A 72,089-nucleotide genomic window follows, 5' to 3' on the forward strand; every position below is an offset into this window, starting at 1 on the left:
TATCCTAGAGTTACAATTACCATTCAATTGAGTAACCTACTGAGAGCCATGATTTTATCTGTTTAGGCATAATACTGTGAGCTGAGAGAAAGGGCCTAAAAACTTTGTACTGCCCTATAAGGAAATTTCCTTACCCTTGTACTTCAAAGCCTTTTGGTATCACAGTATAACCTCTCTAGTCGCAGCCTCCATACTTTGTGATTGCTAGATTTTGGCCATGAGCATTGGAGCTTTACTGGGTGATATAAAATTTGTTTCCAACAAAAGATTGTTCCCATATTATGACTGATTCTTCGCCTGCAACACCACTTCCACAGTTTCTGCCATCACACTAACCTCACCATCCCTCTATTTCTTCCAATGATGGTTCAAAACCGAAATCCCTACCTCCAAAGAGAACTCAAAGCACATTCAACTAAAGCAACTCAAAAAACTCGTTACTCTTTTTTTTATAGGTAATGTATCTCCTTAAAAAGTGCAAAGGGATGCAACCCAAGTATGCAAGAGAATCCCTTTTCAATACGTTTTCTAGATGCACCACATTTCTCTCACATAATAGTTGAAAATAAATAAAACTAGACTGGGAGAGACCAGTAAAACTAAAAATAACAAAGAAAGAGATGTATCACCGGCTGAATCACCAGACACAGCCATCACACACACACACACACACACACACAGAAGCCTAATATTTGAAAACATATTATAGATGAGATTATAAGTTGTCATCCAAGATACATTCCAAAGCACCAGGAGAATTCAGTACATACTATGAAAATAGATAAATATGATTGATTTATTAATGAAAAAACTTAAACTCCCACAACGAAAAAAGCTAAAAACTCTAAGCAAAGAACAAATAAGATGTTGAAAAGAACCTACCCTGAGCCTGTGATCGCCACCAACAATTCTGATGCCAAGAATGTGCTCCTCATCATCAAGAAGTTCCAACCTCTCAGTGCTTGTCGTGGCAGGAAGCCCAGATTTAACATTTACTTCTCTGACGCTGCCAATAGCAAAGTCTCCCTTCACCTCGCACCTGCTAACAAAGGGCTTGTACTTCTGGGGCTGATCAAATCTCCTCACTAGGGACCACACCTGATGTAAGAAAAGTCTCATTAACAGCTCAATAAGCTGAAAACCAACAAGCACAAAAAGTCAAAAGGTAATTATCCTATTCAATTACGTATCTGTCTACAAGTCAATAACCATCCTTTCCGAAAGGAAAGTCTAACAGAAATTTTGAATCCTTGATGGCATAAACCTAGTTGAGTAGACTTTGTTTTTCTTAGGTGCAAACTAATGCAAAGTCTAACATATTTCAATATTGAATCTTTTTTCCTTTCCTTTACCTTTTCCACAAGCAAGCGGCTGAAAATGTAAGGAATTACATAAAGATTTTTATCTTTAAATGTTCGAACCCTTAAACATCACCTAAAAAAAAATTTGCATCCATATTCCACATGAATCTTAAACTACCTAAAAGGTAAGGTAATCACCTTAAATTCCTCTAATTTGACAATAAAACTCCCGTTTTGAGAAAACCCAGAAGCAAATCACCCACCATGTACAATAATTTGCACAAATCTGAACCGCTTGAGACAAAATCAAATTGAAAAAGCATCCGCATATAAAGATAGAGAAACCGAATTGAAGATGAACAAAGAAGTAAACCATAAAAAAGAAAAATAAGGCACCAAACAAAGTCATTCAAAATCAAAATGAGTTACCCAGTTCTTCAACGGCCCACGGAGTAAAACCCCGTAAAAATCCTAACAACAGAAGGTGGGGAGGCATATAAATCAATCATCAACGGCATCCATTTCGAAAAGAAACCGAGGTGAACATCTGATGGGACAGTTGAGACTAAACTTACGAGGTGAACGGGCGCTTTGATGCGCTTGACGAGCACTGAGGTGCACTGGTTCTCCCTGGGCTCGTGCCTGTGGTGCATCCCTATGTAGGGCGTCTCCATTGCGCCACACGCACCACCACCGTTCATTTCGATACTCGACTCGATCACTCTCTCTCTCTCTCTCTCTCTCTCTCTCAGTCCTCAACAAATTTATCCTCCCAGAATTTAGCAGTGGGTTCGAGAAAGAGAGAGAGAGAGAGAGAGAGATAAGCTAAGGATCAAGCTTTTGGTTTTAGTTGCAGAGGGAGTCTTGGTTTGTGGTGTAAAGCACAAAACAACCTTGTCTTAGCTTGGCAGGCCTGTCTATAGATATAATGCACCCACGATGTTTCATTCTATTTTATTTTATAGATAAATTGTTGTTGGGAAGGCGGCGGCTTGTTTTCACTCAAATCAATTTTTCTTTTTCTTTTTTTATTTAATAATTAAAAAAATAGCTATTAATTTTTTTTAATATTTTAAAGACGTTTAAAACATATTTTAAAAAAATATAATTTACACTAAAGAGCATGCCTACCGGTCAAGTAGCAGTGCACTACTCTATCTTTATTGATTCTCTTATTGCTCTTATATTAATATAAATTAAGAATATATATAGACATATATATATATATATATATATATATATATATATATATATATATATGTATACACATGTGTGTGTGAACGAGAATGGGAGAATTTTAGGATATTTGAAATCATATTTTATCTTATCTCATCTCATTTTATCATATTTTTTTCTCTAATAATATTTAAATACAAATATTTTCAAAGTAAGCATTACAATTTTTCTAAATTAATCATTATAATTTTTTCAAATTTTTAAATAAAAAACTAAAATAATTAAACTTTTTCAAATATCAAAGTAAAAATAATATTAAAATATTATATTTTAATAATATTTTAACTTTATAATATTTTTATTTAATTTTTTCTTTTTTCTTTTTCTTAATAAATATTTAACTCAAATTATCTCACTACTATTCATAAACTATCCTGATACTATTCATAAAATTTCAATTTCATCTTATTCTTTAAGTATTCATTCAGACTACCTTTAGATACTAAAATGATCTCAAATGATCTACAAATAGTAATAAAAAAATAGTAAATAGTAATAAATAATAATAATAATAAAGTATTTATAAATAATAGTGAATTAATCTCATATTACTTCACTTACCATATATACATGTTTAGATGTGGTTTTGATAGTGAGTTGAGATAAGATGAATTGAAATGAAAGTTAAAAGTTGAATAAAAATTTGTTAGAATATTTTATTTAATATTATTATTGTTTTGAGATTTTAAATAATTAAATTATTTATTATATTCTTGATAAAAATTTAAAAAAAATATAATAATAAGATAAGATGACGTGATACTATATCTCTTGTATTATAGATAATTGGTTGCTTTTTGTGGTCACGCACTCCAATGATGTGTTGTAAGAGTAATTTTACATATAATTATAAAATACATAAATATCGTGTAATCGTTTTAAAAAAAAGTAAAATTTATTATTAAAAAATTAATTTTTTTATAAATTTTATGTTTTATTTTTTATTTTTAAAATAATTATATAATTTACCATTATAAATATCTTTTACAGTATGCGATCGGGGAAAAGTAAAATGGAAGGTGATTTAACGTAACCGTCACTGATTCATTATGCAAGTGGGTTGGATAAAGTCAAACAAGTGGACCTTTATGGGTTTTGCTTTTTTTTAAAAAAAATAAAGAAAGAAAACTATATATATTTTCTTGTCGTTTCTTATATTAAAAAAAATTAAAAATAAAATTGGTAGACGCAAACTTAGAAATTTAAAAAACAAAATTATAGAATTCATGAATGCAATAGAAGTTTAATATACATATATATTTATATGTATATATATTATATATATATATATATATCTATTATTATATATAACGAGTTTCCTTTTCCATTTTCAGTCTTTTTTATTTTTTTAAATCCAAGTGACATAATAGATCCGTCAGTGGATGTTTTCAATAAAAATATTTATAAAAGTAGTATTTTTCAAAAAGATGAGTAGTACTCATCATCTTAATTCTTATCGTCCTTTTATTATTTTATAATATGGTATTAGATGATTAAAGATTATTTATTATATTTTATTTATAAATTTATCATTTTTTTAATATCGTATCATAAAATAATAATAGAATTATCAAAATTAAAATAATAATTAGATTTTTTTAATTACAAAACACTCTTAACTGCATTTATAATTTATAAGGCAAACCCAACCCACCGAGTTTTAAACCAAATGAAGAAGAACAGAAAATCTAAACTCCTGGAAAGTCAAACAAGAAAAGTATGAAATGATATTTGCAGTCGTGGTTGTACAAGTGGCGTGCAGTCGCTTTGAAAAAAATAAATTAATATGGGATTCACATGAAAAAAAAATTAACTTTTTAATCGTGAATCCTACTCTTTTTTAAAATGATTACGCGACATTTACAATTCTAAAACTGTATATAGCATTGCCCGAAAATTAATATCCAGTAAGTCACATCAAATGATCAAACATTCAAAATCGGCTTCAAATGGAAGGGGAATAAGAGAATGGTAAACCTTTTTTCTGTTTGCTTTTAAGGATAAAACATAAAATTTTAGAAACTTTTAAAAGATTTTGTAGGATAAGATGATTTACTTTTAATATTATTATTATTATTTTAAATTATTAAAATAATATTACATCTTAAAATTCAAAATTCAGTTTCTTATTTACAAAACCGAACCCGAATTTCATTCATCAGTTTTCATCCCACTCGATTTCACCTGATTTCGATACTGTATATAGACATGACACACCCTGCCAAATGAGTAAAGGTTGTCCCCCCTTTAACCAACGCAGACCACGAAAAATAATAACACATAATTGGTAACTAAATAAAAATAAATAAGCAATTTATAATGTAGCCGCCCAGGTAAACAGTAGCAAGCCAGATAGGCAGGTACTTATGCACTCCCTTTCAACAGCATTTTTCATAATAAAAAATTCAGTTCCAATAAATAAAGTAGCTGTGGGTCCTACCATATTAAATATTATAAAAAATTAAATTAATATCATCTCATTTTTATAAATAAATATACACTTTATCTTATCTCATTTTATCTTTACATATCTCAATATTATTTATATATTTTTTAAAATATTTTATCTTATCTCATCCTTTTACTCTTTTTTTTCCTTTCACTTTCTTTTTTCCTTTTACTCTCTTTTTTATCATCTTTTTTTGAACTCTTAGCCTCACAATTATTTTTCAACTCATTCTCTCATTTTCTTGGGGTCTTTGTCTCACCCTCATCTTTTTTCTCGTTCAATTCTCTCTCTCTCTCTCTCTCTCTCTCTCTCTCTCTCTCTCTCTCTCTCTCCCCCCTTTTCGGCATCACTATTTTTTTTCAATCTCACTTTCACTCTTTATTTTTTGATCTTTATGAACTTGTGTTGGAATTAAATGAACATTATTTTTCTATCATTTTCAAAACTATATATGTTCCTTACCTCATTATGGATCACACTCCTATCATACTGCCACGGCCTTCCCAACAAAATATGACCAGTATGCATAGGCACTATATCACAAATTACCTCATCCTTATACTTCCAAATTGAAAAGGAAATTGACACTTGCTTATTTACTATAACCTCCTCGCAATCATTCAACCATTACAACTTATATGGTCTAAGGTGTTTTAAGGTAATTAAATTTAATTTCTCAACTACAGTAGTGCTAGCCAAATTAGTATAATTTTTTCCATCAATGATCATACTACATAGCTAAAAGTGTTCTCTCTCTGCTACTCTGTATCGTTTATCTTAATTTGTGTATTGAGAGCATGCTTAGCAATAAGAGACTCACTATGCTCTTCATTTTTATACTCATATTTAATACTAAGCTCATGCCTCTTCCTATCTCTCATACATTGTAGATTTCTACTCACTAAATCTCGTAAATCCATCATATTCTTCACTTTCCTTGATTACGTTCAAAGAATAATATGGTAGTTGTAACACAATTTTGGAGTGTTAATTCGATATAAAGACAAATTAAAATAATAGTAGAAAGAACAAAGAAATTAAAATTTAAGAAAACAAAAATCAAAGTAGTAATGTAAAACAAATCTTTTTTGAAAAGAAATAAACTGAAGAGCCAAAATGTAATAATGAAAAGGTTTTACTAGAATTAATAGCAATGAAGTATTGGGAATCCCTTACTTGAACTTGATAATTCTATCCATATTAGATTCATTGGATACTCAATTAGAAATCATAGCACCAGACTTTCTAATTGAAAAATATATCTTTATAACCAGTTTGTTCAAATATAATTCTTGAAAACTACTAGTCTTTTGAAAGCATGGATTGCTATCCTATTAGATTTAGATTCAAAGACGACAATATACTTAATAACAATACTGCAACAGATAATCACACCAATAAGATCAACAATTAGATCATAAACATCTTAACAATCCCATAAAGAAAGTATGACTAAATCTATGAAAAATATTGGTTATAAAATTATCCAAATATAAGGAAGACTAATAAATGATGATAAACAATAATTATATCAACAAGAAAATTTATTAAATGAATCCGATATAATTAAAATCATCATCATTCAAGCAAGTTTATCCCTAGCCTCACCAAATAATTAGTTTCACATTCGAAAGAAGAAAAATTCTTTTTCTAGAAGATGAGTTTATCTAAATTCTAGCATCCTCTCTCCCAAAAATCAGAAGAGCATTTTCTTTTCTACCCCTTGGCTCACTATTTTCCTCCATTTTCACGAGCGATCCCTAATATGGAAAGAAAATCATGTGCAAACTCAGTAGGTAATACTCCAGATTTTCACGTACGTATTGTAGGCTTTTTTTTTTTTCCTTAGTAAATGGCTGAATTAGAAAATATTTATTTCTAGAAAAAATGTAACCCATTGAGTTATCCTAACGCATCTTGAATCACCTTCATCGGATATCGATAGAGGATGATAAGACCATAATATTAACAAATACTAGGAGTGTAAAAAAAACCGATAAACCGGTAAACTGGATCGGACCAGATTAAATCAGTGGGATCTGTCCGAGATCGGTCCGGTCCCGAGTTTAGTTCAGTCCGGTATCGGTTTTATTTTTCTTAAAACCGGTCAAAATTGTTCCGGTTCTAATTTTTCTTTTTCTAAAACTGGACCGGACCGGTTTATATATATTTTTTAATTTTTTATATTGTATATAATATTTATATATAATATATAACTATATATAAATTAGTTTTGTATTATATGATAAATTACTAACTAATATAATATAAAATTTTAAAATCTTATATAATTTTGTTTATTGTATTAATAGTTATATTAATATTATATAATGCATATTAATAGTTATACTAATACTATGTTACTATATATTATAATATACTATAATATATTATTATATTATATTTTATAATATATCATTATAGCCTATAATACAATTATAATATATATTATAATATGCTACAATATATTATCACTATAGTATTATATACTATAATATACTATATTAAAATCGGTAAAATCGAAATACCAGTTTAAGAGTGTAACTGGTGCGTAATCGGTTTTAAAAAATACAAAACCAGTACATACCGGTTCGATCCTAAATTTTGTCTAAAACCAGACCAAACCGGACCCGTTACACCCCTAACAGATACTCAGAAAAGCTGCGGATTCTGAATATTTTTCATTAATTTTTTTTTCCTTCCTTTTTTATGACTCAAATTTCTTTGATTTTGAATATATGAAATTCTCATTTGATTGTTTTTTTCTTCCTTATTAGCCAGACTTCAACTTAATCATTTTTAAATTCATTCCTACAATAAAATCATTAAACATTGAATGAAAACTTAGACATTATGAAATTAAAATTTAATTTGAAATAACATAATCAAAATGCCTAAATAACACATAATCTAGCAATTAAATTGTAAAAGTAATATTTAGAGTACATTTTCGTGCACTCATCATCTCCCAATACCAAATTTAACCTTTCAAATTGTTATTGTATGGCATGCAACACAAAGAATGAATTGACCGTCACTCCCTTAAGTGATGAGTCACTCTTATGAGATATCATAATGCGCTGCACAAAAATAATATTAATGGTAAAAATCTCACACACTCTCATATGTGTTTACATTCAAATAATGGCACTCCACTCGTATTTCACGCTTAATTGACTTTTTCCCCATGATAGTCTCGCATTCTCTTACCTTTTATCTCAAGAGTTTTCTTACCCAAATTCTTTAAGAACTAATTGAACTAAATCAAGACAACCAATCTTGTATTATTCCAACCAGTAATTAAATCCAAGAATCAAGAACAAGAAATAAGGAAGGAATAAAATGACACAAAAGTCAAGGAATTCATACAAAAAAAAAAAGAATAATTATGAAACAATATAACAACTAAATGATGTAATAAGAGCAATGCAGCCCACTGAATATAAGGTTCAATCAACAAATTTATTTGCTTTTTTTTTTTTGTTGTAACAATGTAGCAACTTTTTTTTTTTTTTATAGGAAACATACTTCATTAACAATAAAGCTTACAAGGTATTAGAATCAGACCAAAGAACATTAGAAATTACACCAGGGTATGCACCCCACCATAAGCTAACATTCTGAACACTTAAGCCATATTTGGCAAGTAAATGAGCTGCTACATTGCAGTTTCTATAAGTATGTTGCACATCACAGATACTGAACCGAGACATCAAATCCTTTGCCTCACGAATGACATTGCCAAAAGTAGCCTTTGAAGGGCCTTGCTGATTGAACTCAATGACAACCAACTGAAAATCACTTTCAATAACCAGGTTATTAACCAGAAGAAAAGGCTCCATCTACATTTAGTTTGAAAACACCAGGAGGTGGAAGTTCCCATCTGTACTGATTTCTAATAATAGAAATAGGTTTATTTTTGAGCTCTTTGTACGATTTCTGCATTGCCAAAGCATTTCCCAGAATAGCATCAATACTCATTGCCTTATTCTCAAACATCTTCATATTTCTTCTATACCAGCCGCTCCAACATATTATGAAAAACAGATCAAGCATATCCTGTCTCTTATTTTGTTGCAGCCTCAGAATTACATCCAGGAACATATCATGTTCCTTCATAAGAATCATTGATGGGAAATAGAGAGACCAAACCTCTTTGATAGCTGGGCAGGAAAAAAGAGCATGAAGAGTATCCTCATTTTCAGCATGACAAAATACACAACCATCCTCTGTTAACATCTTCTTTTTCTTTAGATTTGACTTTGTGGGTAGGATTTCTTTGACAGCTTTCCAAGCAAAGATCCTCACCTTTACAGGAAGTTTCATGCTCCATATAGCTTTCCACATTTTCCTTAATAAATCAGCATTTGAGGATTCCCCATTCTGTCTACCTGGACTTAAATCTTTAAACAGTCTATAGGCACTTTTGACAGTATAAATACCAGTTGCTTCCTTCTTCCAGCAGATTAGATCCTTTCTATCTTGGCTGAGCACAATCTTTGTAATGTGAAGAGCTACTTCTGGTCTAAAGAGTGCAGTAATTTTACCCACATTCCACACTTTCTGATTGGCAATAAATAAAGAATTAACAGTTGCACTTTCATCCCCTATCAATTCTGCATTCCCATAATGAGAGGGACTGATATGTTGCCCAGCAATACTAGTAAAGCCAGGAACCCAAGAGTCTGTCCAAATCCTTACCTCCTTTCCCGAGCCAATTCTCCACTGACAACCCTCTTGTAGTTTGTGCTTTGTTCCCCAAATACCTCTCCATACAAAAGAGGGGTTATAACCCAATGCAGCATCTAAGAAGTGTTTTTTAGGAAAATATCGAGCTTTGAAGATCTTATGGAGTAAAGATTCAGTGTTCTGCATAATCCTCCAACCATTTTTTGCTAGAAGAGCATCATTAAACACTCTCAAGTCTTTAAAGCCCATCCCTCCATTTTGTTTTGTATTACACATCTTTGACCAGCTCATCCAATGTATTTTATGTTCTTCCTTCTTTTGGCCCCACCAGAATTTTGCCATTAATTTTTCTAGCTCTGCACACAGAGAGGAAGGTAGTTTAAAAAAATTCATGGATAGACAAGGCCACAGCCTTTATTAAAATTTCTTTCCCTCCAACCGAAAGCATCTTCTCCTTCCATCCTTGCAGTTTTTTCCACACTTTATGTTTTATATCAGAAAAAGCTCTATACTTTGCCCTCCCAACCAAAGGTGGAAGCCCCAAGTACTTCTCAAATTGTTGGTTGTGCTGCACTTCCCAAAGATCCAAAATATTTTGCCTTGTATCAGGTTTTACATTTGTACTAAAAACAATGCCAGTTTTGCCTCTGTTAATCTTTTGACCCAAAGACTACTCATAACAGTGCAATAAATGTTGAATCCTTTGATTTTCATACACATTTGCCTTACAGAACAAGATGCTATCATCAGCAAAAAGTAAATGGGATAGTCTAGGAGCTCCTCTGCAGATTCTAACAGGTGTGATCTTACCATGCTCTTCAGCCTTCTTAAGTAGAGATATCAATCCCTCAGTGCAAAGTAAGAACAAATAGGGAGATAATGGGTCCCCTTGACGAAGCCCTCTTGATGGAATTATAGGACCTTTAGGCTCACCATTGATTAAAACTGAGAAAGAGACAGATTTTACACACTTCATACACACTTCATCACAAGAGAAATCCATCGTGTATTAAAGCCCATTTTTATCATGACTTTTTCAATAAAAGGTCATTCCACTCTATCAAAAGCCTTACTCATATCTAACTTAATGGACATATAGCCCTCTTTTCCTTTTCTCTTCCGTCTCAAAAAATGCATAACTTCATAGGCTACCAGAATATTATCAGAGACAATTCTACCAGGGACAAAAGTGCATTGAGAGGTAGATATAACTGCATCAAGCACCTTTTTAAGTCTATTAGCAAGGACTTTGGATATTAACTTGTATACCACATTACATAGGCTAATAGGCCTAAAATCAGAAATCACTAGAAGTGGACCGGTTACACCACTAGAAGTGATTGAGATATATTCAATTAATTCAAACAAGAAAAAAGAAAAAGAAATCAATCATCAAGAACAAGATAGAGAACAAATAATCTTTGATACACCTTCATGACCACAAACGCACTTGCGTTGGAAAAAGGCACTTGCGACGAAGAAATCAAGCAATATTTGTTCTCTATCTTGTTCTTCATGATTGATTTCCTTTTCTGTTTTTCTTGTTTGAATTAATTGAATATATCTCGATCACTTCTAGTGGTGTAACCGGTCCGGTTCGGTCTAGTTTTGGGCAAAATTTAGGACTAAACCGGTATGCATCGATTTTGCATTTTTCAAAACCGATTACATATCGATTACCCTCCTAAACTGGTACTCCAGTTTTACCGGTTTCCGGTCTGGTTAGGTCCAGTTTTTCGGTTTTAATGTACTATATTATATAATATATATAATATAGTATATAATACTATAGTGATAATATATTGTAGTATATTATAATATATATTATAATTATATTAGAGACTATAATGTATATATCCTTTATATACATTATAAAAGATATATAATATAATTATATATTATAGTATATTATAATATATAGTGATATTGTATTAGTATAACTATTAATACAAGAAACAAAATGATATAAGATTTTAAAATTTAATATTATATTAATTAGTAATTTATCATATAATACAAAACTATTTTATATATAGTTATATATTAATTAAATATATATATATATATAAACCAGTCTGGTCCGGTCTTAGAAAAATAAAAATCGGAACCGGACCGATTTTGACCGGTTTTTAAAAAAATAAAATGGATAACAGACCAAATCAAACTTGGGACCAGACCAATCCCACCAACCGGTGCGGTCTGGTTTACTGATTTATCGATTTCTTTTTACACCCCTAATTGCTTCTTTTTAGTTTTATGTGATTCTTTAATATAGAATACTAACTTAACATGGTTCGACCAAAAGATCCATTTTGGAAGTATGCAGATGATTTGAATAATGGTTGTCATTTTTTCTGTAAATTTTGTCATGGTGAATTTGCGGGAGGTATTTTAGGCTTAAATGACATTTGTCTGGTTGTAAGTGCCACGATGTTAAAGTTTGTGAAAAAGTGCCACAAGATGTTCAATTAAAAGTGCAACAAGCACTTGAAACTCCAAATAAGAAAGATAGACAAGTTGAGGATGAAAATTGCTTAGTTCCAGCTTCATCACCTGGTGGCCCGAATCTATGTATGGAAAATGATAACGTTTTGATGGGTCAAAATGACAACAACAACGACTTGTTTGGATTGAATCGTGTGCCAATTTCAAGCATCGAAAAGGATAGGTGTCAAGTACTGGATAAACAATTGGCCGAGTTGTTCTTCTCACGTGAACAAGGAATCAAGTCTTTTGCAACGCTCAAAATTGTTGCAAAAAGGTTAATAATCGTTACATTTAATCTATTGCAGCGATTTTAACTTCGCCGCACATTTGCCGATATAAAGGCGACGCTTTTGATCAAGGCACAAACTCATCACTTTCCATGGAGAAGAATTTGGAGAAATAAGGCACCTCCTAGGGTGGCATTCTTTGCTTGGACAACTTCTTTGGGAAAGATCTTGACGATGGATAATTTACGAAAACGCGAGGTGATAGCAGTGGACTGGTGCTATATGTGCAAACAATGTGATGAGACTCTGGAGCATCCTCTACTACATTGTGAGGTTGCTAGAACACCATGGGTCAAGGTATTTAGACAGGTAGAGCTAGCCTAGGTTATGCTTGCAACAGTGGTTGAACTTCTGGCATGTTGGACGAATTTGGGTGGTATTCCACAAATTTCAGCTATGTGGAAGATGATTCCTTCATGTATTGTTTGGTGCATATGGTAGGAAATAAATGACAAGACATTTGAAGACGGAGCGTTCATTGGAGGAGATTAGATTACTTTTTATTAGAACCTTGTTTTTTTGGGCCAAAGTTGTAGATTTTAAAGGTCTCGATTTTCATGATTTTCTTATTTCAATCTCCTTCCTAAATAGGTGTTATCTCTTGCGTACTCCCTTGTGTACTTGGGTTATGCCTATTCGTATTAATATAATATTAATGTTTACCTATAAAAAAAAAATGATTGGGCAAATCTCACCTTTGTCTGGCTATGGTGGATTTTTTTGAATTCATATTCGGATTTTCCTATGTCCCCCATCTTGGGATGAGCATTATTCAGCCTTGAATGAAAGGAGGCTACCTTGACAATGCTCGAACCACTTTCCATTATGATATCAACTCGAGAGGGCAACTTTAGTTAAAGCTGTAGTGGATTCCAAGTATGGCTGTGCTTGGGAGAGTGGTGCTCTAATGAGGTAAACAGACTACATGGGGTAGGGTTGGGGAAGAATATTAGAAAAGGATTGGCAGTCTTTATTATATGCACTAGACCTGATTTGGGCAATGCCATTTGGACCAGATTTTAGCATGACCTTTGGTGTGGTGAGAGAGCTCACATGGAAGCTTTTCTAGAAGTATACAAGATTGTGAGAATGCAGGATTATTCGATGGCTGATTTAATTCTACTTTTCAATGGCTCCCCTCAGTGGAATGTCAGTTTTTTCTAAGCTGCTCAAAACTGGGAAGTTGGTGCTTTCTATCTATTGTACTATATGAAAATAAGCGCTAGAGGTTTAGATAAAAAATTTTGGTGTCCATCTGAGAGAGTAGAGTTAATCATCCACTCATTCTACCAGCCCCTAACTATTCAGGACACAAATTCCTTTCCTTGAAGAAAATGTGGAAGACTGAGGCGTCCTTAAACATAACTTTCTTCATTCAGACAGCTTCTTTAAGGAAGATTTGCACCACGGATGACCTATGAACGACAATATCAATTTCGAACAGCTAGATCGTGCCATATTGTCTGATGGGCGTAGTGTATCAATAATTTCATATAGCCAAAGGGGAAGGCGGAAAGCGGAAAGTTTCCGCACACCATTTTCAGATAGTTTGAATGACTATGAGTGTTTAATAGGAACTGTACAGACGTGTAAGTTTTATGACAAACCACATATAGCTGGTTGAACTAGGCAACTGCCTTTGTGCTTCAATTTTTCAGTAGGAAATTTTTGTCAAACATTTATTGTGTTGTAGGGTACTTAGTGCTTAGGGGTTTCTCTACAAGAAGAAATATCTTGAAGACAAAATTCGAGATCACTTTGGTTGAAGAAATGGGATAAATTGTGATACTCCATATGATAAGGATAAAGTTAGATAATGTATGAGATCTCACATTGCTTGGGAATGAGAAGTTTTTGCTCTTTATAAGGTTCCAATGGAGTTCTAATTGTATCATTGACTAGTCCTTTTAGAATATAGGCCATATGGTTTGGACCTTTTATCGGGGTGTTACAAATGGTATTAGAGCCTTTCCCAATAAAAAATGTGGGACTTAAGCCATGCCACCTATAATGGGCTGGCTCGATGTGGACATCGAGAATTTAAAGGGAAAGATTGTAATACCTCATATGATAAGGATAATGGTATGAGCTGGCTCTAAGATTCCAATTAGACTCCAATTGTATCATTAATTAATCATTTTGGAATATAGGTCTTGTGATTTGGGTTTTCTATTGGGGTGTTAGATAAAAACATCGATTATTTCCACTAGGTGGCTAACTCGCATGGGAAGTTGACGTTTTTTGGAGTTTTGTGATTAGTGTACTCTATCTGTATGATTTTTTTTTTTGTTTTTTCTTTGGGGGGGTGGAGAGGGGGGGAGCTGAAGACGATCTTTTGGCACCCTTTTAAGAAAGGGAAGTTCATAGTCTTCATTGTGATATTGCTACTGTAGCAGTAAAGCCACTTTTATGGACTTTTATGGGTCAAAAATGGTGGCTAGTTGAGCTTGCGTTCACATTTGTTTCCGCCATCTTCCACCGCTAAAGCCACCTTTATGGGTCAAAAATAGTGGCTAGTTGACAACCTACATTAAGCTTACGTTCACATTTGCTTCCGCCATCTTCCACTGCCAAAGCCACATTTATGGGTCAAAAATGGTGGCTAGTTGACAACCTACATCAAGCTTGCATTCACATTTGCTTCCGCTATCTTCCACCGCCAAAGCCACCTTTATGGGTCAAAAATGGTGGCTAGTTGACAACCTACATCAAGCTTGCGATCACATTTGCTTTCGCCATCTTCCACCTCCTTTAACTCCTATAAATACATGTTTTTGCTTTTAGAAATCTATCCCACTTTGAAAGAAAAATTTAGAGAAAGAGAGAGAGTTTTAGAGAGAAAAATAGTGAGGTTTCTCCTATATATTGTCTCTCCTTTTATAAGAAAGAGTGAGTTTTCTCCTTTTATAAGAGAGGATATTGTCAATTGTGCTCTCATTATTTAAGAGAGAAATTCTTGTAATCCTTTTGCTATAAGTGAAATTCTTCTACAATTGGAGTTCCTTATTATTTCTTTTATTCTTTCTCATTTCTACTTCAGTTGTAATTGTATGCCCTGTACCACAAGCGCCTAACAGTGGTATCAGAGCATCAGGTTTATAGCCGGTTTTCGTGCTACAGTTAAATCCAGTTAGTGGAAAGGAGGCATCTTCAATAATGGCGACGAAGTACGAAATAGATAAGTTCAATGGGAGTAATTTCTCATTGTGGAAAATGAGAATAAAAGCAATTTTGATGAAAGATAATTGCTTGACGGCAATTGGAGATAGGCCCGATGAGATCACTGACGACGGCAAGTGGAACGAGATGGATGGCAATACTATTGCTAATCTGCACCTAGCACTAGTTGATGGAGTATTGTCAAGTGTGGCGGAGAAAAAGACAGCAAAAGAGATATGGGATACTCTGACAAAATTGTACGAGACCAAATCACTACACAACAAAATTTTCTTGAGAAGAAAACTCTACACCCTTCGGATGATGGAGTCAACTATGGTGACAGACCACATCAACACCCTCAACACTTTATTTTCACAGCTCACAGCAATGGGGCATAACATAGAGATGGGTGAACGTGCTGAAATTCTACTTCAAAGTCTACCTGATTCGTATGATCAACTCATCATCAACTTAACCAACAACATTGAAGTTCTAGTATTCGATGATATTGCAGCTGCGGTTCTTGAAGAAGAAAGTCGGTGCAAAAGTAAAGAAGATAGACCAGGAGGCTTACAGCAAGCCGAAACTTTGGTAATAAAGAGAGGGAGATCAACGGAACGTGGCCCCAGTGGGAATCAAAATCAGAGTAGATCAAAATTCAGAAGTAAGAAGAATGTCAAGTGTCATCACTGTGGCAAGAAAGGGCACTACAAAAGGGAGTATTGGCATCTCAAGAAGAACGAAGAAGCCAAAGGAAAAGGCCCTGAGTTGTCAAAAGCTCAGGGTTGTGTAGCAAGCACCTCAGATGATGGTGAAATTTTATACAGTGAGGCAACAATAGTTACTAAAGGTAGAAGAAGATTTGCTGATGTCTGGCTTATTGACTCAGGAGCAACATGGCATATGACTCCCCGGAGAGAATGGTTCTATCAATATGAACCTATCTCAGGAGGATCTGTGTTCATGGGAGACGATCATGCCTTGGAGATTGCTGGTATTGGTACCATCAAATTGAAGATGTGTGACAGTACAGTTCGCACCATTCAGGAGGTACGACATGTGAAAGGCCTGAAGAAAAATCTATTGTCTTTAGGACAATTAGATAATAGTGGGTGTAAAACCCATATTCAAGATGGGATCATGAAAATAGTTAAAGGCGCGCTTGTAATGATGAAAGCGAGAAAGATAGCTGCAAATTTGTACATGCTTAAAGGAGAAACACAACAAGAAGGAGAAGCATCCACTGCGTTGGCAAGTTCAGCAGAAGAATTAACAATGATGTGGCACCGTAAGCTTGGCCACATGTCAGAACGAGGTTTGAAGATTCTTGCTGAACAAAAGCTTCTTCCAGGGCTCAAAAAGGTTTCATTACCCTTTTGTGAGCATTGTGTTACTAGTAAGCAGCATAGATTGAAATTCAGTAGTTCCTCTGCTAGAAGTAAAGCTATCTTATAACTAATCCATTCTGATATTTGGCAAGCACCAGTTTTGTCCCTAAGAGGAGCAAAATACTTTGTGTCATTTATTGACGATTACTCCAGGAGATGTTGGGTGTATCCAATAAAAAATAAAGCAGATGTATTTCCAGTTTTCAAAATATTCAAAGCGCGGGTTGAGCTTGAATCTGAAAAGAAGATTAAATGTTTAAGGACAGACAATGGAGGAGAATATACTGGTATTGAATTTGATAGCTTCTGTCAACAAGAATGTATCAAAAGGCAGCTCACGGTGGCATACACTCCACAACAAAATGGAGTAGCAGAGCGGATGAACAGAACCTTATTAGAATGAACAAGAGCGATGTTGAGAACTGCAGGAATGGCCAAATCATTTTGGGCAAAAGCAGTCAAGACTGTCTGTTATGTGATCAATCGGTCACCATCAACCGCAATTGATCTGAAAACGCCGATGGAGATGTGGACTGATAAGCCAGCTAATTATTCTCACTTACATACATTTGGAAGTCCAGTTTATGTTATGTACAACGCCCAAGAAACATCAAAGCTAGATCCAAAATCTAGAAAATGTATTTTCTTAGGGTATGCTGATGGAGTCAAAGAGTATCGCCTGTGGGATCCCACTGCCCGCAAGGTGCTAATCAGCAGGGATGTTGTATTTGTAGAAGATAAGGTACAAGAAAAAGAAAATGATAGCGCTTCAAAAGAGAAACCAGAGACTACTACAGTTCAAATTGAAGAAAGACAAAAATTAGAAGTTCCAGATTCTTCTGAAGTAATATCAGAGCACGAAGTACAAGAACAAGCTGAGTGTGCAATTCCACAAGTTCGACGGTCAACTCGGGAGAGAAGAAAACCAACTTGGCACTCAGAGTACATCATGGAGGGAAATGTCACATACTGTTTACTAACAGAAGATGGAGAACCGTCAAATTTCCATGAGTCTACAAATAGCCAAGAAGCTTCTCTGTGGATGGTTGCAATGCAAGAAGAAATTGAAACTCTCCATAAAAACAAAACATGAGATCTTGTACCACTACCACAAGGAAGAAAGGTCATCGGAAACAAATGGGTTTACAAGATCAAACGAAATGGCAATGACCAAGTGGAGCGGTATCGTGCTAGATTGGTGGTGAAAGGATTCGCTCAGAAAGAAGGCATAGACTTCAACGAAATATTCTCTCCTGTTGTTAGACTCTCAACGGTTCGAGCAGTCCTTGCGATGTGTGCTACATTTGACTTGTACTTAGAACAACTGGACATGAAAACTGCATTTCTTCATGGAGAAATTGAAGAAGAAATTTACATGCTCCAACCAGAAGGTTTTGAAGAAAAAGAAAAAGAGAACTTGGTTTGCAGGTTGAACAAATCTCTATACGGTCTCAAATAAGCGCCGAGATGTTGGTATAAGAGATTTGATTCCTTTATCATGAGCCTTGGATACAATAGACATAGTTTAGATCCTTGTGTTTACTACAAGAGATTTGGTGATGGTAATTTTATTATTCTGTTGTTGTATGTTGACGACATGTTGGTAGCAGGCCCCAACAAAGATCGTATTACAGACTTAAAGGCACAGTTGGCTAGGGAGTTTGAAATGAAGGACTTGAGACCAGCAAACAAGATTCTAGGGATGCAAATTTACCGAGACAGAAATAATAGGAAGATATGGCTTTCTCAGAAAAATTATTTGAAGAAAATCTTACGACGCTTCAACATGCAAGATTGTAAGCCAATTTCTACCCCTCTTCCTATTAATTTCAAGTTATCCTCAAGTATGAGTCCTAGCAATGAAGCAGAGAGAATGGAAATGTCTCGAGTACTGTATGCATCAGCAGTGGGTAGCTTAATGTTCGCTATGATTTGTACAAGACCAGACATTGCACAATCAGTGGGAGTGGTTAGTCGATACATGGCAAATCCTGGTAAAGAGCATTGGAGTGCTGTAAAGAGGATCCTGAGATATGTCAAGGGTACCTCAAATGTCGCATTATGTTATGAAGGATCAGACTTTACTGTCAGAGGCTATGTTGATTCAGATTATGCAGGTGATCTTGACAAGAGCAAGTCCACCTCAGGTTATGTGTTTACTCTTGCTGGAGGAGCTGTAAGCTGGGTTTCAAAATTGCAGTCTATCGTGGCTACTTCTACAACGGAGGCAGAATATGTCGCAGCTACACAAGCTAACAAAGAGGCAATATGGTTGCAAATGCTATTGGAAGAGCTCAGACACGTACAAGAGAAGGTTGATTTATTTTGTGATAGTCAGAGCGCTTTGCATTTGGCAAAGAATCTAGCATTTCATTCAAGGACAAAGCACATACGAGTTCAGTATCACTTCGTTCATAAGAAGGTGGAAGAAGGAAGTGTGGATATACAAAAAATCCATACAAAAGACAACCTAGCAGATATATTAACAAAGCCAATTAATAATGACAAGTTTATCTGGTGTCGATCCTCTTTAGGCCTAGCATATATGTAAGCGGCATGGAGATGGAAAGTGTAGAAAAGATAGAAGGATTACAAAAGTGACTTTAAGTGGGAGATATGTAGCGGTAAAGCCACTTTTATGGACTTTTATGGGTCAAAAATAGTGGCTAGTTGAGCTTGCGTTCACATTTGTTTCCGCCATCTTCTACCGCCAAAGCCACCTTTATGGGTCAAAAATAGTGGCTAGTTGACAACCTACATTAAGCTTGCGTTCACATTTGCTTCCGCCATCTTCCACCGCCAAAGCCACATTTATGGGTCAAAAATGGTGGCTAGTTGACAACGTACATCAAGCTTGCATTCACATTTGCTTCCGCTATCTTCCACCGCCAAAGCCACCTTTATGGGTAAAAAATGGTGGCTAGTTGACAACCTACATCAAGCTTGCGTTCATATTTGCTTCCGCAATCTTCCACCTCCTTTAACTCCTATAAATACATGTTTTTGCTTTTAGAAATCTATCCCATTTTGAAAGAAAAATTTAGAGAAAGAGAGAGAGTTTTAGAGAGAAAAATAGTGAGGTTTCTCCTATATATTGTCTCTCCTTTTATAAGAAATAGTGAGTTTTCTCCTTTTATAAGAGAGGGTATTGTCAATTGTGCTCTCCTTATTCAAGAGAGAAATTCTTGTAATCCTTTTGCTATAAGTAAAATTCTTCTACAATTGGAGTTCCTTATTATTTCTTTTATTCTTTCTCATTTCTACTTCAGTTGTAATTGTATGCCCTGTACCACAAGCGCCTAACAGCTACGACCTTGTGAAATGACTTCTTTACTTGGATAGGATTAGCTTGGGTGATGCCGGAAAGGGTAGACCTCCTAGCTTCTTGGCGAGGCATCTGGGGCAACCCTCAGATTGCAACAATATGGAAGATGGTCCCAATTTGCCTATGGTGGTGTATATAGCTGGAAGAGAAATGCAAGAAGATTTGAAGATCAAGAGCAGTTACTAGTTGAACTTAAAAGTTTACTTTTCAGTACTTTACTTCATTGGTCGATTTTAATTATTTTAATGGCACGTGTTTTCGTGACGTGTATTGCTATACTAGCATGCATAGGTGACACTATTGTATATGTCCTGTATACTTCGGCCTTTGTCTATTTTATGCTCAATAAAATGTTGTTTACCGACCAAAAAAAAAAAAAAAAAGTATTATACAAAGTGCTATATAGTCCCTTACTGGAATAGTTAGTGTTGTATGGTCCTTGGTATTATACTTAAGGAGACATAAACTTTGGCATATTGCATTACATTGCATTATAGTGTTATACTTTTCCTCCGTTACTTTATAATGGTTTTGGTATGTACTAGTTATCATACTAAAGTACTTTGCATTATGGTATTATAAGTATAGCTTATTTTGCCACATTAGTTATATTATTAACTGATGTGATATGAACTTATAAAAATAATTATATTATTACCTGATATGAGAAACTATAATATTATGATACTTATTTTGGACTATATTACATATATTATTAATGTTTTAGTTATATTATTCTAGTGGGTCTCACTTAAGATAAGTTTAGATGTGTTTGGATGTTATTTATAAAAAAAAAAAATCATTAACTTTTAATTATTTAGTATAATTTATTCATATTGCCAGAAAATGCTCTTCAGTTTGGTTTTATGATAAACTTGTAAGATTATATTCTTAAATATATTTAAAGTAAATAAGGAGAAATAGCACATTGGGGTTGGCTCTAGTAAGGGCCCTAGTGTGCTCTGGTTTAAATCTTGGGCGCAAATAATTTCTAGGCACCATTTCTCATCAGTTAAAAGCCAATGATCTACCTAATTTGTGTGATGTCGATGCATTATATGGGTCCAGGATTTAATTGGGTAAAAGATATGTTGCGTTTGCATGGCCTCTGGGTATCTTCGTTATAAAAAATAAAGTAGATTAAAAAAAATTGTCTAGGAGCATTCAGACTCGAATTGGAGGTCAACACTCAACCCTCAAACTCCCACCCCTTTTGTTTGCTTTACTTTTAGGATACTGTCATCCTTCCTGTGAATTTCCCTTGGTCATTCAGCTACACATTATGGTTTAGGGTTGAGGATTTATGTTTTTTTTTTCCTTATTGGAGTATTGGGAAAAGATTATTCATGGCTGATAAGCTATTTTCCATCTTTTTTTTCTTTTTCCTCCCAGCTGTTAAGCTGTTTTATTTAGAAGGTGCTATTATTTCATGATTTTTTTTCCTTCTTCTTGTTGTTTTTGTTCTAGGTTTAATATTTTAGATGTAGCATTAAATTATGTTCCCCACATCATAATCTAAAATGAGTAATCCTAGATATAGTCCTAGATTGTGTAAGTCCCGCACGCTCTTTTTGAAAAAAAGTGCGGTTTACTATTAAAAAAATAATCTTTTCACTTGAGTTCCAAATTTGCCTACTTTTTTCAGAGGGAGTACACAGAGTTTGCACACTCTATGATTGCAATTATCCTTTCTCATCTAAAGATATCCTATTTTTTGTTTCTAAGGTTTATCTGACAATTGATTGGCAATCTTTCTTGTTGTCTTATATTTTCAGGTGAAGATAATCAAGTGTCTTGTGGAAAATATTGTGGCGGACATATCATTCGACCAACTTGGAGGATTGTGCACTCTTTGTTTCCTTGAGGAGGTAAGTGCTTCATTTTGGAAACTCATACTAATTCTCTCTTTGAAAAAAATACACCATGATGATGTCTAAGTCTCTTTGCTGAATCGTAGTTTTTGCTTTTTAGGTTGATCATTTGATAAATCAGAATCATTTGTTTAAGCGTAGCATCATATTGATAAAGGCCTGGTGCTATTATGAGAGCCGGATCCTGGTTGCTCACCATGGGCTTATCTCAACTTATGCCTTGGAAACCTTGGTTCTTTACATATTTCATGTCTTCAATAATTCCTTTGCCGGACCACTTGAGGTGACTTTGATTAATTCCCATACTTGTTTTGTTTTATTTCTGTCTATACTTCTGGAAGTTTTTGTTTTTAATTTGTTGGCATGTTCAGGTCCTCTATCGTTTTCTGGAGTTCTTTAGTAAATTTGATTGGGACAATTTTTGTGTAAGCCTATGGGGTCCTTAGTTCACTTCCAGACGTATCAGGTATGTATTATTTGCTTCAAGATTCTTGTATTAGTACTTGGTTGAACAAACCCAGATTTTGCCAAAGTCTACCATTGATTTTTTTTTTATTTGGAAATTTTCCAGCGGAACCTCCTCGAAATGATGGTGGAGAGTTACTACTCAGCAAGTTGTTTCTAGATGCTTGTAGCTCAGTGTATGCTGTTTTCCCTGGTGGTCAAGAAAATCAGGGGCAACCCTTTCTTTCCAAGCATTTTAATGTAATTGATCCCTTGCGGGTAAACAACAATCTTGGCCGTAGTGTCAGTAAAGGTAGATGATTTTAAACCTAATACACTTATTAATTAACTGCTCTTAAGCTGTTTCATTGAGCTTTCGTTGTTCCTTTATTCATGGCAACTACATCTGTTCAAGACTCTGATACATGTACAACTGTTGATTATAAGTTGCTGCTAGATCATTTAATTTGTTAATCTAATATTTTTTTGTTCTGCTGAAATTTGAATTGTTCTGATACATTCTCTGTTGCAATGAGTTCGTTGGACAAAATATATTTTGGTCATGTTATTGGTTGGTAGCAACTAGTCACAAGCTTGTCCTCTTTTGTCGTTGGAAAATTGTGCTTTTGACTAGCCAGCTTTGGTACTATATGAGGAGAAAAGAGGATTTATATGTTCCAGCCACTGCATGCAGGCCACTTTTTGGTGTTTAAGTTTGTAGTATGTTTAAGGGAGAGCTCATAAACAACTTGGTAGGATGGATGTTGTGTTATTGATTTTGTAATCTTTTCTATTTGAAATGCAAATCATACTTCATGTGATATTGCTTCATTATTTCCCTTTTGACTAGGCCAATTCGACACTTTAAGGCCATGTTAGGTTGGTAGGATTTTTTAGAGTTCTTGAGAAGTTTTGAAAGAAATTTTGAGATGTGTTTTTATTGGGTTGTCTGAAAGTGGGTGAGAAAAAGGAGAAATGTTTTGGAGAAAATTTTTGTGAGAGTTGTTTTTTTGTGCTTTGTGTGAAAGTTGTTTTGATTTGTGTTCTTTGTTTTCACAAAAATCATGATTAGATTAAAAGATTTTTCTTGAGAAATAGAAAAGTTTTTTGAGATTTAAAGGTTTTTGGATTGGAATATAAATTTTGAATTATTTTTTTGACAAATATATAAATTTTGAAAAATTAGCCTTGTTTGGTTTGCTTTTACTTCTATTTTTATTCCACATTTTGAGATGCGATTAAGAATGCAAAGTTTTTACTCCATGAAAAGAGTCTCTTGGTTTACAGCTTTTTAAAAACAGGCATCTGGTTTTTAGAACTGACTTTTTACTGTGGTTTTTTTTTTTTTTGTTTTATTTTTCAAATCCATCCATTGACTATCTGTTCGAAACCCTCGCAGAGAGATTTCCACATTATTATATTGCTAAATAAATGTTAAAAACTATATGTACTTACAGAAGTAGTAAAAATAAAAATAGACATAAAAATAATAGGTTTCCATAAAAACTAAAAAATAAAATGGAAACTTACTAACACTAAATTTAACAAACAGAAATTAAAAAACTAGAAGGGAAACACAACATAAAAGACAAAAAAGATGTAGAAATTTAAAATGAATAGAAATTTACCAACAAAAAGCACATAAAAATAAAGAAATAAATTAAATAAATACAAAATAAAAAGAAGAAAATGGGCGAGGGAATCTTGCCTTCATATTTTAGTTGTTTCTTTAGATTATTCTTCTTTAGTCTTTAAAGTTAGATTTTTATTTTTAAATTTATTTCTTTTATTTTCTTATTATTGAATTATTTTGGTTTCTTTTTTGTTTTGCTGTGGTTATAGTTTGTGAGTTCTATTTGTTCCATTCTTTTTAATCTTTTTATGTTTTGTCTTTTTGAAAGCTTTTATTGTTTTTTAATCCTTGTTTTTGAAATATTTAATTTATTTCTTTTTTTATTTTTTATCTAAAGAAGAAAAAGCTAAGAAAAAATCAAGTGATCATTGATCTAGAAAGAACCATTTTAATGGAGGAGATGTCTATGAGGTAGAAATTAAAAGTTTTATAGTTTAAGAGAGGGCGATAGATGTACAAAGTTTTTCAATCGTGTGGCTAACTCGGATAGGAAACAGTGCTTTTGAGATGCTTTTGGTGGATGGCTCGGGCCTATGGTCAAATTGAGATAAGGTATCATATTGTGTAGTGTTACGGCCATATTTGCTTGCTAAGCTGTTTACATGGAGGCCCAAGCTAGATGGATTTGCACTTTAGTTCATAGAGGAAGAGATGGCCATGTGGTTTGAGAGGCCATTTGAAGACAACATTTGAGTGGTACTTTTGTTGGTTTCTTCAGTAGCTCTCATGGTTTAAGACAAGATTGTTGTTTCTGCAACTTTTCGTAATTTTTCATGGATGCACTCATCAAATTGTTATGGTGGCCACGATCCGTTAGCTGCAACTGACAGAATGATTCATATTGAGTTGATATAGTTTTATTGGCTATGATTGATGGAGGTTTTCGCTTTGGCTTTTTTATGGGGGATCAGTGTGGCTTCTTTGTTGTGGAGAATGTTATAAGGGAGGATTTGTTGCAGATGGAGACAAAGAAGCAAACGGTGCATGGCTCACCGTTTACTATTTTGGCTCATTAGGCACCGTTCGGTGTTTTTGTATTGTTAGGCACCTCCCCACCTTCCCAAGAATCATGCAGCAAATTGCTGCAATGTAATGATCTGCTCTCCTATAAATAGGAGAGCTTAAGGTGTGCAGCAGAGTGTACAGCAGAGAGTGCAGATAGAGTGTAGAAGAGAGAAAGAAGAGAGGAAGAGAGTGGGTGAGCAGAGAAAATTTTTCTGTAAAAATCATTTCATAGTGAAATAACAACAGCTGTGGACGTAGGCAATTGCCGAACCACGTTAAATTTCGTCCCTCCTTTATTTAGAATCGTCTCTGTGTCAGAACAGCTCCCAACAACTGGTATCAGAGCACTGGTTCGAGCTGTCTGAAAATTCAAGTTATTCAAAATCAATTTTTGACAACTCTACGGTGTTCCTCGCGTCGAGATGAATCCGTTGCTGCAAAAGGAATCGAAAACGGAGGTCGGACGAGGCTACACGCGCCCCTAGAAGATCAGCGCGTGCATCTGCTGCAACTCACGCGCCCCACGCACTCCGGAGGTTGAAGACGCATGCACCACACGCTCCCACGCGCCCCCAGGCGCCAGGGGTTGAAGACGCGTGAAGGACACGCGCCCTAGACACGCGCCTCACTCTCCCCCACGCGCCACAGTACTGTACGCGCGTGTATTACACGTGCCCACGCGTTGCCCACGCGCACTGTGTAGCGCGTGTATCTCACGGGCCAGACAGATCAGAACCGTCCGTTTTTCAGATCTGTTTTTGGCTAGATCTAAGCCATTTGGAGTCCGATTTCGACGATCAAATAGTGCTTTCCAACTATTTGGATCATTCCGGACTCATCCGTAAGGTCGAAATTTTGAGATTCAGCATCAGTACATTGGATCTGAACCATCCACGTGTTGCAGATCAATTTGGGCTAGATCACGCTAGTTGGAGTTCCATCGCGACGATCAAATAGTGCTGACAAACTATTTGGATCATTTCGGACTAGTTTCCAGCTAATTCGAGTGTTTCGGATGCAACGGTGATCTTTATTTGTTTGAATTTGAACTCATTTGTAAAGTTATGGCTGGAGAAGAAGCTAAAGGTGTTAGTATCGAAAAATTTGACGGTACAGACTTTGCCTACTGGAGAATGCAGATAGAGGATTATCTCTATGGGAAGAAACTACATCTTCTACTCCTAGGAAGAAAGCCAGACGACATGAGCAATGAAGATTAGAGTTTCCTTGACAGACAAGTTTTGGGAGTCATTCGACTAACACTGTCAAGATCAGTTGCACACAATGTGGGAAAGGAGAAGACCACAGCGGATTTGATGAAAGCTCTATCGGACATGTACGAGTAGCCATCAGCCAATAATAAAGTGCATTTGATGTACAAGCTATTCTACTTGAGAATGGCAGAAGGAACTCCAGTTATTCAGCATCTGAATGAGTTCAACACCATCATCAATCAATTAGCTTCAGTGGGGATTGAATTTGATGATGAAGTACGTGCATTGATTGCTCTAACTCAATTGCCAAAGAGCTGGGAGGCCATGAGAACAGCTGTCAGCAATTCTTATGGCAAAACAAAGATGAAGTATCAAGATATCCGGGACTATATTCTTAGCGAGGAAGTTCGCAGAAGAGATACAGGAGAAGCATCAACTTCCAGTTCTGCCTTAAACCTCGAGACGAGAGGTAGAGGAGCTAGTAGAAGTTCAAATCGGGGCAGATCGAAGTCCCGAAAAGGCAGAAGTAAATCTAGATCCGAAAAACAAGTACAGTGCTGGAATTGTGGCAAAATTGGCCACTTCAAAAATAATTGCAAGGAAGCAAAGAAGAAGAATGAGCATGACTCTGTTAATGCCACAACAGAAGAGCTCCGAGATGCCTTACTCCTTTCAGTCAACAACCAAATTGAATCTTGGGTGTTAGATTCAGGAGCCTCGTTCCACACTACAGCACACCGAGAAATCATGCAGAATTATGTCACTGGTGATTTCGGGAAAGTGTACTTAGCAGATGATGAAGCGTTGGAAATCGAAGGCATGGGAGATGTACCAATCAATTTGCCCAATGGAAGTGCATGGTTGCTACAGAAGGTGCGACATGTTCCCAAGCTCATGAGGAACCTGATTTCTGTAGGACAACTTGATGCTGATGGGCATTCGGTACTATTTACCGGTGGCACGTGGAAGATAACAAAAGGAGCTATGGTAGTAGCTCGAGGCACAAAAACAGGTACTCTATACATGACTTCAAGTATTAGAGATACTATTGCAATTGCTGATGCAAATGCCAACCTATGGCATCAAAGGCTTGGTCACATGAGTGAGAAAGGAATGAAAGTACTATTATCCAAGGGGAAGTTACCAAAGTTGGAATCAACTGATTTCGACATGTGTGAAGGTTGCATTTTTGGGAAACAGAAAAAGGTTAGTTTCCTGAAAAATGGTAGAACTCCAAAATCTACAAAGTTGGAGTTGGTGCACAGATTTGTGGGGGCCATCCCCAGTCGCTTCTCTTGGAGGATCGCGGTACTATGTTTCCTTTATTGATGACTCAAGCAGGAAATTATGGGTTTATTTTTTGAAAAATAAATCTGACACATTTGATACTTTCAAGAAGTGGAAAGCCATGGTTGAAAATGAAACAGGCTTGAAGTTAAAATGTCTGAGGTCAGACAATAGAGGAGAGTACATCGACGGAGGGTTCAAAGAATTCTGTGCTGCATATGGGATTAGATTTCAGAAGACTATTCCTGGGACACCGCAGCAGAATGGCGTAGCTGAACGCATGAACAGAACTCTCAATGAACGTGCCAGAAGCATGAGGCTGAATTCAGGATTGCCTGAATATTTTTGGGCTGATGCAGTTAACACTGCAGCATATTTGATTAATCGGGGACCTTCAGTTCCTTAAAGTTCGATCTACCAGAGGAAGTCTAGAGCGGAAAGAAGGTAAATCTTTCCCATTTGAAAGTTTTTGGCTGTTTATCATATGTTCACATAGATTCTACTGATCGTAACAAGTTAGAAGCCAAATCTAGAAAATATTTTTTCATCGGTTATGGTGATGAATAATTTGGCTATCGATTTTGGGATGATAAAAATCGCAAAATCATCAGAAGTAGAAATGTGATATTTAATGAGCAAATTCTGTACAAAGCTAAGTCACAAGCTGAATCTGAGGAACAGCCAAAGAAACCTGAGGTTGTTGATTTTGATGTTACTCAAGTCAACACTGATCAAAACGAGGATCAAGAAAATGATGATACACAGATCGAACAACGTACACCACTCACTGCTACTCGAATATCTTCAAGGACAATCAGGCCACCACAGCGGTTCTCACCATCTCTATACTACATCTTGCTAACAGATAGTGGTGAACCGGAAAGTTATGATGAAACTCTACGAATTGAAGATTCGATCAAGTGGGAGAAAGCCATGCAAGATGAGATGGAGTCACTGATGTCAAATCAGACATGGGAGCTAACTAAGCTTCCAAAAGGCAAGAAGGCTTTGCACAATAAATGGGTGTACAGAATTAAAGAAGAACACAATGGTAGCAAGCGCTACAAAGCCAGAATGGTCGTGAAGGGGTTTCAACAAAAAGAAGGTGTCGACTACACAGACATTTTCTCCCCAGTTATAAAATTGACTACTATCAGGCTAGTGTTGGCAATTGTGGCTGCAGAGAATCTACATCTTGAGCAGTTAGATGTGAAGACTGCATTCCTTCATGGTGATTTGGAGGAAAACATTTATATGCACCAGCCACAAGGATTCTCAGTGAAGGGAAAAGAGAATCTAGTTTGCAAACTGAAGAAGAGCTTGTATGGCCTAAAACAAGCTCCACGACAATGGTACCGGAAGTTTGACAACTTCATGTGCAGTAATGGATTTACAAGACTGCAGGCCGACCATTGTTGCTATATGAAGAACTTTGACAACTCTTATATTATCCTACTGTTATATGTGGATGATATGCTCGTTGCAGGGTCAAGCATCGAGGAAATCAATGAACTGAAGAAGCAGTTGTCAAAGCGGTTTGAGATGAAGGATTTGGGTGCTGCAAAACAAATCCTTGGTATGAGAATTATTAGAGACAGGTCTAATGATACTCTCAAGCTCTCGCAGGAGGAGTATGTAAAGAAGGTGCTTAGAAAGTTTAACATGGACAAGGCGAAACCAGTAAGCACACCCTTAGCTAGTCACTTTCGACTAACTAAGGATCAGTCGCCAAAGACGGAGGAAGAGCAAGAATGCATGAACAGAATACCCTATGCATCTGCCATTGGTAGTCTTATGTACGCCATTGTCTGTACAAGGCCAAATATTGCACAAGCAGTGGGAGCTGTGAGCAGGTATATGAGTAATCCAGGAAAGCAGCATTGGGAAGCAGTCAAGTGGATTTTAAGATATCTACAAGGCTCTTCAGATACGTCACTATGCTTTACAAAAGCAGGTTTAAAACTACAGGGATATGTAGATGCTGATTTAGCAGGTGACGTTGACAGTAGAAAAAGTACTACTGGATTTGTGTATACGCTGGGTGGTATAGCTGTATCGTGGGCTTCTAAGTTACAGAAGATTGTTGCTCTCTCAACTACAGAAGCGGAATACGTTGCTATAACTGAAGCAGGGAAGGAAATGGTTTGGTTGCAGTCATTCTTGGAGGAATTGGGAAAGAAGAATGAAAAAGGCATTCTGCACAATGATAGTCAGAGTGCTATTTTTCTTGCAAATAATCCAGCCTTTCATTCCAGAACAAAACACATACAGTTGCGATACCATTTTATCCGATCTCTTCTCGATAGTGGACAACTGATACTTGAGAAGATTCGAGGAACAGAGAATCCAGCATACATGTTCACAAAAGTAGTTACTGCTGACAAACTGAAGCTGTGTATAGCTTCAGTTGGACTTCGTACTTAAAGGCATGACTTGAAGTTGCTGTGATGATTGTTATGAAGATATGTAGACTCATTTGTCTCCAAGTGGGAGATTGTTGCAAATGGAGACAAAGAAGCAAACGGTGCATGGCTCACCGTTTACTATTTTGGCTCATTAGGCACCGTTCGGTGCTTTTGTATTGTTAGGCACCTCCCCACCTTCCCAAGAATCATGCAGCAAATTGCTGCAACGTAGTGATCTGCTCTCCTATAAATAGGAGAGCTTAAGGTGTGCAGCAGAGAGTGTAGACAGAGTGTAGAAGAGATAAAGAAGAGAGGAAGAGAGTGGGTGAGCAGAGAAAATTTTTCTGTAAAAATCATTTCATAGTGAAATAACAGCAGCTGTGGACGTAGGCAATTGCCGAACCACGTTAAATTTCGTCCCTCCTTTATTTAGAATCGTCTCTGTGTCAGAACAGCTCTCAACAGGATTCTTACTCTAAACAACACGAGGAAGTGAGGCATGATATTGGTTAATTGTTGTTGCATGTGCAAGAAAAAGGGCAAGTCTGGTGGATCATCTTTCTTATACATTGTGAGGTTGCTAACATCATATGGAAGATGATCTTTGGCTTCTTTGGGATCATTTGGGTTTTGTCTTCATGGGTGGTGGACTGAATATATTGGAAAGCTCAATTTGACAACCATCTCTGTGCATTTTTGTGGAAGTTGACCCCATTGTGCATACTATGGTGTTTATGGAGAGAGAAAAAGTGTGGCTTTGATGATTGCAAAATGATTGGTGTTGGAGCTCAAGTGTTTCGTTGTAAACACTCTTTTTATTGGATAATGGCCCAAGATGGTGTTGCTCTCTCTATTTCTCTTTTTCTAGAATTTTTACTTTTCTTTTTGTTTGTTAGGTGGATCTTTTGTAGACATCCTGTGTATTGGGGTAACTCCCAAAGCACCCCTGCTCTCTAAGGGCTCTTTTTTATGCTTCAAAGCTGGTTTTGGGTTGAAAGTGAATTTAGTTCAGCCAGAGATGGTTCTTGCGGGTAATGTTTCTAATGTTGATATTCTGGCTAGCACATTGGGGTGTAAGATATTTCCTTTGCTTATGAAATAGATAAATTGGCCTTCCTTTGGGCATCTCTAAGGCCCAGTCTATTTGGCATGGTGTGAGTGAGAAGATTGAGCATTGATTAATGGGAAGAGGGTGTGCTTGTCAAAAGGTGGTAGGATCACCTTGATCAAGAACACCCTTTCTAATTTGCTTACATGCCTTTTGTCCTTGTTTCCCCATCCCACTAGTGTGATTAATCAAATTGGAGAGGATTGTCTTGTGGAAAGTCATAGTGGATTTTAAATTTGGTTGTGCTTAGGGTGGGTGGTATTCTAATGAGGTACATGGACCTCAAACTAAACTTGAGGGAAGAGAGGAGAGAGGAGAGAGAAAGGGGGGGTGATGGTTGTAGGACTCGATTTTGTTTGACTTTTGGTGTGATGACCAGCCTAGAAGGAAGCTTTTTCAAAACTGTATGGCGCTGCCCATGCACAGGAGGCTTTAGTGGTTGATTCAGTTGAGTTTTCCGTGGCTTTCCTTAGTGGAATGTTAGGTTTTTTAGAGTGGCTCATATTGGGAGATTGATGCTTTCACAGAGTTCTTTCAATTTCTTCTACTCTATCAGATTCACCTTGGAAGTACAGATTATATTCTTTGGGCCCCTTCCAAGAAGAGAAGTCCACTATTTGATTTTTTTACAAGGTCCTTATACCTTGGCTTAGTAACTCCTTCGCAATAATACTATCCTCGTGAGTAGCATTTTTTGCTTACCTTAGGGAAGATCCTAACCACAATTAGCCTAAGAAAACTTCATATTATTGTGACATGTTGCTGTTGTATGTCTATAAAGGTAGGGGAGTTTGTAGATCAGATTTTACTCTGCTATGAGATTGGCAGTGCTTTTGGATTGACTTCTTTAGTTTAGTAGGGCTGGCTTGGCTTATCCCAAGAAGGATAGTAGATCTCTTTGCCAAATGGACAGGCTTATATGGTAGCACAAATCGCAATGTTCTGGAAGATAGTCCCTATTTGTCTAGCATGATGTATCTGGATGAAAAAGAATGATAAAACCTTCGACTGTCATGAGCAGATGATGGAGGATCTTAAAAACTTTATTTTTCAATATTGTTCCTTTGGGCAACTTCTATAAATCTAAATGGGATGAATTTTCATGATTTTCTTTTCTTATTTCTTATTTCTAGTTAAGTGTTTGTTTTTTATGCTTTGTGTATTTGGAATATGCCCTTTGCAATTCCTAACTAATTCTTCACTATAAATGGAGAGAAATGAAAGCAGTTTCAATGATCATGAATGGACAATGGATGAGCTTAGAATGTTTTTTTCTTAATACTTTATTCAATTCGTCCATTGTAATAGACTCATGGTTCATGATTTCCTTGTATCTTTAGGCAATCACGCATAGGTGTTGCTCTTGTATGTGACCCGTGTACTTGGACTCTACCTATTCTCATTAATAAAGTTTCTTCTTTACTGATAAAAAAATAAATTCTTCACTAATAAAAAAATTATCAGCTTTTTCTTTGCCTTTGATACATTTTTTTAATCTTTTATCTTGTCTATTATTTTTATGATTTATTCTTGTGTTTCAATTTATTTTTCATTTTTTTAATTTTTTAGAAAGATTTTTCTTTTTATATATTTTAGATATATTTGTTTCAGACATTGGAATCGAGCATGGTGCCATGTTAGTCGTTTGTTGACATGACACTTTTTTGTCAGTGGTACTAACGGAGTACAACAGAAGGACCATTTCTTTTAATAGCCATAACTTAAGGATTAAAAGTATTTCTCTTAAAAGTAAGTCTGAAAAACCAAGAGACTTTTTTTGCCTGTTATAGTAGTTTAGAAACTGAAAGGGAACTGCAAATGTTAGTGATGTTAGGAATAATCCCAAAAGCTTAGACTACCGGGGAGTGGGCCAACAATGAGTAACTATCCTCACACACTAACCAACCGTAAGGACCAAGAGTTGGCTTTGAACAATCAGGAAGTGGATAAATAATGTTTAGGTATCTTGCACCAGAACTAACAGGTTGAAATAATGAATATTTTTAATGCTGAAGCTAGCTGTGATACTTCTATGTTGTACTGTATATTGCACGATTGGCTTGGGGCTGTATTTTCCTATTATTTAGGAGGTCTGTGCCTTGTTGCACACTCCATACTTAATGAACGATATATTTCACATTTCACACATTCATGTCACCTGCATTGCATGCGTATGCCTGAATCCGTTAAATAAAAAATTATACTGTAGCCAGATGCACAGTAAAAGATATTAAGAGTGAGGCCTTAACAATGTATGGCTGGAACGTGGATATATTTTTTTTCTTTTTGCATTTATAAAACTAAGCTTTTTTTAATGTATGTCTGCTCTGCATACTTTATGCACTTACCAGGAAGTTTAACACTCGGGGACCAAGAGCACAAAGATGTCCATTAGTGGAGTTCTGTCTCTTTTGTTTTCCTTTTGTGTTTATTTTTGTTGGCCTGATTTTACCCTCACTTGTTGGTATGATTTTATGCTCACTTGTTGGCATTTATAGTAATAAATTTTTGCATATCAATATTCTTAATACAGCAATAACACAAGCACGAGCTTACCCTTTTCTACAGAATATAATATTGATATATGCATATTTTCTAGGTAACTTTTTTAGGATACGCAGTGCTTTCACATTTGGCGCTAAAAGGCTGGCAAGGTTACTTGATTGCCCAAAAGATGACCTATTGTTTGAAGTTAATCAGTTCTTTTTTAATACTTGGGAGAGACATGGCAGTGGCCATCGTCCTGATGCCCCGAGGAATGACTTGTGGTGCTTGAGATTGTCCAATTCAGACCACTTAAATGAGTCTGAGAGTCTCGGGAGTAATTCAAGTGACCAAAGAAGTGATTTTTCCTCTCGTAATGAAAGTCAAGTTGATGGAACACGAAGTTCACTTGGTGATTCCTTCCAGCCTGGTAATCATTTCCTGAAAAGTGCAACTAGAACCAGTTATGGAAACCCAAACAACTCAAGGATATCCAATCAGGTTAGACGAGAAATCAGTTCCAATAAAGGTGCACATGTGGATATGGTTCAGAAAAGTTCTAAAGCTGATAACCTAGCAAATGATGTCCAGGGAAAGTGTTGGAAATGGACCGAACAAACAAAGGCTAAGTTGAAGTAAATAATAGCGGAAGCAATAAAATAAACAACAAGCACACAAAGAACACCAAGATTTAAGTGGTTCAGCTCAATGTGAGCCTACGTCCACTGTCGGGGTCGGTTTCAACAAATTTACTATGAACAAAGATGGAGTACAAGAGTATTGATCACAAAATCCTTAATCCTAAAGCCCCAATACACCTAATGGACTCTTAGGATTGTGTACAAAAAGATTCTCAAAACTCTCTCTAACTTGGCTGCTGAGGGCTCTCCAAAATGAAGAGAAAATGATGTATTTATAGCACAAGGTGCTAATTCAGAACATTCGCTCGAGCGGACGTCGAGCGAAGTGTCGAGCGCACGTTAGGGTTGCATTCTCGCTCGAGCGGACAGTCGAGCGGAGGTCGAGCGGAACTCTCTGGATGAATTCGCTTGAGCGGACAATCGAGCGGAACTCTCTAGATGAGTTCGCTCGAGCGGACTGTCAAGCGGAGGTCGAGCGGAACCTTAGCTTGAGCCAGGGTCGAGCCACAGTCGAGCTAGGGTCGAGCCACAGTCAAGCCAAGCCCCAAAAAATACATTTTCAGCAGGAAATCAAGCCAAAACTCAACAGAAAGTTTGTCTTTGCAAGGACATGTTCCAGCCCTAAGCTTACTGAAACGTATTGTGAAATTTCTTCTCATGCAAGGTGTAGTAGAGCCCCAAAAAGTGGAAAAGCCCAGAACTTTTCTACTAGGTTGGATAATAGGAGTAAGAACCAAGAATCTGATATTTTGGCAAGCCATAGTGCTAGAAATGAGGAACCTTCATCTGTTCGGCACTTCTCCATCCGTCATGGTCTAGACACTGCTGCTGACTCAAACAACGGTTCCAATAGTTACCATGAAGAGTCAGGCTCAGGAGCTATCAGTGAAAACTTTGCTACTGTTCTGGGGACACGGGGAATGCATCAGGATGAGCAAGATCTTGTGAACATGTTGGCATCTTCTACAGCACATGGTTTTAATGGACAGGTTCATCTTCCACTGAATATGACTTCTGGTCACTTACCTCTTCCTATCCCATCTTCAGTTCTAGCTTCAATGGGATATGCTCCAAGAAATTTGGGTGGAATGGTTCCCACAAATATCCCCTTTATTGAGACACCTTGGGGAACAAATATGCAATTTCCTCAAGGTTTTCCTTTGCCATTAGCTCCCAATTTTCCTGGCATTGGATTAAGCTCAAATCCTGAAAATTTGATTGAATTTGGTAATGAAAATTTTGGCTCAGATGAAATGAACCACAAGGAATGTGACGCCCCCAAATCCCCATGCACGGACACGGGAAAATCGAGACGTCCGGATGATGATAACCCGGGTCACCACCCTATCGACGAGTTCCAAGTGTGTGCAAAAGCAATATAAGTGCACGAAGAAATACGCAGCGGGTAACGAAAGTCATATAACTAAGTACCGGAATTTTTCTTATAACTAAGTACCCCCACCGCCCCCCCCGGCCCCCCCCCCCCCCCCCCCCCCCCGGTGGGGGCGTGGACACCATCTGAACCAAGAATGCATCCGCTCCCCATGCAATCTCTCTTCTTGCTTGAATTGCCGATATAATTACCGGCTTTTCTTTCAATTTACTCCCCGCAAAATCCAGACAATCACCATCTGGAAGCTGAAAGCTAATTATCCGACTTCTGCAATTAATACTCGTAGAATATCGGTATAGCCAATCCATCCCGAGGATGATATCAAAACCCAACAGCTTAAACACCACCAAATCAGCATCCAAGAACCTTCCATCAAAATTTAACGGGCATCCCAAAGCAACCTTGGAACACCACACCATTTCACCATCGGGTAGAGCCACTACCATAGACTTCGGCAACGGTTCCGTGACCAAATTACACACCCGAGCAAAAGTAAAAGATACAAATGACTGTGACGCACCGGAATCAAACAAAGTGCAAGCATAAAACTCATACAAACGGACTCTTCCTGAACCAAACACATTAACCCATGAAATCCAAAAAGCAAAGGAGAAACCAAAAATACCAAAAATTAAATCCAACTTAAAATTAAATAAATCCATACCTGTAATTACTCCAGCATCATGGGTCGCTGGTGCCTCATCATCTACCTCTCCGGGTGTGACAGCATAAACCCGGGCTTGTACTGCTTGTCTCGGATTGGTTCTTCCACCGTGTCTACCTCCACGGCTTCCTTGAACTCTGACGGGGCATTCCCGAGCAATATGTCCCACTTGGCCGCATCGGTAACACTGGGGTCCACTACTCAGCCGACACTCGCCCTCATGAGCTCTATTACACGCTCCACAAATTGGCACTCGTCCTCCCATACGAACACCTGAGGACGTTTGAGGTAGAGTTCCGGTCCGCTGAACAAATTTCTGAGGCGAGCCCGAGCTGCTTCCTTCACCAGAAAAATTCCGCCTCTTATGTCCTGGAGGAGAGCCCATACTCAGATTATTTTCTCGCTCCACAAGGGTGGCCACATCCACTAATTCCTGAAAAGTGGATATCCAATGGCTGACCACCATACGACGTATATCAGGGCGTAGTCCCTCCTAAAAACGATCAGCTCGCATCTCCTCTGTGGCAATAAGGTGGGGAGCAAATCGCCCAAGTTCTATGAATCTCCGGGCGTACTGTTCCACTGTCGCGCCCCCTTGGACCAGATTTGAGAACTCTCTTGTCTTTTGCTTCCTTACCGCTGCGGGAAAGAAGCGGTCATTAAATTCCTTCTTGAATCGCTGCCAGGTCACAGCAGCGAAAGATCCCAATTCTGATTCCAGCATCACCCTCTTGGTATCCCACCAATCAGACGCGGTGCCTTGCAACAGATAGCTGGCGTAGAGTACCTGTTGCGCCTCGGTGCATCCACACACCTCAAATATTCTTTCCAGGTCTTTGATCCATTTTCCAGCTTGGAGTGGATTCTCTTCTCCAGTGAAGTGTGGGGTTCTATGAGCCAAGAAGCGCTCATAGGTGCATCCGGCTTACACCATGCTACTGGACCCTCCTGGGTACATCCAAGGTCTTCCCTGATGTGGCCAAGGACTTCCTGGTTGTGGCCAAAACCCTCCTTGCTGTGGACAAGGCCCTCCTTGTTGTGGCCAGGGAACCCCTTGTGGTGGCCAAGGTCCTGTCTGTTGAGGCCTAATATTCTGCTGCATGAACTCCGTCATCTGTCGTATTGCTTCGGCTATGGAGTCATCTTTTGAGGTATTGCCCCGTGACTCCTGAGTAGATTTCCTTGGTCTCCCCATTTTTTTTCCTATCACCACAACCTTTGACCCCCTTTCAGAAAATAAAAATAAATAAAACCAACAACAAACAAAAACAGAACCACAGACCAACACCACATCACAGAAAACAAAAGAAACCAACTTGCAAAAACATAACTGAATAAATAAAAACAGACAAACAAGCTCAAACAAAAAAAAGCAAATAAAACAAATAAAACAACTTAAATAACCTTACTTAACATAAATTTTAAAACACAACTTTAAAAAAAAGCATTCTGGTACTACCTACGGGATATGTGGTTTTACCCAGAGCCAAACTGCTCTGATACCACTTGTGACGCCCCCAAATCCCCATGCACGGACACGGGGAAATTGAGACGTCCGGATGATGACAACCCGGGTCACCACCCTATCGACGAGTGCCAAGTGTGTGCAAAAGCAATATAAGTGCACGAAGAAACACGCAGCGGCTAACGAAAGTCATATAACTAAGTACCAAAATTTTTCTTAACGTAATACAAGCTGTTTAAACATACATAAATAAAATATTACAAAATACGAATATAGTTTTAAACCAAACTATAAAGCATAACATCAGCAACCCGGCGGAGCCACATCCTCCGGCTCAGCCTCTTCCTCCTCATCCTCGAATCCTGTACCAAAATCTACGGAACCAAAAAGGTACCGCAGGTAAGTAAAACCCAAATACCACCAGATAAAAACACATAGAACTCAAACAACATGCATGAAGTGATGCCAATGCGCAAAACCCATAAAACATAATTTTCCACACACGCCAAAAAACTCATTTGGCTCAAAAACAAACCTTTCCAAATATCACGCCAAAAGTCACATTTGGCCTTTATTCATCTCAAACCATTATCCATTTTAACCCGTATGCACCATGACCTCCCCTAGGGGTCATCCGCACACCCTGGCTCCAGTGCCACACCGCAGAGTACCACCACGCATATGACACCTAACGAGCGATGCCCAGTTCCACGCCCCGCATGTTCGTAGCTAAGCATCCTCTAGCCCTCGCCAGCGAAGGGCCACGGAGTCGGTGCGTAGAGCGATGCCCGGTTCCGCGCCCGGCGCGTTCGTAGCCAAGCACCCCCTAGCCCCCGCTCCCGTCGTCGCCCAGCGACAACTCAGGGGACATCACTCAGTTTATTCCACTCCCGAGTGACCAGAGAAGCTCCACCGAGATAATACCCCATCCCGGCTTGGGGTCGTGATACACACGCACCCGTAAGTCCACTTACGCCAATAAACAGGCTTTTCTCAATTAAATAAAAACACATGTGCATGCACCATGTAAATGCCATATCAATGCACAAAAATAATCAACCAACATATATCAATAAAACAAGCAACTCCGTCCTCCATCCATCCGACCCCCGAACTCCTCGGACTCAGTCCGGAATCAACCAACCAGCAGATAAAATTATTGAATGAGCAATATATTTTTAAATCTGAAAATAGGGTTTGGAAAATACTTACAGCGCTATATGGTATTTTTAGAAAGCTTGCGGCGTTGCAAACGGCGGAGAAAAAGCAACGTAACAGTGAAAATTCACAGTGGCCGTGGGTTGTAAAATACCCACTTTTGAACGGGGACAAACCAGGGCTTGGGATTGATAGGGAATGGTCTAAGGATGATTATGAAGCTATTGGAAGTGGTGGTTAGCCGTGGGTGGCGGCGGAAATGGAGGTTGATGGCCGGATTTCCCAAAATGGAAAGCTAGCTCGTGGGAGCTGTTCCGGTGACTATTGGAGGCCGAAAATGGGTGGGTTAGGACGGCAAGGGACCGGTGATGAAGTGGTGAAGAAATGGTGGCCGGAGGTGGAGCGACGGCGGCGGATCGGAGCAAAAACCGTGGGGGCTTTGATGGCGTTTTCCGGCCAAACGACTGGCCGGATGGGGCTGAGGTTTGGTGGGGAGGTGCGCCGGAGGGAGGGGCTTCGACCAGTGGGGGCGGTGTGCCGCACGGCGGCCAGACAGAGGCGGGTCGAGGGGTTGGGCTGCAACGACGTGAGAGAGAGAGAGAGAGAGAGAGAGAGAGAGAGAGAGAGAGAGAGAGAGAGAGAGAGAGAGAGACGGGGTCGACGCGGGAGGAAGGAAGAAAGAAAAAAAAAAGAAAAAAAAAAGAAAAAGAAAGAAGAAAAAGAAAAGAGAAAAAGGAAAAAGGAAAAAAAGGAAAAAAGAGATGTAAGAAAGAGATGAGGTCTAATCCTCACTCCGGGAAAACAAAACAAATCCGCCGAAACGAGATTAAAAATCGTAAAACAACTAAAATAAATAAAACACAACATCAAATAAAATAAAAACCAATTTTAAAACGTAATAAATTAAAATAATTAAACTAATATATTAATTAAAATAAAAACAACCTTAAGTAAAAATACACGCGAAAGCGGAATCACAGGGAATCTGATCGTGATATCTGGCATGAGCAGGACGGGTTCTGCTGGTGGGTTTGATCTTGATCATGAAATTTTTGAAATGCTTCAGTCAGATGACAAGCAACAGTCAACTTCGGCTAGTTTTAACTCTGTTCCTTCGTCGCGGGTTGCCAGTTCTAAAAGCTCTACAAGAGTTCAACAGAAGATTGCAAAAGAAAACCGAGGGTCATCAAGGGAAGATCATATAGACAACCTCCATTATCATGATAACAGAGGAAATGAGGTTTACCATGATGACCAAATTGCAAGTCCGAGATCCTTGTCTACTGCACCCCCTAGTTCACTGAGGAGTAGAACTTCTTCAGAGAGTTCTTGGGAAGGATCCTCGGCAAAGGTCTCAAAGTCAGCCAAGGAAAAACGAGGTAGGAAAACTGCTACATCTACTGTCCCATGTACCATTCATGTGAAAGGCAAGAGCGTGCCTGATCTATCCTCCACTCAGACAGACAATGACAGCAGAGACTGGAGTCCACTCTCAACCATGGGCACTGAAATAGTAGAAGGAAGCATGGGACCTCAATCTGCTGCTTCTCTAAATGTTCCAAGCCATCAAATTCCTCAAATGCTTTTAGGTCATGGTTCACAACAAAGGGTTCCAGATAATTCTGGAGTTGTTCCGTTTACCTTTTATCCTACAGGGCCACCTGTTCCTTTTGTCACAATGATGTACAATTTGTCAACGGAGACAGGATCTTCTGATGGATTGATGAATCATTTAAGTAGGGAAGAGCGGCCAGATAATGGTGATTCTGGTCAGAATTTTGATTCATCCAAGGGACTTGATCAGCCTGAGGTGTTAAGTAATTTCAATTCTTTGAGAAGGGCTACTGCTGTTGACTCATCACAGCCAAGGCTGACATTCTTAACAGTGACTTTGCTAGCCATTGGCAAAATTTGCTGTTTGGGCGGTTTTGTCAAAACTCACAGTATCCTGCTCCTATGATTTATTCTTCACCTGCTGTGATGCCTCCTGTCTTATTACAGGGTCGATTTCCATTGGATGGTACAGGGAGACCTCTGTCAGCAAATATGAATGTCTTCACTCAGTTTATGAGTTATGGGCATCGGGTTGTTCCTGTTGCTTCTCAATCTGTTTCAAATAGACCTGCTGCTGTTTATCAATGTTATGTGGATGAAATACCAAAGCATCGTAGTGGGACCGGAACGTACCTGCCAAATCCTGTAAGATCAATTTTAACACCCTTATAAATTGTTAAGCAGTTTCTTTGCTTTTTAATTTTGCAATTAGAGTATGCCAACGAATTACTTTTACTCAACAGTTTCATATTGGACCTTTTGGGTGGAAGATGAAAAGCACAGGACCCAACCTGAATTCTGGTGTTTTGTTTTCTCACTTGAAATGCATGTTTCATGCATATTATTTTTTAATATTAGGTTGACAGTATGTTACAATGTAGACAAATTTTCTAGAAATATTTTGCCACCCGATATATCTCTATAATAAAGTACTTAGGTGGATGGCTTTGAAAAGTTGTGGAGTGTTTGAGAAGTATAGTGAAGTCAGTTTTGCATATTTTATTTTGCCTTTGTTTTTTGCACCTATAAAAAAAATTCCTTTTTCTTTTTAATTAGTTTCAAGTCTTATCTTTCCTGCTCTGTCAAAGTTCAAAATTAGTGGTGCCATAGGGTTATGGGTAATAACTGTAGGTTTGAAAACTCGTTTTTTCATTTACCCGCAACATATTGGGTCCAACTCTGATATCTTTATTTTTATGATGAGAACAGAACGTGCAAACACAACATTTCATTTTCTCATGAAGCCCCAGACGTGTTTAAAACACTGTTACGCTGAACTTAAAATTGCTGATAAACAATGCTTTGTTCGGTCTATTATGTGGATGTTTAATATCTTACTTATTTACTTCAGAAGGTTTCTAATCAGGACAGACATTCTACAAGTTCCAGACGTGGGAATTACAGCTATGATAGAAGTGATCACCATGGTGATAGAGAGAGGAATTGGAACATTTATTCGAGGTCGCGAGCTGCTGGGCGCAGCCATGGCCGCAGCCAAGCTGAAAAGCCAAACTCAAGATCAGACCGGTTAGTGGCAAGTGAGAGTCGAACTGACAGGCCTTGGGGCCCACATAGACATGACTCATTCCCTTCACACCGTTCTCAGAATGGTTCAGTTTGCTCAAACTCTATGCAGACTGGTCCTGCCAACGTGACATATGGAATGTATCCAGTACCAGCCATGAATTCCAGTGGGGTGTCGTCAAATGGACCTACTTTTCCACCTCTCGTTATGCTGTATCCTTATGATCATAGTTCTGGCTATGGGTCACATGGCGAACAGCTTGAGTTTGGCTCGCTTGGACCACTGGGTTTCTCAGCTGTGAATGAAGTATCGCAACTGAATGAGGGAAGCCAATGTAGTGGGGGATTTGAAATTCACGGTGACTCTGCTCAACGGTCCTCATCCGATGTGCCTTCTTCACCCCATATCCAGAGGTAGTTGGTGCTTTCTCCAAGACTGCTAATAATCGTAAAACAACTGAAATGCATGAAGTCTGTAAGTACTGTATTTTTCCAGTTGTGCTGCTGCCAACTTCTGGTTGACCCCATCGTATGGGTCCAGCTCGTCATACCGATCTGTTAAATAAGTGATTTCGTTTCTCACAAACCTCTTGAACTTGTTATTGTGATAGCATAATGTGTAAACTCAGGGAAGAAGAGGAGGAATGATAATTGTTTTTTGTGCTGTATCTATCATGTTTGTCGTTTATGGTCTAAAATTTAATTTTGTAATTTTGTTCTATATTTTTGTCAGTTGCTTCCTTTTATTTCACTGGAATTCTTTTGTGATGCTGTCAAATTTTTTTAATCTTAACAGGGGGATTTGATTTCAATAGAGCGGTAGCTCAGAAGAAAATGTCAGTTGAAAGCTGAGGATTTTTTGCCTCTGTGCATTTCCAACCAGGGAGGGAATGATACTGGTAGAAATTATGATGGGGAACCCTTCCATTTTCAAACAAGAGATGCCATGATAGAGGAAGAATTGGATATCCGATTTGAACATATCTTAACATGTTTCTCATGGAAGGGTCACCCTTAAGTGCTGGCCTTGTGCTTGTTTGTACAATTCATAGTTGGATGTGCTCTGTTTTCGAGGATAACAGGGTTTCGGCGGTGCTGGATGCAGGAAACTAGTTAGTTTTTCATTTTAGGCTGATAAATTGTAACCCCACTGAAATAGGAACTCCAGGGGCTTTGAATTTAGGATTTTACTTACAAAATTGCTTCTGTCAGGATTTTCTCTTACACGATGTATTAGGGCTTTTTTCATCAATATGCTCATCATTTGGCGGCTCTTTTATGAACTTGCCTAATATGTTACCAGTGTATCAATAACAAAGACAATTTTGGTTGAAGAATTCTAGCTAGCTTTGACTATGGTCTTCGCTTCTTTCTTCTCTCTGTGGCAAGGCAAATAGGTGAAGAAGCAGGGTTCAGAAGAGGAAGAATGGCAAGAACCAAAAGAAGACTCCCACTTTATAGAAAGAGATCAGAGATATTCTTCGTATAGCAGGTAAGTGCTCATATTTGTCAAAAAAAAAAAAAAAAAAATTGTCAAAGACAAAATTGCTCATACTTCTGTCTTATATTTTTTGTTTTTGGCTGCAGTTATTTTAGGGGTCTTTACTTTAATTCTTTTTACATGAAAAGATCATTTTTTATTTTTTTTATTTTCTCATAAAAAAAGAATCCTTTCATGTAGAAAGAATTAAAGAAAGAGCATCAATTTTCCTTTTAATTTATTCGAGGTGTTAGAGGCTAAAGTCAAATCTGGTGATAATGATATGGTCTCAGGGGCACTTGCAGATATTAATGTTATCTTGGTTAGTCAAAGTGACGAAGTAATAATGCATTGTAGGATGAATATGATTGAAAATTCTCGGAGTCTTGGTATCTAATATTTGTGGTGAGAAAGATTATTGTTAGCATAGCTTTGCATACTTGGGCTTTATGGGAGCGCATAGAAATCTTGGGCGAGTGGTTGAGGAGATTCCAGATGAAGGATGCTTATCAGCCAAGGAATGCTGGTTGGATTTTCCTCACTTTGAAGGGGAAAATCCATCAGTTTGGATCTTTAAGGCTAAATTGCTAATCAATCTTTTGCTTTTCATTCCCCCCCCCCCCCCAAACAATCAGAGAGTCATGATGGCTTCATTTTAACTTAGAAGGGGATGTCTTGGTATGGTTTCAGGATGTAGCAGAAAGTCTCTTCACTGGAAGGGCTTTAAAGATTCTGTTTTCCCCCAACAGCGTATAGTGATCTCATGGATGCTTTGACAATGTTGAGAATCTTCAACAGTTCGTATCTATGAGACATAATTCGAGGCTCTCTCCAATAGAATTGAAGGGTTGAAGCACAAGCTTGGCTGCTTTCTATGCGGATTGAAGGATGAAATAAGGTCACACCCGAGTTCTAGATCTCAGAATTAGGGATAAATTTTGAAATTTAAGCCCATGGGCTTACAATTCTGACCGAAGTAATTTGGGTTATTATTATTGTGTAATTCTTAGCCCAATCTGGTATATAGCTGGCCAGCAAATGCAATGGGAATAAAATTGAGATGATGCAACTTGTTTTCAATTTCTGCACTGTATTTGGGGTTAAGTGTTGAGGTTCCTCACCCCTCCTTATGTACTTTTGTTTTATTCTTTTACTTTAATTATTAATTCAAATCCGCAGGGCAACACAAAACAATGCATTACTAGAAGAAATAATTGGAAACAATTTCGATAGGCCAAGCGCATTAGTTTTAAGTAGTTCTGTCGGTTCAATAATAAAATATCTGAAATTTCAGAAAGTCTCATATCTACACCAGTAATGATGGTATAATTTTATTGTTTAAAATCAAATCTCTTATTTAAAAAAAAAAAATTACTTTTTTACAATCTTTAAATGATTTTGTTTTGTAATATTTTTTTGAGATATAGATATTGGAGGTTGGTTGGGATGAAATGGAGATGGAAGATGGGAATTTGTAAATTGTGTGATGTGGATTTTGAACTATGCATATGCTTAAATTTGGAATGTTGATTGTTTGTTGGGTTGAATTGATGTGGTAATATTGAATTTTTATTGATGCATTCAATTATTCTATTTTAATGCAGCCATCGACATTTTTGGTTAGAGGAAGATTTACGATGGTTGATTTACACCAACCAATCTATTACATGTCGTGAAAATTGCAACAAAACAATTGGATATGACAAAAACGAGAAGTTTTTATGTTATAATTGTAAAGAAATAGCGATTTCACAATCAAGGTAAACATTTTTTTCCCATATTTTGAAATTAAAAATTTTTACATTATAATTAGAACATATTAATTGCTAATATTAACAAATAATAATTTCTTTACTATTCTTAAATGTCCAGTTTATTTAGAAAGCATATAATGACGGCATGTCAACCCTAGTAGTTGCTTTTGGATCTATAATAGAATGAATTTTGGATTGTACAATGATAGATCTTGTAGAACATGCATGGGAGGTAAGATTTATACTTTTAAGTTTGTTTAAAAAAGTTAAGATATTACCATTTTATATGTTTTTATCGTTATAAGAGCATCTCCCCTGCAATAAGACATTACCAAAGACTATCATTCATTTCTTATCTCAGATTTTGTTTGCAATATTCTTGAGATATGGGAGATGCTTCTGTAACGATAAAAACATATAAAATGGTAATGTATTAATTTTTTTAAACGTACTTAAAAGTATAAATCGTACCTCCCCTACATGTGCTACGAGATATGTCATTGTCAAATCCAAAATTCATTTTGTTGTAGATCCTAAAGCGACTACTAAGGTTGATGCACTATCATCATACGCTTCTAAATATACTCGACATCTAAGAAAAGAAATTAGCAATTAATATGTTCTAATTATAATGTAAAAAATTTTAACTTCAAAATATGAGAAAAAAATGTTTACTTGGTTGTGAAATCGCTATTTCTTTGCAACTATAACATGAAAACTTCTCATTTTTGTCATATCCAGTTGTTTTGTTGCAATTTTCACATGGCATGTAATAAAATAGTTGATGCAACCATCGTAAATATTCCTCTAACCAAAAATGTCGATTGTCGCATTAAAATGGAACAATTAATAAAAATTCAACATTACCACATTAATTCAATCCAACAAACAATCAACATTCCAAACTTAAGAATATGTACAGTTTGAAATCCACATCACACAATTCACAAATTTCCATTCTCCATTTCATCTCAACCAATATATATCAATATATATATAAATACAAGAGTGTGAAAAAGTAATTTTTTTTAAAAAAAAAATAAGAGATCTAATTTTAAACAATAAAATTATACCGTCATTGTTGGTGTAGATATGAGGCATTCTGCAATTTCAGATATCTTTATTATTAGATCAACATAATTGCTTGAAGCTGATGTGCTTGGCTTATCGAAATTGTTTCCAATTATTTCTTCTAGTAATGCATTGTTTTGTGTTGCCTTGAAGATTTGAATTAATAATTAAAGTAAAACATTAAAATAAGAGAAAATACATGTTATATATATGGAAAAAAGCCAATATAGAATTTATATTGCATTTAAATAAGAAACGGAATCAATATTTTTAAATAAGTTATTCAACCTTGTATGCAATGCAAGAGGGGATGGAAGAACAGGCTCAATAGTGAAAACACTCGTTGGTCTTGATGATAAGGATAAGCCTACATTATAGACATGTACGAATAAATATACAAATGCATGATGGATAATTAATAAGAATGTTAATATTAACAAGAAGTATCATTATACAAACGACCTGCATAATCTTTAAAACTATAATATGACGACTTACAAGGACCAAGTCACAATTATGCACAAACATTTTTAAAGTATATATTACAAGAGTGATAAGTTTCAAATGAGGTATTTAAAACATTCAATTTGTTATCTCGGGAACGGCATTAACATAGAGCACATTTAGTTTGTTTCGGCGTAATTCGCCATATTCATTTAAAATGAGTAGATTTAGTTTTTCATTTAAAAAAAAAAAAATTATAAAGTAATTGATTGAATTGAAATATTGCATATTTTATACGTCTAGAATCAATATATTTAAATTTTTTCATTACATTATTATTGGTTTTATATGGAAAAAAATGATTAAGATACATAAATCTAAGTTGTGATTTAAATTTATAAATAGTATGATTTTTGTTTAATATTATAACTTGTGATTTAATTAGACAATGTTCATTCACATGCATAATATATTTTTAATATTTTATTCTTTTATTTTATTTTATTTTATTTTAATTTTTATTTTTTATATAGGTTAAGAAATGAAAAAGAATTTAAAGGGCATTGCACATGCATTTTAATTGGACATAATGAGGAGATTTGACCTGGTGGGAACGGCAACATATATAGCATTTATTCAAAGGGCGCCTGACATTATTTTTTGGCCGAAGGCATGAATTCAAGAACTACACGGCAACTGCAGCAACTTTAATTCTCCTAGGGCGCCGCACAGTTTTTATTTTTTGGCTAGAAGTTTTTTTCATCCATTTTGACTCACGCCGCATGCTACTTTAATATATATTAGGACTTCAACTCTAAAAAACTCCGACTCCTCTAGAGAGAGAACCTCCAATTTTTTTCTAGAAATCCAGCCACCTCTCAACCAGTTCGCGCGGGGGGGGGGGATGGAGGCACCGGCTCCATCCTCCCTTCTCTTCCTCATTCCTTTTCCTTTTTCTTTTTTTAGTGGCTGTTGTTTTAGTTTTATTTTAGTTTTGTTTTTTTCTCTTGTTTCTGGTTTTGGGTTTTTTGGTTAAGCTCTCTGTGGAGGGCGCTGTATCCCCGTGGCTCTTATGCCAAGGCCTTGCCCTCGGCTCACCCTAGTGCTCCTCTCTCTCCGGTTGTATTTGGCGTTGTGTTGATGTAGAGCGATGCGGAAGTGTGGGCTAACCTGGTAGAGAGGATTCGGAGGTCAGGGGTTTGGCCTCGGGTCATTTGGGGTGAGTGGCCGGGCGGTGGCTCTTGCAGACGGTTTGAGTAGTTGCTCTGTTTCTCAGTTTTAAGCAGAGGCGGCATGGGCTATTTGTGGGGTGCAGAGGGCCACTGACGTAGGGCAGGTACCGCCGGGGCGCGACTGAGCGGAGAAATCCTTTGGTGCGGCGTGGGCTGTCCTCAGAACCTTCTTTTGATGAGAGCTTTGCTAGGTCGGGCAAGAGGCGGGCGGGGAAAATGCAGAGGATTGAAGGGATGATGATGGGTGGCAGCAGCTGAGGAATGAGAAGAAACCCTAACGGGTTGGGCCCCCATGTGCATACACGCCGGGCCTTTGGGCTGGGCCCTTTTGCTTTACAGTCCATTACCTATTTTTTATGTATTTGGTTTTGTTAGTCTGTTTTAGTTTTATAATTAATATATAGTCTGTTTTAGTTTTAGTCCCACTCCTCTTTTGGAGGAAGGTGGGTGTTTGTCCTACTCCTCTTTTGGAGGATGGTAGGTGATAGTACTCTTCCTCCATAGGAGGAGAGAGTGTGGTTGTACCTCTCTTCTTCGGAAGAAATGTTGTTTTAGCTCTGTTTTGACAGAGCATTTTCTCTTTTGATGGTTGTCAGGAGAGAGGATGTAGAAGTTTAGACAATGTCCGTCACAAAAAAATTTGTTGGCGGGGAAGCTCCTGAGCAGTTGCGTTAGTTGACTTATAGTCTGGTTCTCCTGTACTGATAAGTCACAGTTATAACTTCGTTTATGAATGAATGCTATGAAGCATATTCCCATAAAAAATATATATATATATATATATATATATTAGGACTTCAAGTGTTGCACGACACTTTTCTTTCTATTGAGAAGATTGGACCTAGGGGATAGGCAACGCATATTATTCCATTTTATTATTTAAAGTTGCGCAGTACATAACTATCTCTTGGGGCATTTTCAGGGCACAGAATGTGACGCCCCCAAATCCCACGTACGGATACGGGGAAATCGAGACGTCGGGATGATGACAACACGGGTCACCACCCTATCGCCAAGTGCCAAGTGTCTGTATAAGCAACAAGTGTGCAATTAAAAACACGCAGCGGATAACAAAAGTCTTATAACTAAGTACCAAAATTTTTTCTATGTTTAATACAAACCCGTTCAAAATATACATAATAAAATATTACAAACCACAAATATCGTTTCAAACCAAACTACAAAGCATAAACTCCAAATCAATACTTCGGCAGAGCCGCCTCCTCAAGCTCAGCCTCCTCCTCCTCCTCGACCCTTGCACCAAAATCTACGGTACCAAAATGGTGCCGCAGGTAAGTAAAAATCCAAATGCCAAAAGATAAAAACATATTAAATTTAACAATATGCATGGAAGAATGTCAAATGCACATATTCTATAAAATCACATTTTTCTCACGCACGCCAAAAATCTCATTTGACCCAAAAACATATTACTTTCCAACTCACGCCAAAAATCTCATTTGGCCCAAATCCAATTTCAAAACAATATCCAATTAATCCAAATGCACCATGACCTCCCCTAGGGGTCATCCGCACACCCTGGCTCCCATCGTCACACCACAAGTAACGACCATGCGTGTGACTTCGTAACGAGCGATGCCCAATTTCGCGCCCCGCGCGTATGTAGCCAAGCATCCTCTAGCCCTCGCCAGCGAAGGGTCACAGAGTTAGAACAAGAGCGTTATCATCCCGCCCGCTCCCGTTGTCGCCCAGCGACAACCCAGGGGACGTCACTCAGTATATTACACTCCCGAGTGACTAGAGGAGTTCCACTGAGATAATACCCATCTCAGCTTGGGGTCGTGATACACACGCACCCGAAAATCTATTTAAACAAATAACACCGGTTTTTCTCAATTTAATAAAATGCGCATGAATACATCATGCAATGCACACCTTAAGATACAAAACATCCAACCAATCACAAAATCAACAAAACCAAGCAACTCCGTCCTCAATCCATCCGACCCCCGAACTCCTCGGACTCAGTCTGGAATCAACCAACCAGTCAAATAATTTATTGTAAAAGAAATAATATATTTAAATCTAAAATAGAGTTTGAAAAATACTTACAGTGCTATAAAGTATTTTTTGAAGGATCACGACGTTACAAACGGCGAAGAAAAAGCAACGTAATAGTGTATTTTACACTGTGGCCATGGATTGTAAAATACCCACTTTCGAACGGGGACAAACCAAGACTTGGAATTGATAGGGAATGGCTTAGAGATGTTTATGAAGCTAATGAAAGTGAGTTTTGGCCATGGGTGGCGGTGGAAGCGAAAAAAGAGTAAATCGGAGTTGAGCTCGTGGGAGCTGCTCCGGCAACGGATCGGGGCCGAAAATGGGTCGGATCGGAATGTCAAGGACTAATAGATTAAACTCAGAAATTGATAAAACTAAATTAAGAATTAAACTAAATTAGGAAGTAATTGACAAAACATGCACTGAAATTGAAAAGCCCCAAATTCAATGTTCTAGGGTTCATCATTATATTCAAATCACAAATTCTCAAATTAAACCACCGTAATTGTAATCAATGCTAAAATGAAAGCTTAACGAAACGATAAGAATAAATAACATGAATTAAATGAATAACAAATAAATTACTCAAACGTCTAAATCAAAATTCTCTAAAATAATTCAGAAACTCAAAACTGAAATTGAAAAGATCAAGCCAGTTGAATGGAGATGAAGATTCGAAGCGGTGGAGGAGGCTGAGCTGCAGTGGCAATTGGACCCCTCAAGAAGTTCTTCAATCTGCTGCAGTGTGAGTGAATGATCCAGTGGAAATTGTGTAGCTGCGTGAATGATCGATTGAATGAATCCTCCTCTTCGAATCTAAACGAAAATCAAAGGAAAAATGAATTCTAAGTGTTTCTCTACTCAAAAATTGAGTTTTCCAGCCCAAGAGCCGTCCTAAGATGTAAAAAAAATATATATATATATATCTGATGGCGGAATGAACCCTGATCTGTAAAAATGCGATATTTGCTCGAGCGGAGTGTCGAGCGAATATCGAGCGTTCGACTCTGCCTAAGTTCGCTCGAGCGGCCTGTCGAGCGAACATCGAGCGTTCGACTTTGCCTGAATTCGCTCGAGCGGCCAAATGCCTCCGTTCGAGCGATCTCTTTTCCTGCATCTCGCTCGAGCCCACTGTCGAGCGGAAGTCGAGCGTTTGAATCTGCCTGACTTCGCTCGAGCGGCCAGAAGCCGCCGCTTGAGCGAAGTGTACCATAATCCATATTAATTGGCAGTTGATAAAATTAGAGCAGAAATTCATGCTTTTAATCAATTAAAATCACAACTTTGATTTATTCATTTTTCCATATAAAACCAATGATAAAGTAATGAAAGAATTAATATATATTGGTTCCAAAAGCATTAAAAATGCAATAATTCAACTCAATCAGTGGCCGGAGGTGGAGCGACAGCGCCGGAAATGGCCAAAAATGCCGCGGCTTAGATGGGCTCTAGGTGGTTAACGGTGGCACGGATGGAGGTGAGATTTGGTGGGGAGGTTCATCGGCCGAAGGGGGAACTTTCTGGGTGGGTGGTGCCGGCCACATCGCCGGTGAGCGGCGGGTCTAGGCTGGAGAGCTGGACGACGACAGAGAGAGGGAGAGAAGAGCGTGCTGCGCGTGGGAGGAGAAGGAAAAAGAAGAAGAAGAAAAGAAGAAAAGAAGAAAAAGAAAAAAGAAAAAAAGAAAAAGGGAGAAAGAAAAAGAGAAGAGAAAAGATGGAGAAAAGAAATGAGATCTAATCCTCACCTCCGGAGTCCAAAAACTGATTCGACGAAAACAATTTTAAAAACCATAAAACAACTAAAATAAATTAAACACAACATCAAACTAAAATAAAACCAATTAAAATACAATATTTTAAAATAAAAGAACTAATATATTAATTAAATTAAAAAACTCATTCAGTGAAAATACACTTAAAAACAGGGTATCACATCCTCCCCCTTTTAAAAACAAATTTCATCTTCGAAATTTCCAAGATCAAACACTAACTTGAACAAGCCACATGATTCCACTGAGACCAAGTTTAAGAAACGTACCATCATTTACTCAAACAAGTAGGGGTACTGCTTCCTCATGTTTACTACTCTCTCCCAAGAGAAATCTTGAGCTAACAGATCTCCCCATGCCACCTTTACCAGAGGTATCGTTGTGGATCTCAACTGTTGCTCTTTCCAATCCATAATCTGTGAAGGAACAACCTCATAAATAAGGTCCGGTTGCAACTGAATACGCACTGAGTCGACAAAGCGCGGCTCTTGTTGTCCAAAACTCTTCTTCAAGGATGATACATGGAAGACATCATGAATTTCTCCAAAATATTCTGGCAATGCAACTCTATAAGCGACGGACCCTACCTTCTCCAAAATCTGAAAAGGGCCAACATATCTCGGATCCAGCTTCCTACTTTTACCAAAACGCTTAACTCCTTTCATGGGAGAGACTTTGAGATAAACCCAATCACCTTCTTCAAAAGATAACTCTTTCCTCCTTGTATCTGCGTAGCTTTTCTAACGACTCTGAGCTGCCACCATTTTATCCCTTATGATCTGAACTTGACTTTGCATCTTGAATTATTTCGAGCCCAATTATTTTATTCTCCCCGACTTCATCCCAACACAAGGACGATTTGCACTTCCTCCCATAAAGAGCTTCATAAGGAGCCATCTGAATAGACGCATGGAAGCTATTATTATAAGCAAATTCTATGAGCGGCAAGTGATTTTCCCAACTCCCTTGAAATTCCATAACAAATGCTCGCAACATATCTTCAAGGGTCTGAATAGTGCGCTCTGATTGGCCGTCCGTCTGAGGGTGATATGCAGTACTAAACTTCAACTTACTACCCAATGCTGCCTGCAAACTTTTCCAAAACTGAGATGTGAACCTTGGGTCTCGATCCGACACAATACTCTTCGGTATACCATGCAACCGCACTATCTCTTTCACGTACAAGCGAGTCAACTTACCCAAAAAATCAGTGTTATTAACAGGCAAGAAATGAGCACTCTTAGTTAACCGGTCAACAATCACCCAAACCGAGTTCTTTCCACTAGGAGTCCTCGGTAAGCCCACTACAAAATCCATCGTGATGTCATCCCACTTCCACTCAGGAATAGGGAGGGGTTGGAGCATACCAGCGGGTATTTGATACTCGGCCTTGACTTGACGGCATGTGTGGCATCTCTTGATACACAAGGCAATATCCTTCTTCATCCCTTCCCACCAATAATTTTTCTTCAAGTCTCGGTACATCTTCGTACTGCCAGGATGAACTGAATACGGGGCCACATGAGCTTCTGCCATAATTTGCTCCTTGAATTCTGAATCTTTGGGGACCACTCTACGATCTCGGAACCGAAGAATTCCATCTTTATCCATACTATAATGCAACGACCCTTGAGATTTTCTGACTCTTTTTCTGATATCCAATAGCTTCAGATCCTTCTTTTGAAGAGTCTTCAATTCCTCAAAATCAGCTACTCGAATATCAAGAATTGAAGATAATATCTCTTCTTGCTGTGAACTTTCAATAAGAAGTTTTCTCATCCCGCAAAGTAAAGAAACCAATCCTGACGATTCGACTTCATCTTCCAAGTGTGACTTTCGACTCAAAGCATCAACAACTATATTTGCCTTCCCCAGATGATACTTGATCTCGCACTGGTAGTCACTGATTAACTCTAGCCATCGCCTCTGCCTCATGTTCAGATTCTTCTAAGAAAACAAGTGTTTCAAACTCTTATGATCGGTGTATACTTCGCAAACTTCTCCATACAAAAAGTGCCACCAGATCTTAAGAGCAAACACAATCGCAGCCAATTCTAAATCGTGTGTCGGATAATTCTTCTCATGATCCTTTAACTGACGAGATGCATAAGCAACAACCCGTCCCTCCTGCATAAGGACACATCCCAATCCAAATTTAGACGCATCGCTGAAAACTACAAACGGCTTGTGCAGTTCTGGAAGTGCCAACACTGGTGCAGTTGTCAATCTGTTCTTCAATTCTTGGAAACTTCTCTCATACTTGTCTGACCAAATAAATTCTGCATTCTTTCTAGTTAAAGCAGTGAGAGGTCCGGATAAGCGAGAAAATCCCTCCACAAATCTTCAGTAATATCCGGCAAGCCCCAAGAAACTCTGGATCTCACGCACAGTCGTCAAACGCTGCCATGACAAAATGACTTCCACCTTACTAGGATCAACAACCACCCCGTCTCGGGAAATCAAATGTCCAAGAAATCTGATTTCCTCCAACCAGAATTCACATTTGCTAAGTTTGGCATACAACTGGTGTTCTCTCAATTTCCCAAGAACTAGGCGAAGATGATAGACATGCTCTTCAAAATCTCAGGAATAAATTAAAATATCATCAATGAAAACTACCACGAAGGAATCCAAATAAGGTCAAAATACCTGATTCATTAAATCCATAAAAGCGGCAGGGGCATTGGCTAACCCAAAAGGCATCACCTTAAATTCATAATGCCCATATCTCGATCTGAAAGCAGTTTTGGGTATATCCTTATCCTTTTCCTCAACTGGTAGTATCCTGATCTCAAATCAATTTTTGAAAACACAGCTACCCCTTAAAACTGATCAAACAAATCGTCGATCCGTGGGAGAGAATATTTATTCTTGATGGTCACCTTATTTAGTTCCCGATAATCAATGCACATTTTGAGGGTACCATCTTTCTTTTTAACAAACAGCATTGGCGCACCCTACGACGAAGTACTTGGTTGAATGAACCCCTTATCTATCAGTTCTTGCAACTGAACCTTCAACTCTTTTAATTCAGCTGGTGCCATACGGTAAGGGGCTTTATGTACAGGGGCCGCTCCAGGTTCCAAGTCAATAACAAACTCCATTTCACGAACAAGGGATAGCCCAGGCAAGTCATCCACAAACACGTCAGGAAATTCTTCCACAACTGAGATATCTACCAATGACTTCTTCTCAGACGACGTAGACACCATTTGGACTAAGAAGACATCCGCTCCACAAGCAATCTCTCTTCTCACTTGAATTGCCGATATAACTACAGGTTTTTCTTTTAGTTTACTCCCCGCAAATTCCAAATAATCACCATCTGGGAACTGAAAGCTAATTACCCGACTTCTGCAATTAATACTCGCAGAATATCGATATAGCCAATCCATCCCAAGAATAATGTCAAATCCCAGCAGCTTAAATACAACCAAATCTACATTCAAAAACCTTCCACCAAAATTCAAAGGGCAATCCAAAGCAACTTTGGAACACCACACCATTTCACCATTTGGTAGAGCCACTACCAATGACTTTGGCAAAGGTCCCATAACCAGATTACATATCCGAGCGAAAGTGGAAGATACAAACGATTGAGATGCACCTGAATCAAATAAAGTGCAAGCATAAAATTCATATAAATGGACTCTCCCTGAACCAATCATATTAAACAATGAAATCCAAATACAAAGAATAAATCAAATCACACCAAAAATCAAATCCAAAATTAAATTAGATCCATACCTATAGTCACTCCAGCATCATGGGTCGCTGGTGCCTCATCATCAACATCTCCAGGTGTAACAGCATAAACCTGAGCTTACACTGTTTGACTCTGATTTGTTCTTCTACCATGTCTAACTCCACGGCTTCCTTGAACTCTAACAGGGCACTCACGAGCGAAATGTCTCTCTTGGCCACAACGGTAACAATGGGTTCCACCACTTAGCCGACACTCACCCTCATGAGCTCTATTACATCTTCCACAAACTGGCACCCGTCCTCCCATACGCACTCCCGAGGCTGCTTGTGGTCGAGTTCCGGTCCACTGAACAAATTTCTGAGGAGAACCAGAGCTACTTCTTTCACCAGTAAAACTCCACCTTTTTTGTCCTGGAGGGGAGTCCATGCTCAAATTAATCTCTCGCTCTGCAAGAGTGGCCAAGTCAACCAATTCCTGAAAAGTGGCAATCTGGTGGCAGACTACCATTTTGCGTATATCAGGATGCAGACCATCCTGGAAACACTCGGCCTGCATCTTCTCCGTGGCGATGAGGTGGGGAGCAAATCGCCCAAGCTCTATAAATCTTCAGGCATACTGTTCCACGGTTATACTCCCTTGGACCAAGCTTGTGAACTCTCTTACTTTTTGCCACCTCACAGAAGCGGGAAAGAATCGGTCATTAAATTCTTTCTTAAAGCGCTGCCAGGACACAGCGGCGAAAGACCCCAATTTTAACTCCAGCATTACTCTTTTCGTATCCCACCACTCAGAAGCAGTGCCTTGCAACAGATAGTTGGCATAAAGTACTTGTTGTGCCTCAGTGCAACCACATACTTCAAATGTTCTTTCTAAATCTCTGACCCACTTTCCAGCCCGAAGTGGATCCTCTTCTCCCGTGAAGGGTGGAGTTCTATGCGCTAGAAAGCGCTCATAGGTGCATCCAGCTTACACCACTCCACTAGGCCCTCCTTGTAGTAGCCAAGACCCTCATTGTTGTGGCCAAGGCCCTCCTTGTTGTGACCTAAAATTTTGCTGCATGAACTCAGTCATTTGCCTTAGCGCTTGGGCTATAGCATCATCTCTCGGCGTATCGTCTTGAGGCTCTTGAGTAGACTTTTTTGGCCTAACCATCTTCCTACCAGCACACAACCTTTGACCCCCTTTTAAAAAAAACGAATAAAACCAACAACATAAAACCAAAACCACATAACAAGAAAATAAAATATACTAGCATGCAATAACATAACTAAATAAATAAATACAAGCAAACTAGCTCAAATAAATTCAAATCAAATAAAACAAATCAAATAGCAACTTTACTTAAAATAAATTTCAAATCACAACTTTAAAAACTTTCTGGTACTACACCTACGGGACATGTGGTTTTACCCAGAGCCAAACCGCTCTGATACCATTTGTGACGCCCACAAATCCCACGTACGGACACGAGGAAATCGAGACGTCGGGACGATGACAACACGGGTCACCACCCTATCGCCAAGTGCCAAGTGTCTGTATAAGCAACAAGTGTGCAATTAAAAACACGTAGCGGATAACGAAAGTCTTATAACTAGGTACCAGAATTTTTTCTATGTTTAATATAAACTCGTTCAAAATATACATAATAAAATATTACAAACCACAAATATCATTTCAAATCAAACTACAAAGCATAAATTCCAAATCAATACTCCGGCGGAGCCGCCTCCTTAGGCTCAGCCTCCTCCTCCTCCTCGACCTCTGCACCAAAATCTACGGTACCAAAATAGTGCCGCAGGTAAGTAAATATCCAAACGCCACAAGATAAAATCATATTAAACTTAACAATATGCATGAAAGAATGCCAAATGCACATATTCTATAAAATCACATTTTTTCCGCGCACGCTAAAAATCCCATTTGGCCCAAAAACATATTACTTGCCAACTCACGCCAAAAATCTCATGTGGCCCAAATCCAATTTCAAAACAATATACAATTAATCCGAATGCACCATGACCTCCTCTACGGGTCATCCGCACACCCTGGCTCCCATCGTCACACCATGAGTAACGACCATGCGTGTGACTTCGTAACGAGCGATGCCCAGTTCCGCGCCTTGTGCGTACGTAGCCAAGCATCCTCTAGCCCTCGCCAGCGAATGGCCACGGAGTCGGTACGAGAGCGTTACCATCCCGCCTGCTCCCGTTGTCACCCGACGACAATCCAGGGGACGTCACTCAATATATTAAGCTCTCGAGTGACCAGAAGAGCTCTACCAAGATAATACCCCATCTCGACTTGGGGTCGTGATACATACGCATCCGAAAATCCATTTACACAAATAACACCGATTTCTCTCAATTTAATAAAATGCACATGAATGCATCATGCAATGCACACCTCAAGATACAAAACATCCAACCAATCACAAAATCAACAAAACCAAGCAACTCCATCCTCAATCCATCCGACCCCCGAACTCCTCAGACTCAGTCCAGAATCAACCAACCAGTCAAATAATTTATTGTAAAAGTAATAATATATTTAAATCTAAAATAGAGTTTGAAAAATACTTACAGTGCTATATGATATTTTTTGAAAGATCAAGACATTGCAAACGGAGGAGAAAAAGCAATGTAACAGTGTATTTTACACTGTGGCCGTGGGTTCTAAAATACCCACTTTTGAACGGGGACAAACTAAGACTTGGAATTGATAGAGACTGACCTAGAGATATTTATGAAGCTAATGGAAGTGAGTTTTGGCCGTGGGTGGCGGTGGAAGTGAAAAAAGAGCAAATCGGAATTGAGCTTGTGAGAGCTGCTCCGGCAACAGATCGGAGCCGGAAATGGGTGGGTTAGGACAGCAAGAGGTAGAAGATAAAGTGGTGAAAAGATGGTGGCCGGAGGTGGAACGATGGCGCCGGAAATGGCCAAAAACGTCGCAGCTTAGATGGGCTCTAGGTGGTTAACGGCGGCACAGATGGAGGTGAGATTTGGGGGGAGGTTCATTGGCCGGAGGGGGAACTTTCTGGGTGGGTGGTGCAGGCCATATCGCTGGCGAGCGGCGGGTTTGGGCTGGAGAACTAGACGGCGACGGAGAGAGGGAGAGAAAAGCGTGCTGCGCGCGGGAGGAGAAGGAAAAAAGAAGAAGAAGAAAAGAAAGAAAGAAGAAAAGAAGAAAAATGAAAAAGAAAAAAAGGAAAAAGGGAAAAAGAAAAAGAGAAAAGAAAAGATGGAGAAAAGAAATGAGATCCAATCCTTATATCTGGAGTCCAAAAACTGATCCGACGAAAACAATTTTAAAAACCATAAAACAACTAAAATAAAGTAAACACCACATCAAACTAAAATAAAATCAATTAAAATAAAATAATTTAAAATAAAAGAACTAATATATTAATTAAATTAAAAAACTATTTCAGTGAAAATACACGTAAAAACGAGATATCACACAGAAAATTTCTTTTGGGCATTCCATTCATTTTCAGCTGCAGATACTTTTATTTGATTGAGCATTTGAGAACCGTGTACAAAATTTCTCTCTTGGGCACTCCCTCATGCTGCAGCAGCACCGTTGAAGAACTCTTTGAGGAGTCCAATTGCTGCTACAGTCTAGCCTCATCCACTGCTTTCAATCTTCATCTTCATCCATTTGGCTTGCTCTTTTTATTCCTTACTTTTTATTTTATTTTAATTTGAAGTTTATGATGTATTCTTGATATTTTTGGCTTAAAAGTATGGGTATTTATTTGCTGTTTATTTTATGTCAGTTATTTTTCTTTTTTTTAATCTTCTATTAAATATGCATTACAATTACATTTTAGATTAATTTCAGTTTATTATTTAATTTTCAGATTAATTAAAAAATTTTAGCGTAATTGAATCTTTAATTATTAATTTCAATTTGTTAGTCTTTTACGTTCCATTTTGATACTCAAAAAAATCCAAAAGTATGAATCTAGTCTATGACTAGTGCCCTTTTATTTTCGTTGCACTCTTCCATTCATTGTACATACCACTATTTTTGTTTATGAAACTTTTTACCATTTTATACGAGTTTGGATTTAAACAACTTTCCCTAAAGAGACGATTTAGGAATTTTATTCCTAATTATTACACTACATCCTCCTGCACTTAGGATAACCTTTGTGCTATTCATTTTTTAATGAGTCAATAATCGATGATGTAGTATTAAATATAGATATAGGAATCAATGAAACAAGTTGTTAATTTGTACTTTATCTGAATCGAATTCTGACGTCCTTTCATAATTGAATTCCTCTTTATATAAATAATTAATCTATGGAAGAAATTTTTTTAGTATTTATTCATATAAATGGGAAAGAAAATGAAGAAAATGTTTTCCAATAAGAGATGCTTATGAATAAACCTGATCGCTTAACATTGGAGTAGAGGCAATTATGTTGTGAGAACATAAATCTCTTTGAGGAAATGTCGAAGTTTCAGCGATATTGTTGGAAGTAAGAAGTGTTATCTCTGCTAAAGCGGAAGCATTGTTATGCATGTTAATTTCAAAAGAATTGATATTTGAAGATGATCTAATTTCTCTTATACAAATGATTTCATTCTCGTTTAAACGAGAATGGAGAACATGTTAAGACTGTGTTTGCATTTGAATTTTATTATTTAGAGGTTTTTTCAATTTAGCATATTTCTCTCTCTTTTTTTAGTGGATCATTTCCTTTTTCTCCTTTGATAGACCGGCATACCAATTTCTTTTTGCTGGATATTTTTCACACTCTTCAAGATTTATTTATAGAAGAAGTTTTATTTATAAAAGAAATTAGATAAAATTGAAAAGAATTCGTGTCAGTGATGTTTAAATGTATTTAATAATGTGGTCTTACCATTTGGCATAAAGTTATAAAAGGTTATAAATTTCAGAATGTTATCTAAAACACATTTCAGAACATATCAAAGATGTAAGTAGATATGAGTATATAGGGAGACATGATACATAACAAATATTACATGCATTTATAGATAAAGCAACATAAGAAAGCAATTAAATCCAAATAATTTCATACAGAATATATCAAACAAACCAAATAAGATGGTAGATATAACGAATATATTAAAAGGAAAAAATATCATGAGGAAAGGAAATATTCATAAAACAAACATATAATGTCAAATTTTTATTCTAGCTACAAGTGCATTTATACAAATATAAAAAAAAAATTGAATAACATTTTCTTAAATGAGATAGAAGAGAATATACCAAAAAGTAGGCGACAAGTACAAGAATAGTGGAAATAGACGAAATTGACAACAATCGAATTGAAGAACAATAAAGTAAGAACAAAAGCAGCAAATCTATTAAAAAAATATTAGATTAGAAAATATAAATAGAAATTTTTTTTAATTATATTTCTTAAATAGAACTATATTAATATATTAAAAATAATAAAATATTAAATAAATAAATTCGGTATTTATAGGAAAAAAATTTAGAAGGAAAGAAATAATGCAACAAATGAGATTTGTTATTAATACTATTTTTAATACAACAATTTGTTATGAATATCACATTTTTTTTTATTAATATAAAAATTAATATTTAACAATTAATATTATATGTTGCAAATATCAAGTTTCTTAATAGCACCAGAAAATTTATTTTTCCTAAAGTGTATTGTTCTATACAATCTAAAAGAAAAGATTTGTTATTAAAGAAATAAATTCATTTAATGAACCCTAAACCCATGCACTCTAAATATTGTCTTAAATACATGTGCATTTATATTAATACAAAACAAATGATTTTCTTTTGATAATTGTGTTTTTTAGCTGAAAATACCTAAATTAAATTCTCTTTAATAATATTATAATATAAATTAGGAACAATTTGACTAATCTATTCCTAACAAATATTTAACAAAAATATGTACTACAAGAAATCTAACCTATTGCAACAATTTTTATATTTTTGTAAAAAATATTACTGTAAAAAATTATCTATTGCAGCGATTTCTGAATCGTTGCTCAGCTTTTCTTTCGAAATTCATAATTTTTTTACTTTTTATAATTGCAACGAAAAATATGACATTTGCAACGATTTTAATCATTATTTTGTAAAAACATGTCGCAGCGACCAAATAATAGACTCTATTGCGTCTGGGTGCCAAAGTTATCACGAAATCACTTTTATTCCCACCCCCCCCCCCCGGGCGGGGGATTTCTTTCTTGCTTCTGCCTTCTCCACTTCTCTCTGTTCTCTCGTTCCCCAAAGGAAAACTCTTCTTGCAAGCAAGCAGCGGACCGAATTGTGCACCAACGCTGACGTGGATTAAATAAAACGGCACGTTTCGTCTGGAACGGGAAGGGAATTTAAATGAGATAAGGAACTGAAACGCACCGTTTAGTCCAATCACCCATTCTTGTTTGTTCCTCCTCTTCGCATTCCTTCACTCTCTCTCCATTCTCCTCCATTCTCTTCACTTCTCCCCTGTTGATTCTCGTTCTCTCCTCCGTCAAAATCCATCGTGATTGTCTTCTTTTGTTATGAACCCTAACCTAAGTTGATGTCCTCTTCTTATGTCATTTAATCCCCATTTTTTGTTCCAAACCCTAATCCCTGCAAATCCCTCTTCTCCGTGAAAAGCTCGTTGAGAGCAACGTTTATTCTTCTCAACCACAGGTATCTCTCTCTCTCTCTCTCTCTCTCTCTCTCTCTCTCTCTCTCTCTCTCTCTCTCTCTCTCTCTCTCAGCAGAAGTTTCAATAACTGATTAATTTTGTGTTGTGGCTATATTTTCATTTTTTGGTTATCAAAAGTTAGGTTTCGAATTTAGGTTTTTGATCTGGTATGTATTTACTTAGGTTTTTAATTTCAATTTTGTATTGTGTATATATTTTGATTTTGTGGTTTTCAAAAGTTAGGTTTTTCGTAAGGTTGACAGAAAATAAGAAATTTCCTTTGACGAATTATTGATTTTTCTTGACACTGAAAAGGTTGACAGAAAATCAAATAGATGAGAAACAGCTTACCAGTATCCCATTCATGAAACGTGCAAGAATACTTTGTACAATTGCGTATGCAGCTAGATCCAGTTCATTAACATGGCCAACAAAAAGCTGTTTCGCCACATACATTCCAAAGTCAACTGGTTCATTGAGTCAACGCTTTTAGTTTGCTTTTCTTGTTTTGGAAGCATGGACTTTGATACCAACTATGTCCCAAGACCCCATCCATGACCCAAACTCTAGGCTCAGTCGGTGCGCTGTCCATTTTCATGACCATTAATTAGAAGCCCCTTTCTGAATTAATCCACCAAGTTATAAATAAAATATAAGCACTCATTTGGTTTTCTGTCAATTATACCTTCAATAAGCACTCATTTGTGAAGCGACTTGAAAATAAAATATACATGCATCTAGTTGCTAGTTGAAGTTTCAGCTTGATAGTTATTTACTTGTTATCTTCACTAATAAATGCATTATTTTGATGTTGATTAGAATCGCTATTGGTGATCTGTATAACTTGGTCTATTCAGCTGAATGGTTGTTGGTGGTGCTTAAAACAATCCATACTTGTTTGGAGCTGCAAAAAAGAATATTTTCTTTAATCTTCTATATGCTGAAGGCAGTAGCTCAATGTTGCAGTTATGATGAGGATGCGCAACATATAGCAATGGATGTACCAATAAGAAGTGATTTGATTCAAGTTTGAAGCACTATATGAACAAGGGAAGGTAAAAGAGAATTAGGATTGAGGCCACTAGAGATGACAGAGTGATCTGTAATGTTAAGGAAGATATGACCTTTTTTTAGGAAGCTGCCAATAAGCTATTGGTTTACCAGAGTTTTTGGTAAGTTTAGATTATTAGAGGGGTTTTGGTTCTTCTTCCATTTAGGTCCTGACTTTTTGGAAGCTGTTTGATGTATCATTCGAGTAGTTCTTATGTTGTAATTTAGGAAAGAGGTGTGATCTTTGGACATGTTTCTTTTCTCATATTGTTGTGAACTGTAACTTACAAAAATAATTGTTATAATTACGAACTTTGAGGCGAATGAAGAAATTTTTTGTCCTGGTGGGATGGACTTCTTCTTTGCCAAATTTGAATGCTCCTTTACTTGTGTTTTGACCCCGAGAACAAGATCTGGCCTTGGACATTTTGGATAAAAGTTAAATCTTGCTGTCATTGTCGCTCGTTTTCCACATTGCTCCAAACAAAAGTTGTCCAAAAAGCAGAAAAATTTGTACACAAGCTAACATGGAAAAAGTTGGGAGTGTCGACATAGTGATTCTTCTTTTTCCCTTTTGCACTGATAATTGTTAGTTTGCAAATTGTCTACGGTCTTATGCAAAAAATCAACGACTGGGTTTCTTCACAAATTAATTATGTCTCTAGCTATATACGGTCTCATGCAAAAAGTCGATAAGTAAATTATAATTTATTAACATAAAAAAAAAGTATTTAACATCAGTACAATATTCCTCGATCTAACATCAGTACAATATTCCTCAAACAGATTTTTCCCATGTACATTGACTTATAGCGATGGTTGTGTCCCAGTCAAGCTATCTAGTTGGGTTTCATCCACTCCAAATTGCATCTGTGAACATAATATAATAGTTAAAAACTCATTCACATGTAACAAAATCAATCAGTTTAGAACAAAAACCATCACACTTTCTTGAGTCTCAATCTCGGCAAAGCAAAACTAGGTTCCACTAAGGCCCAACACTTTGGTAGTACTTTGGGGCAGCTAAAAAGAAAAAAAAAGTAGATCAATTTAAAGGATGAAATAATCAAGTCAAACACCATGAGATCTCTTACAAGAAACACAAGGGTATGTAATATCTCAGCAGCTCAAAACTTATCTTTATTGAGAGGTATGCAATATATTCTAACCTTCATTTTAATAATCTCTTGCTTTTAGATCTTTGTATAAAAAGTATCTCTCTCTCTCTCTCTCTCTCTCAACACATCCACCAAGAAATTATGATCTGGAAAATCTGGGTGGGTTCCCCAATAGCATTATCAAAAATGTCAACCCAAGCACATTCAAGCCAACAGTAATCTCTTCTGAACTGAAAGAAATAACAACACTTTGTTCTTCTCAAATAGCTTTGGTGTATATGTACCCTGCATGTGAAGGAAGATATTGTAATGCCAGAATAGACTTTTTGGAAAATATATATTCACATAGAGAGGTGAGAATCTAGTGGGATCTAAATTGTTTCTCTGCTATGATATTTCCTTCAACTATGCAATCTTTATATATTTGTTACGCACGAGGCAATTGAAGGACTTCAAGGAGTAACCATCAAGGACTTCTCAGTATGGCAAGAAAATAAATTAATTTTGATGGATCAGCTATCAAATAATTATTAAGAGATTAATTTTTCCATAAACTTTTTGGCATGATCTCCTAATTTTTTATAGACAACATAAAGGAATTTATCGATTTGACAGTGTCTTATGATTAGTCTAATTACCAAATGTTTTCAAGAAAGTTCCTTTACTTCATTATATGTTCTTTAATTCAATCAAAGAGTAATGTGATCTAAATTGATGGAATTGTTATTTCCTGTACAAAAGCAACATTTTGCAGGAAGTATACCCATTTTGACTGGCCAAAAATATGGTAAAAGATCTAGTCGACCAGTAGAACTTGCAGCTATAATTTTTTTTCTCCACAAAAAAGTGTGCAAGGAAAATGAGTGATCTACTTGGTTTGCATACTAATTAGCATGAGCAGTGGTTCATCGAGGGTCAAATTGCAGGGTGAGTACTTCTAGAATTCAACTGGGTTCTTTAACATTAGCAAGTAAAGTTCATGAATGATCACTACAGGTTGACGTACATGACTCTAAAGGTAAGGGAATGTTTGATTTCTCATCCTTATTTATTAGAATGTTGTCATGATTATGAAGAAATTACAATTAATCAATTGAAAAACTACATATGTATATACAGGGTGCATGTCACACTGCTTTAGAATACAAGCAACCTAGTGTGCCTTGCCATGGTCGTACCGTTGCAGTGGTTCATGTCGAAACTGATTCCAAACATTTTGATAGGAAGAAACCCAGAACAATAAAATATCAGGCATTAGAATAAATGGCTCAAAAACTTACCATTGGCAGATCCATTAGAAAGGCACAGTGATGACTGTGAGATAGAGGCTATCCAAATGGAGACCCCGTGAAGGGGGGCGGCATCAATCTGAGAGATTGAAATCTAGAGAACAAGATACAAATTGTTGACAGAGGCTTGCGAGAAAGGGAGACCGACGAAGAGAACTATGAGAGGCTTACTTAGGTGGTGGTCGCGGAGGAGATCCGCCAATCTGCAGAGGAGATGAAAATGGAGAAAATAGAGCTACACCTGGGACCTTAGTTGAGGAGGAGCAGGAGGGGAAAAGCCACCTGAGATTCCTGTGGAGGAGTAGAAGCCATGGAGGGGAGACTGAGGGAAGATATGAAAATGGCAGACCTTTCTTTCTTCTTCGTATTTAACATGGAAAACTCTTCTTGTAGGCGCTTAGCGTACCAAATCGACTAGAGGAAGTGGTCGCGCAGAGGAAGTGGTGCGGATGAGTTGGTCGCGCGGAGGAACTGAGGAACTAGTCGCGCGGAGGAGCTGAGGGACTGGTCGCGCAGAGCAGGTTGAAGAAGAGCTGGAAGGGAAAAATGGCAAAAAGAAGCGTGCAGAAGAGATGTCATTTGCCTCTTTTTTGTTTTTTATAATAATATTTCCGCTGCTACGTCATTGATGGTGCGCATTTTCGTCCGCGGGCTGCTTGCATATAGAAGAACTCCTCTGCAAAATCGCACGCCCACCCCAAGCTTCTCCACCCCATTTTCAGAAATTTATTTCCCTTGTAGTGTCTTTGCCCCGGCAGGTCCTCTGCGCCCGCGTCGTCTCCCTACATTTCCCCTGTAGTGTCTCTTTCCCTCCCTCTAATCTCCTCCGCCTCTCTCTCTCTCTCTCTCTCTCTCTCTCTCTCGATGTGCCCTAACACCTCTTGTGCAAAAATCCTTAGATTGATCCGCTCCACCCACCGGCCATGCCTTCCACCGCCACTCGACTTGCGACTCCACAAGAAACACGTGACTTTGGATATAGGTACTCTTGTGCCTCTCTATATCTCTGTGATTGATATCCCCACTGAGGAGGCTGTTGTGATTGATTCCCGGATGCCCATTTTTATCCTGTCCCTGTGCTAGATTTTTCTCTTGTTCTGGTCAATTTCAGTTCTACTCATTTGTGCCCCTTAGTTGTGTTTGTTTGTGTGGATTTTTCCTTATTGGCGGCAGAACCTTTTTGGAAATTTCTTCCTTCTGCAACTGCATCCTTTAGTTCATAGTTTGTTAATGATAAATGTAAACATTTTAATCAATGTGACCCGAAATCTGCTCCATAGTGCATGCAAGACCCACATAAGAACAAAGAATTAGCGTCTAGTAACTAGGACAACTTTTATATATAAATCTCACCTCAGACTGAAACTTAGTATTCAATCTTGCCTGGAACCCACACACGTGAAAAATAAGAAAAGAAAAAAAGACAAAACAATTGTGGTGCCAGTTTGTGTCACATAAATCTTATTATTGTTTTGTACTTATTGGGACCGAGGAAAATAAAGGTGGGATTAATTTTTTTTTTCTTTGGTTGTGATTCAAAACTAATAAAACAATGTGATGTTCCAATTTTAAAATAATTTGTTGTTCCAATTCATTTTGTTTGTCAGTTATGGAGGAATACGGTATTAATGAATTGTGAATTATTAATGTTCTATGTTCATTTGATGATTATTTTTTTTGTTTTCAAGATGATAGATAATGAGTATAAATTTATTTATTACCGATAAAAAGGTATAGATTTACATATTAAAAAAATATTTTTAGTATAAAGTTTATATATATATATATGCATATATTGAGTAATCTTGAAATGCTACATCGGTACACACTGTCTTTAGGATTATTTATCATGCTTTTTTTGTTCTTACCCTTTCTTCCATTCAATCTCTCATAAACTCAATATCGGCTTCATGCAAAAGAAGTTGCTAATTCACTGGATCTTTCCAAGTATGATGGCATTGTTTGTGTCTGTGGGGATGGAATCTTGGTTGAGGTAGTTTAACTTTTTTTAGTTGGCTAGAATATGCATTATGTGCTCTAGTAGTGAAAATGATAAATCTTTTACCAATAATAATAATAATAAAAAAAGTAGTGAAAATGATAATTATACATTGAACGCCATTATACAGATTGTGGAAACTACACCAAAGAATGAATTATGATGTTGCCCACATCACTTCCCTTAGGTAATTTTAAGATCTAATTCTAGGATAGAGCTACCAATTGACAGCTAGTGTCTGACTTCATCAAAGCACTTGCAGTTTGAAGGGAGATGTGTCATATGTAATTTTGTCCGGCCTTATTTATTTGGAGCCCAATCTGTAATCTCAAAAAATTGATTGACGTGGTTCTTTTTCCCTCCTTTTTGAGTATGGTTATATATTCATCTGCTATACATAAACGCATGCCAAAACTTTTTTAATTTAAGGACTTCCATTTTCCCAATTTCTGCCGTTCTTGTCAGTGGAGTTCTGCTATTAAGGATTGTGCTGCTGGATTAAGATGACGTTTCATTAACCCACATTGAAATTTCTATATACTTGGCTTGCAGTTCTATACTTTTCCTACTCTAATTATATGCAGATATATTAATATAAGATTGTAGTTAACCATATTAGTCTAACTTTGTACTGTTGGGTACTGTTGGGGTTTGACCTTTTCATGTTAGGTAATTCCCACAAAGCCTAAATGCATGTCAAAATGTAGTGCTAGATTTAAATCATAAAGTCTATAATTGACTAATCATTTTTGCTTCAGTGAAAGCTATGGCAATTGTGGTGTAAATGCACAATCAACAAAGGCCACAGTTATTTTACTGCAATCATGTTTACTTTCTAGCACTTCTAGCACAACTTAGATGGAATTTGAGATACTATTCATGACAATAACCTATGGTCATTTTAATTCATGTGTCATCGAAATAGGCATCATTACATGCATGTAGAAGACAAAAAATTGTCTCATGAGATTGCAAGCAAGAAAAAGAAGACTTCATTTGTTTTTAATTCCATTTAAGGGGAATTATCGACTTTCAAGAGAAACATATTTGCTGGTTTTGGTTTGAAAATAAAAATAAAACCAGTACTATTGAATGAATATTTGGTGAAAGTTGATACTTTTAACTAAGCTTGTTGTCTCAATCATGGTTAAGCTTTGGCATGCATGTGTAATCTGATCCCTGAGTTTTGGATATGAAAAGCCATGGATTTTGACAATTAAGTTTGTAAATAATGGCTTTGTATTTTTAGTTCTTTTATATATATATTAACGTGATTTCAACATGTGAGATGATAATTATATATATAAGGTGCCCTTTACTTGCAAGGTTTGACTCGACAAACTCAAAACTGATAGTTTCTCCTCAAACATAGAAGAGGAAATGGAGAAAATTGTGTCTTCTATTCTTCCAAATTACATGCTCAAAGGTTAGATGACAGCTCCTTTAACTAGATGTCGAGTATAATTAATTTGGATCCTCTACTGTCAAAAGACTAAGACTTGCAGTGATGAGAGAAAGATAAGAAAGATAAATACATAGAGTAGATCCTATAGCATTTACATTTTCATGTATCTATCTTTGTCCAAGATTCTCTATGATTCATGTCTACCAAAGAAATTCTTTGCTTGATACTTTGCTAGGTGGCTGGTGGCAGATGTATGCATGGTTGGATCACCTGCTAATATGTCACAAGTTTATTTTTTCTTTTTGCATCGCATAGGAGTTCTTGGCGCCACTTCTTTTACTTTATAAAACTAGCATTATGAACTATATATTTTTTTCAAGAAAATTCATTAAAGTTTCTCGATCCCTTACCATATATATATATATATATATATTTTGTTCATATAATAAAAAATGCTATCAAGTAAACAAACAGCAACCTAGCTAGCTAATAAAAAGTAAACAAATTTGAGACTTGTAATTTCCCTTTGTTGAATATACCTGAAGACCTCATCTGCTGTGATTTTTTTGCACTTTGTAATGTTAGATATCTTTGAGTTTATCTTTAGATCATTGCTTTTAGCCCGTGACTAGTAATTTTCTGAGAGGAATATCAAATTGTGAGAGAATATAATTTTTGGCATTTGAACAAGAGTAATTAGGTACAAGTCTCAATTACTCTCTTGCTTTGTGCAAACATTTTGTAAAACTATGGGCCTCACAAAAAAAATGAATTTTCATACTTTTTTTATAAAAGAACTACACGAGGCTTGTGAGGTTCTGCAGTTTTTGGTGTATTTGTTTCCATAGGATAGAGGGGCTGGTGAAATTGTTTCTGGAAAATCACATCATTCATTCTGTTCCATAATCTCCATGCCACCACATCCATTTCTGTCAGCACTTCTCCATTCAAGTCTTCTACTAAGCTGCCATCATTTCTCTAAATGTTTGTTATCTTATACTCTTTTTATTTAGCTGTCTGGATCACATTCCCCACACATCTCTGGCCGATTCACATTCCCAAATGGCATGTGTAACACTACCTACATGCCATTGGCAGATTGGGCAAGCAGGTTCATCGACAATTTTCTTTTTGAAAAGGTTTTGTTTCGTTTGTAAGATGTCATTGCATGCTTTCTATAGAAATAATTTCTCAGCATTAGGCACATTAAGTTTCCATAGTTTCCCCCAATTTCCTTGTGTTTGAATGCAGCTTGATTGTCCATTTGCCCTCTATATAAGCTCATTTTGCAAGTGATATGCAGTTTCCCATCTTCTTCCTTTCTGTTTCATTTTTTTATATGTTGTTTATATGATGGTCTAAGTTCTGGGTATTAGCATATTGCAAATTCATGTTGCTAGGCATTTTGCCAAAACGCACTTTTTACAAAATGTTTATGGCCCTTTTTGCGATGAAGTGTTAAGCATTGCATCTAGGAACTTTCACTAATCATCATGAGAGACATTGCTAGAATATTTATGGTTTTTGGTGGAAAACAATATAATAAGAAAAATTGACAGAACATGTTGATCATTACAAATACACATTGTCTAAATCACAGCCAGGTTGGGGTTGAAAACACGTACATTAACCAAAAAAAAAAAAACCATGCATAATGCTAAAACTAATATAGCTTGTTTCCTTGTGATCTTATTATCTTCACATGCGTTCCTTTATCAACTCAGCTTGATGTATTTCAGACACTATTTTGGGTTCAGTAATGTAGAAGATCAACTAATTTCAAATGAAATCACTGCTGAAGATTAGCAACATTTAAATTTTAATTTAAATATGTACAGCTATACAAGTAAAATATATACTGCATGTAATTGCTTGTACAACAATTAGTTTTAAATGCATTTATATATATACTGCATGTATACCACAAATAAAATAATTCTTTCAAACATCTTTACAGTCTATTTCTTCACAAGCAGCTTTGCTAAAAGTGCTAGTTTCCTTGTGAAAAGTGTTTTGCTTAAATGACTGTAAGATAATTCCTTTTTTAGCCTGACTTTATGGCAATTGGCGATGATGAAGGAACATTAAAGTTAATTTTCAAATTTTTGAGTATTATTTTATTGTTCATGCCAATGTATGCTCTATTAAGTTAATCGATTTACGTAATGGCTCTCTTTATTTATCATTGACAGGTTGGAGTTGGAGAGATCGAAATATCAAAAATGCTGAACAATGAATCCACCCCCCCAACATGATGCAGACGTGTTATAGCTATTCTATCCTAGCCACAATGCCTAGGTGCACATTGTTATAGATGGCATGATATAATTTTTAAATATAGAGAAGCATGACAGTTGAACAATTTGAATGAATGTGGACATTTTCAATTAATGTTTAGAAGCAAAAAATGTGTTCTATATATTTAGTAGTTTGTAAGTTGTAGGTTTTGGGTTCAAATTGATCCACCCCAATGCATATAGCCTATAACTACATTAATGTGAATTTGCCACTGGCTTTGGATGAATGAATGTGTTTGATTTATTATATTAGATGAAAATGGCATTCAAAGATTTGATTTATAATGAAAGTTTCTGGATTTTTCTTTATGTTTCCTATTTCTAAATTCAGTGTTGGATAAACATTATAAGTGTTATATAACAATGGAATAGAAAGAATCATATGTTTATGTGTGATCGTTTCATGTAGGTGAAAAGCTTGTGGTGATTATTATAATGTGGATTATGATTGAAAAGTATTCCACAATGAATGATGAATTAATCTTAATTTAAATGACTTAAATTAATTGCAGTGTAAGGTATTAAAAAAAGTTAATTTATTATTTAAGGCTAGTCACTAAATTGATTAAATTATTATTTAGTGTCTGACATGAACAAGATAAAAAAAGTATTAAT

At 37.0% G+C, this 72,089-nt stretch overlaps 2 protein-coding genes, 2 long non-coding RNA genes and 1 pseudogene across 14 annotated transcripts in view; 3 read left to right on the forward strand and 2 right to left on the reverse strand.

The window, feature by feature from the left end:
* The window catches only part of LOC122299659 (abscisic acid receptor PYL3-like), a 7,821-nt gene extending 5,594 nt beyond the window's left edge, over positions 1–2,227 (reverse strand). Inside the window, exons 1-2 of the mRNA XM_043110059.1 lie at positions 1,877–2,227; positions 883–1,098 (exon numbers count right to left, since the gene is read on the reverse strand). Of these exons, the coding sequence (XP_042965993.1) occupies positions 883–1,098; positions 1,877–2,002 (342 nt within the window). The 5' untranslated portion in view covers positions 2,003–2,227. The remainder of the gene's footprint in view (positions 1–882; positions 1,099–1,876) is intronic.
* A 10,396-nt stretch (positions 2,228–12,623) lies between these two features.
* On the forward strand, positions 12,624–44,792 carry LOC122301668 (annotated as a pseudogene).
* Positions 44,793–61,854: 17,062 nt separating this feature from the next.
* Positions 61,855–63,718, forward strand: LOC122299702. Its single transcript, XR_006239733.1, has 2 exons — positions 61,855–62,318; positions 63,136–63,718. It is a non-coding gene; the product is annotated as an uncharacterized LOC122299702 (long non-coding RNA).
* Positions 63,719–64,059: 341 nt separating this feature from the next.
* Positions 64,060–66,300, reverse strand: LOC122299706. 2 transcript variants are annotated; one of them, XR_006239734.1, is made up of 2 exons: positions 65,765–66,300; positions 64,060–64,236 (listed from the first exon to the last, which is right to left on the reverse strand). It is a non-coding gene; the product is annotated as an uncharacterized LOC122299706 (long non-coding RNA). The 2 variants fall into 2 exon arrangements; XR_006239736.1 differs by having other exon boundaries at positions 64,060–64,769.
* Positions 66,301–66,386: 86 nt separating this feature from the next.
* Positions 66,387–72,089, forward strand: part of LOC122299668 — a 6,217-nt gene continuing 514 nt past the window's right edge. Inside the window, exons 1-4 of one of the 10 annotated variants that reach the window (XM_043110070.1) lie at positions 66,387–66,568; positions 66,673–66,755; positions 69,145–69,198; positions 71,370–71,726. In XM_043110070.1, the coding sequence (XP_042966004.1) occupies positions 66,402–66,568; positions 66,673–66,755; positions 69,145–69,198; positions 71,370–71,413 (348 nt within the window). In that variant the 5' untranslated portion in view covers positions 66,387–66,401 and the 3' untranslated portion in view covers positions 71,414–71,726. Of the gene's footprint in view, positions 66,756–69,098; positions 69,199–70,190; positions 70,317–71,369; positions 71,727–72,089 lie in introns of those variants that run through there. The other 9 variants (XR_006239723.1, XM_043110079.1, XM_043110085.1 and 6 more) reach the window with 9 other exon arrangements.

The sequence above is a fragment of the Carya illinoinensis genome, chromosome 2 (genome assembly GCF_018687715.1).
Source record: "Carya illinoinensis cultivar Pawnee chromosome 2, C.illinoinensisPawnee_v1, whole genome shotgun sequence".
NCBI lineage: Eukaryota > Viridiplantae > Streptophyta > Magnoliopsida > Fagales > Juglandaceae > Carya > Carya illinoinensis.